The 72,089-nt window shown below is 37.6% G+C and overlaps 1 protein-coding gene across 1 annotated transcript; it reads right to left on the bottom strand.

Annotated features, from left to right (window-relative positions):
* Positions 1-48,417: 48,417 nt before the first annotated feature.
* On the bottom strand, positions 48,418-54,141 carry LOC149165111 (uncharacterized). The gene is made up of 2 exons (XM_089429711.1): positions 53,806-54,141; positions 48,418-48,591 (listed from the first exon to the last, which is right to left on the bottom strand). The coding sequence occupies exons 1-2, from the start codon at positions 54,139-54,141 to the stop codon at positions 48,418-48,420; spliced, it is 510 nt and encodes a 169-aa protein (XP_089285837.1).
* Between the last annotated feature and the right edge of the window lie 17,948 nt (positions 54,142-72,089).

The following is a 72,089-nucleotide window of genomic DNA, read 5'->3' as shown; positions in this document are numbered from 1 at the left end:
TCCTCCGATGAGCTGTAATCAGTGGCATCAATTTGAAAAAATTTAGACTCCTTGCATTTATGACCTGGGGAGTATTTTCATCACAGTAATAACATAATCCCTACTTTCTTCTTTCGGCCATTTCTGCAGGTGACACCTTTTGAACCTTAAGTGTTTGAGTCGTGCTGTGAGCCTGTGGGGGGCGACCCGTGGTGGTGAAATTTGGGCGAATGGACTGGGTTGCTAACACACGTTCCACGTTACGAGATACCTTGCAATCCTCCGACCATGTGGGAGGGTGGTGTAGTTGGACGTGTGCTTGTATGGCCTCTTTAAGACCGCTGATAAAACATTCCGTGTGGAACGCATCTAGGAGATCCCTAGTGCGGAAAGCTAAGGCTTCAAATGCTGTAACATATTCATCCACTGTGCCAGTCTATCGAAGCTTAGTGAGATGACCCAAAAAAGAAAATTCCTGGTCAAAGCGCTCTGTAAGAGCTTTTTTGAAGGTGGCCCAAGTCATAAAACTTCCATTGCAATGTTGATGCCATTCCCACCATTGCCATCTTTCATTGTCCAAGTACATGCTCCCCACCATAAGCTGTGTCTCATTATCTAAGATGTTATTCAGATTGAAATACTGCTCCATTTGTGCTACCCATGCGGCCGGGTGAGAACCATCAAATTTATGCATATCCAGCTTGGGAGGTCGCGAACGGGATTGTTGGCAGGTGCCCCAGAGGTGAAGAGAGTGGCTAGACTCACCCTCACTGTGTCCATTGCCAATATATGCCTCCTTCCAGAATTCCTCTTTGCCCTTAGAGAGTGCATCAGATAGTTTGTCAAGCTGAGCTTGGATGGCTTGCAAAGATTGTTCAAGTTTGTCGATCTTCTCATTGGCCATTGCTTGAGCTCTAGTTTCTACCCTGCACCGATCCGATGTACTTGAAATTTGGGACCGCCCGAATTTTTTTCGCTATCAATTGAATGGTACCACCTTGATCAGTTCGTCATCCTAATTCTTATGGGCTAGATCACCAATAAGTGCCCCGGAGTTTTTTTTCTTCTGAAAACTCCTAACGGAGTTTTACTCCTTGCTTAGGAATACTGCAGTAGCCGAATCCTCAAAATGTCAATGCTCCCAGAAGTCCTACGGAAATCACGCCCCGGTATAGGAACCCCACACAACTACTCAAATCTGGTGGATCTGAGAGATCTGAATGGCTGATCAGGTAGCTCTGATTGGTGGAACAGATTGCTTCTGCGGATCTGATGGATCTAATAAATCGGAATGGCTGGTCTGCTAACTCAGAACTGCGGGACTGATGTCTTCTGTTGCTGCAAACCCCCTTGCGAGATCTGATCTGGAAGAGATTATGCGTGATCCCAAGATAGAAAAGGGAACTATGGTCTCGAGGAGTGTCAGGTGCTACAGATCACAATATACATAAGGGTCTGACAGTAGTACTCGGCCCAATGTTTCAGGGCTCTAACTAAGGAGGATCAACCGTACCCTTAGCCGTACAACCCGACTACCCTATCGTACGGGTGAGTAATCCCTCCGAGTGCTGTTCTTGGTGTACTATAGCAGCAAGACGGTCGACGGTTTATCTATGGCGAGGTCTCAAAGGAGCTAGGGGGCTTCCGATATACCCAGAGGGTACTTGGAAGATGGTCTGTGCGCGGTTCTGTCTAATGCGCTACTACTCGAAGGGGTACCCACAGGGGTTACAAGGGAGTCCAACAAGCGTGACCACCTCTTGTATTTCCTGCGTGCATGCCTCCTCAAATCCGTAGGTTTATGTGCTCAACGACAGATCTCGTGGTTTAAAGACGTCGGAAGACATCTCTAGCCAAAAAAAAATTTGCTAAGAAATGGAGATCCCACCAGCCCTGGAAAGAGCTCTGATACCACTTGTTATGCTCTTAACCTACAAGACGATACCAGAATACAGAATATGTGAAGAAATATACCCAGAACATAGAATAGTGAGAAACACCAGAAAGTATTTTATTATTCAGAAAGAAATGTTCACTTGCCTCTTCAAGGGGGCAACCTCCAATAGAGTAGAGCTCGATTACAAAATAAGACACGATGCTCCTCGCATGGAGTCTCTATCCTTTATATATGACTCATACATGCAATACCATGGATCAATACCATGGTTCTTATTAATACCATCTATCTAATACCATGGCCCATTTGCAACTAACTGTGGCCTCGTCATTAATTGCGGGTTAACCACTTACAATTATTAATATGGGCTTTATTGAATCCTTACTTAACTATAACTATGACTCGATCCAACTACATAAATAAAGCGGTTAGGGTGGGACCCTAACAGAGAAAGTGATTTGACACTTCCAATCCAAGAAGGGACCTCAAAAAGCAACCGCTGACCAAGAAGTGAATACGGAATGACTAATCATAAAATCCATAGTAGGCTCCAAAAATTGAGTGTATGCAAAATTTTGGAGGATGTTTGTCGCAACGACAACACTTGGCAACACGCTGGTAGAACTCCAACTTATTTGCCTTGGTAAATTGTTTCATGCAGGGTCTAGTTCTTCATGAAGTATTGATTCATTTTTCATATTACCATGGCTTCCCCACTTACTCCGTGCATAAACATAGTCCCCTTCATTCCTTTACTCAGTTAAACACAAACATAATACCAATGATCATACAATGTTTCAAATCAGGATAGGGTAATGAAGTTCATGAGCTTTAGATTTTCAGAGTATAACTTTTCATCTCTGGTGTTGCTCCCTTGCAAGAAGGCCTAGATAGTACCCCAATGGAGTCACTTCAGGAATGCAAACATTGCTCTGCTGCAGTGAGTCTAGACAGTACCCTGATAAAATTACTTGCTTCACCTCTCTGTGCAAGAATCCTTTCTCTTCTTTCGCATTTATTTATATATTTATATAGGACTATGCATCAACACTTATTTATTTCATGGGCATAAGAGGGATCCTAACTTATTGAGAGGAGGAGAGGTTGTCCCTTCAGAGAATCATATATATGACTTATGATATTGGTTTGCTTGTTTACATTTTTCCTTTGTCATTTTCTACTTGATTGGATCAGCCTAAAAGCACATAAACATAAAAACCTGAGTGCAGGCACGAGGTTTCCAGAATAGACATGGAGGTCATGGTTTGACACAAGGCTTTCTTAACGCAAGGATCATATTTTCCGTCGGAACATCATCGACCAAAATATGTAACCAAGACAAGGAAGAAGCACAGAGAGTTAGCCCAATGTTGCATTTTTACAAAGTCCTTTTGCATTTTTCCACATTCCTTTTGAGCCAACAGAGCATCTCCATACACGGTCTCACAAAACAGAAGGAAATACAACACACAACATGGAAACAAAACCAGAAGACAAAGCAAAAAGTGGCTAAAGCAAAACATGAAGTGAAACCAAAACTAGAAAACACAAGGCAAACTATAAGAAATGAATGCAAGATGGACGTGTAGGTAAACTAAAATGAAACTAGAACTACTCCTAACCTAACCAGCTAGAAGTTCAGGGTCAAGTATAATGTAATTTCTAATGTAGCGATTGTAATTATTCCTGACTTGCAATCACAAAGATGCGATTGATTAAAACAAATATAAAACATTGTGCACTAGAAAAGATAACAACTTGAATAGTTTGCCCAAAAAATTGAAGGTATTTCCTATGAGTAGAAAGATTGGCCATAACCACTACTTCTAACCAATTTATATTCTTACCCTTTTCATGATAACCATCATTCAGCAAAGCTCTGAAGCTTTCCACAAATGTGTCTCCATCCGTTCCAAAATCCTTAGCAAGTGTGAGGAAAGATCGCAACTTATTATTTGTGAAGGAACTTTCTAGGTAAGACCATTCCAACCATTCAATGATTGGATCATGTTATCACTCAGGTTGTTCCCTTTGACTCCCAAGGGAATACGGCCGAGGTAACCACAAACCAACTTTGGATTACAGGTTCTAGCCTACCTGCAATCAGAGAGGGCTCTCTCTTTTGATTTAGCTTTGTTTTTTAGGATTTTAGGCTAGTTATGAAGTATAAAATTTTGTTTGAATTTTGGTTGTCATCTGTTGTCTGAAGAAGGGTTTGCAATAATCAAAGAGGGTTTATTCCATTGGGCAATTGGAGTCCATGACTGATTATTACTTAGTTCCTGTGATAAAAAGAGTGTTACTGCAGAGCCAGATAGGTATTCATGATACAAACCTTTGATTTAAGAAGAAACAGTATAGAATCACACCATGAAAGGCAACAAAGATTTCTTTCTTGGTGATACAGAACATAAAAGGCTGAATCTTATTCAAGAGAAAAAGAGAATTCTCGAATAGAATTTACCATAAAATTAGAGTAAACAGGAGCATTTAAGAATTCCATATTTACAGCTAATCTTGAAGAAAACATAGTTAGCAGGAATGATTGAGTTTAGGGTGTCTTACTGGACAAATCCTAAACTATTCATTTTCCTTCCTACTAAGATTATCAAACATATAGCATAGATGAGTTATGTAAACATATAAAACATAGACACAGTTAGGAAAACACTTATTGCATCATGAGAAAACACGAGAGTTCTGCAACAGCTAACAATCCCATCACAACACGTCCAAGCATAACCAAGTTGAGAAAACCAGTAGCTTCTTGTATTATACTTCTCAGAATATACAGCCGAGTTCTTCATAACAAATAAAACAACAACCCCCAAATAAGCTAAGTGGGGCGCATATATACAAAATTATCTTTACAAAATATCTCAAAATGAGTCATTGACTCATAACTTTATCTACCAACTCTCAAAAATAGTGGATACAATAGTTATTGCTATTAAAGAAGATTGATTACAGCTAGTCATTCCTGTCAGAGATCTTTGACTTTTGGAGCGTCTTGGGACGGCTGAGCACCTTTGCATTGATTTTGAGAATTCTTGTGTTTATGCTACCCTGTCACGATGTTGCTGCATTGGACACATCAATTGCATTATCCAGCTGTACCCAGACACTGTCCTTTTCGTCTAACTGTCTCCCACTGTTGCTCCAGGTAGATTTAATACATGAGTCATTTTGAAAATGCTGACCTTAAGCCAAAATTAATTTATCAAAGTAAAGTCTCTATCATACTCCTCCACCATTTTTCAGTGGGCAATTGGTGCCTCTGTATTTTGATTAGAGTTTCATCAGCTTCAGTGTATTTGTAATAATTGGGAGGAACTGCAAAAAGGTGCCTGATCTCATGCTCAATAAAAAATATATTTTCTAGCTTATCATAAAGATCCTACCCAGATGGGGGCCCTGCTTCCTCTTGAGCACTTGCAGATGTTGTTATTTGATTTGTTGCAAAGATGTTGACCCTTTTGGCATAATGTTCATGTGATAACAATCTTCCTGCACTGGTCACCAAACTGGGGAGGCCCCTATTATGTAAAATCGTGATTTTTGCAATAAATCCATTCACTTCTGCTTGTATTTCTTGACACTTTCTCTCCAATGTCTGGACATAATTTCTTAGGGTAAGCACCCTTTTTATCAGCAGAATAGTATCAGTCCTGTCTCTAATACCCATTCCTGCTAGCTGAAGGCCAGTCCGATTGTTAAGGACATTTATCATTCTGTTGGCTATTTCAGGCATACTACCTAAAGATGCCCTGGCTCTTTGATTTTTAGCTTGAGCTCTGCCTAGAAGATCCATTTGCTCATGAATTGTTTCAATGGACTGTCATTGGTCTGTAATGGATTGGCCAATTTTAGCCCATAAAATTTTCTTCACATCAGCTATAGTTTTGTTCATGGTTAATTCATTTTCCAACTCCTTTATCTTCTTTTCCAGGGTTCTTATTTCTCTTGTCCTTTCAGCCACATTCTGCTTTGATTTATCATATTTTTCTTCCAGTGTAGCCAATTTTTCTTTTGCTACCTTTAGTTCTACCATCTATGCCTCAAGAGCCTCCAGTTCCTTCCTCATATTTCGCATGTCAAGGCTGGGTTCTTGCTCTGGTGCTGCCACATCTGGTGCTGGTGCTGAAGGGCCTGCTTCTGATGTCCTTTCCGGGGGAGGAATTATTACTTGAGGAGCATCCTCAAGATTTATAACTTGCTGAGGTGTCTAAGTCACATGTTCTCCTTCCTTTTGCTTTAGGGCCGCCTCCAAGGCACCCTCTGTCTCCACTAGCCTTTTGTGCAAGGCCACCAGCATGGCCGTCACATCCTGATCTCTTCTTTGCTGGGCAACATCTTCAGTCTGAGGGTGAAGGGTTGGTGGTAGCTGAACCAGCTTCTTCGAAGCTGCTATGTCCTCATCTTTCTTCTTCATTAATGCTTGCACTCCCTTAGGGTCATTTGGATCATGCCCCAGTTCTATGATAATTTCTTCCAAGGACTTGCTTCTGTTATCCTTGGCTTGAGAGGAAGCCTTCTCTAGCTCCAATTGAGCAGTAGTGTTATTCAGGGAGTTTTGAAACCTATGTGCCAATAGAGTCTTATCATCCAATGTGGCATAAACCATCTCCCATGTTTGTTTGTGCAGCTCTATCTAATCCATAGGATGGATTTCCTTGGCAAAGACCTCTAGGTTAGTCCTAATATAGTCGGCAGCTGACTGGGGCTGCAGCATGGTGGGCCTAAAGTGACTAAGAGTCATTTTTCCCTCTTGGATATCATAGGCCGACATAAGCCTTTCTTGATTAGTCAGCGCCATCTTGAGCAGCTGGTTATAGAGTTGGACTCTGATTGGCTCATTTCTTGCTTTTATCTCTATAAATTGCTTCTTGATGCTAGGCTCGGACCTGGTCTGCTGTCCTGATGAACTAACTTCTCCTCCATGCTGTATTTCTTGTTCCTGCTGAAAGGAACTGGCCGATGTTTCAATGTTGGGAGGGAGCATGGTATTAGTGGGTCTTTCAGGCATCTCCTCCTCAGAAAAGGGATTCAGCCTTTGTCTTTTCTCACCTTGCTGATCTGTTGAGGTAGTGAGAGGAGTTTCCTCCTGCCTATCTCTCTTCCTGATTCTTTCCTCATTAACTGGAGTTTGTAGCACCGAGGTTTCCACTGTTACCTCCTACCTAGGAGGGACTTTTTCCTAAGTTTGCTGCTCTGTATTTGAAGGTGCCTCAGCCATCTCTTCTTGCTATTCTACTTGCTGCTCTACATTAGAGAGTGGCTCCTCTTGTTTCATCTCTTTTCCTTCAGCTGTAGTTGCTGCTTGAGTAGTGGCTTGGGAAGATTGCTGGGGAGTAGTAAAAGAGGAAGCAGCTACTCCAAGATGCTTGAGTACTGGGGAGCAAACCTGTCCAAAAAATTCTAAGTCAACTGATTTTTCTAACTGCTTCATTGCTTTTTGTGCCATTTCTTCCCTAGAACATGCCTCCACTAGGGTGCCCTCTTTCCATTCTAACTGATTTTCATATTTTTCAATGTGTGGGATTCTGACATGGTCATAGCTGGCAAGTCTGTATCTGACTCTTCTAAGACTTATAAAATGATTGGGGTCATAGGGTGACCAAAGGAAGCTTGTTTGCAGCTGGAAGCTCTTTAGAATTTTATCTGCTTCTTGCCATGCTTCTTCTCTTTTGTTGAAAATGAATGGGCCCAGTTGGTGTTTGATTTTCAGCTGTGCTTTCTTATTTCTGCTATGAAAATGAATCATGTCTGCATTTCCAAATTGCCGGAAATACTCTAATGCAAAAAGTCTCATGGGAACATACTTTGGCAGTCTGTAAGGGGCTAGCTCACAACCATATATTCTAATTACTGTGTGGTCTTGGTAGAAGTACCAATCTCCAATGCTATAATTCTTTGAAAGATGGAGGATTTTTTGCATATCGTCAGTGAGTCTAGGAGGAGGAGAACTCTGTAGGAGAGACAAGGCCGGATAGATGAACAGATCAATGAACTCACAATAGTTGTATGGGGAGCAAGAGATATGGTGACAAACTGATGACCAAAATACCACTGACCTCCTGTTTCCTTTTGCATCCAGCTTTCTCAAGGAAACAGGGAAACTATCAGGCTGAAAATATAATATCAAGTGATATATATAGGAGGTGTACTTTAATACCCTTTCCCTCTCCAAATTCATGAATTTCTCATGAATCTTGTCAGCAATGAATGTGGCATAATCATACTGGGCAGCAGGCGGCTGCCCTGGAGTGAACATGGATAACATTACCAAGGTTGTATCATCCACAAACTCACTGGTATTGAATCCCAGAATGCAGGATATCATGTCCACTAGCAGTCTCCCTGTATCATTGAACCAGACATGTAGATAAGGAGGAGGTTGCCGGGGCTGATATTCTGGCTTCATGAACAACTAGCCAATCTTTGTGACCTCTAAGCTGGGCAACTTGGCAGCTTCTTGGAGCAGAAAATTCATAGAAAGGGGGACCAGATGTTTAGTTGGTTTAAAGTTCAGCATCTGATTTATGGATTGAGGAGTGATGTGGAATAAAATATTCCCAGATGAACCCAAAACTGCTCTTTGTGAGGGTTCATAATGTTCACAACACTGATGGATGAGGTTTGGGAACACATTGACTTGGGGTAGGTAATAAATGGGCAAGTGAGACTCACAGATACCTATGTCATCAGCACCACTCATGTATTTATCCTTCAGCTCACAAACAGTGTGTATGTGATATTTGGTAGTTATCTCAACTGTTTCTTTAATTTGATGATCCCGGTCAGCAAGGGCCAGCTAGTCCAGGTTCCTCTGTGGGGCACTCAGGGGAGTAATGTTCAAGGCCACAGGGGTCTCCATGCTTCACTTATCCTTTGAACTAGATTTATACTTGAATTGTGGATGAATGTGGTGAATTTTGACAGAGAAAGAGATTTTCAGAGAGAAACAGGGTAGCTTTGGCAAAATTGAGGTGAAATGCTGTCAAAGGGGGCGAAACAGGGTGAATTATCTTGCTGTGGCACGCCCTGCGACACGAAAAAACTTTGCAAAGGGTCTGGGTTGAGAGCAATGCAGTGAGTGATGGGATTGGATGAATTTGGGCCCTCCAATGGATACTAGTTCGGTTTTTGAAGGTACAAGAGTTCAGAATGCCGGATACTGGTTATTTTGCGTTTTTAGCAGAGGAAGACTAAAAAACCAGTTCGTGGGTGAAACGGGTAAATACCTAGTTGTCGCGCAATGGCGGAAGATGACCGTGCAGAATTCTGGGCGGCAGCAGCTCAACGATGAATTTCTAGAGGTTGGCAGAAAAATGTCGTAAATGCATGCAATCAACAGAGTGCTCAAACTTATGAAAAATACGAAAAAACATGATTTTTGGGCAAATATGGAAAAGTCAATTTTTTGGCGCCTTTTTGACGGATGACGTCAGCATGACGTCATTGGTGGGGTTGAGTACGGCGGGATGACGTGTCAACCGGTGAGTGGGTTGACCTGGACGAGAGACGTGGCGGAGCTGTCGGAACCATGGCGAAACGGGAGCTGACACGACGCTGATGCGGCAATGACGTGGTGGTGATGCAAGGATGACGTAAGGCGGAAAGGCAATGGCGGTAAGCAGTTTTATCAGACCGCTTTTGGTACGGGCCCGGTTTGTGTCGGAAGTCGCCCGATACAATCAAAAGTCGACACGCGTCCACGGACAGACGTCATCATTCTAACAATATCAGGCACTAAAGGACGGCGATCGGGGGCGGTCCGAAATCGCCGAGGACCGTCGGATGGGAGCGCCCGGATCCGACGGATGACGGGATGCGGAGATGGCAGAGCAATACGGCGGGGCCCGTCTAATAAACAATTATTATTTGTGGAAAATCGCGCCGGGATAAACTTTGGATAAACCGAATTTGTGGGTTTTATGAAGTTTTAGGGACCAGCGGGTAAACTATATACAGGTTTATAAAGTGCGCTAGGGCTATTAGATCAACCAGATGTTGATTTAATCCCCCAAAATAACCTATGCATGCACACTTTTATTAGCACCCGACTTTATCACGCCTTCGCCTTTTAGAGTATTAAGGCTATATTGCCTGGGGGGGGGGGATATATATATTATGGGATTTTTTGCACAAAAAATGGTATAATAATAGGGAAAAGGGGAAAATTGGGGAGCTAAATAGTAAAATTAGGGGTTAATATGGATTTGAGATGAGAGAGAGGAACTGAATACTAAGTTTAATGAGTAAACTTAGGTGCAGAAACAGATGAAAATGATCAAGGGTTTTACACAGGAAATGTGGCTTTCTTGTGTAATAGGAATCAACACCTTGGCTTGGTGTTGCCATAATCAAAAGGTGATATTAGTACTCAATGAGGAAATCCCATTGGACCTTTAGGGAATGTTAGAAAGAATTTTTGTGGGGAATGATTGGGGAGTTAGACATGCTTCACTGTATTGTTACCAAAATGTTGAAACAGGTGAACCTTCTCTTGCCAATATATGCTTTCTGTCAAGGCTAGAAATATAAAGGAAAACAAGCTTCTACAACCCCTTTCTACCTACCCATCTTAGTGCCTAGCATTTTTTATTACTTCAAGGAGGGTGCATTTAGACTTGCAAACCCTCAGTTGCTCTTTTTCTTTTTCTTTTCTTTTCCTTTTGAGTTTCTATCTACAACTACCCTTATCACTTCCAAGGCCCCAGATTAAGCAGTTGGGAACCTTTATTCTCTACCTAATCTACTAATCTGCCAAGATTAGACAGTTTGGAAAGATTCTCTTTCTCTATTCTACAACATCAATTTAAACATGGCATGATCCAGATTAGGCTGTTGGATCACCCATCCAGGAGTAGGACACTATCCAAACCATATACAGACATGTTCTTCCACAGAAATATGGGATCTTTGCATCATCAAAGTAGAACATATTTGGAATTTCCCCTGCCAATCATGAAAAATGAAACCTATTGGTATAGGAGGCTAACAAATCGTAAAATTCATGATAATCCTCTTGAAACCACTGAAATCTTTGAAAAGATGAATTTTAAATTAGAGGAAAATGATTGTGATGGGACTCTTGTGAGGGTAAATAGATCTAATCATATTCAACAACCATGTTGAGACAGTGAGGACCTCACATAACCATCAGTGAAGGTTTAAGTGCCTAAACCATTCGATAAAAATCCAAATAATGAGATTTTGAATGATGAAGATCGAAGGATGTAGAAAAATTGTCATTGGATATAATGGTGGGAAAATGATAAAACAAATGATAGTCATCAAAGAAAGAATAATGATCATATGGGTTGATTAAAGCATCAGATTCCCAGTTTGTAATTAAAGAAGATAAATCAATTTGAACAATTTTGCAAATTCTTTGAATAATAGAATCATCTTCCTCACGTGATGAATGTGAAAATATATTTCTTTGTAACTGGTAACACACTACACTAGCATCGTAATCATCGAAAGAAGTGGAAAGGAATGCCAATATAACAAACACATGAAACCAGTCATGATGTAGTGAACAAAAAATAATTTGATTCACAAAATAACTCATACATTCATTTTCACTAAAGAGGATTTCAAGTGCGGTGAAGAACAATATTCATGATATGATATTCAAAAGGAAAGCCAGGAGTTGGTCATCATGAAATAAATCTCATAGATATGATTCCTTCAGCCAAATATGGTCTCTGGAATGATCAACTTCATAATTCCATGACTCTATGAGAGATACACATTCCTAACCCGAGTTTGATGCGAGAGATGTGCATGAAGATGAATGAACTAAAAAAGATTCCTAAATCTGATCAAAAGTAAAATCTATGAAATTTGAAAGATCACATACGCGATACCCAACATTTTTTAAGAAGAAATTTTCATCGATTGAAATCATGTGAAGAGAAGGTTTGTGCGAGAGAAACCATATCTGACTTAGTTCGAGGGGTCTTACCAGAGTTGCGAGATCCTGACATCAACATCAACAAAAGTTAAAGTGCCTCGACCCCCTGAAAGGTCCCGAAACTCTCCAGGGTTGTAAAACCTAATTTTGAAGGTTGAACCATATCATGCATGGTTTGAGTATAACTGCTACCACTAGTTTCAATGAGGCCACCGATCACTAGATGGAAGCCATCTTTGTCATTGATTTTATCATATTTTTCAACTTCAACAACCAGATTACTCAAGTTGAAAGATTCTTTTGATCGCAAATTCGAAGATGAATGAACAGGGGAAATTTCATGAGCAAGATGATTTATGATGCAAGAGAAGAGATGATGAGGGATGGGAAGGGTACTCAATGATTTGATTATTTTCATTTGGATGAATGACTTGAAGAGCATGGAGTATCTCTGTTGCAAGTAGATGCATCGCAAATGGTAGAGCACAAGGGATGGTGAGATGAAGACAAAGTTTTGATAAGCACATATTCTTTGGACAATTATATTATGGATCTAAAGTGAAATATTCATGAGAAACCAAAATATCAGTTGATGCACCTGGGCATTCATGATCACATACATCAACAAATTTATCCTCATCGGAATGATTTTTTCCCAAGGCTATGGATTGATTGAAAGAGTTGATTGGATTTGATTCACTACTGAGATTAGAAAATTGAAAATAATCTACGAATGTAAGGGCACAATCTTCACATGGACAATTTTTAAAAGGAGAAGAAAGATTGAAAGCATCCTCAACTTCCTATTCCTCTACCTGTGTAACGTGACTGCCTTGTACTTGATCGCAATTTGAACCAACAACTCAAAAATTGAGAGTGTGTGAAAAAATAGATGGTCGAGTAGGTTGATTGAGTGGATCATGGTACAAAGAGTCATGGCATGTAGATGATAGAGGATAACAAAAATAGAGATCAGATTTGAGACTAGATTTATGCATAGTAACATCATCTTGCAGAATGGAGGAGTTAGTCTTCACCATGGGTTTCATGATCCATTTTAGGATTTCCTCCATTGAATCTAATTCATGACAATCAAAAGAAGAATGAGAAGATGGATTAGGAATTTGATTAGCAGATTTACCAACATCATTATCATCACATGGAGGCACCCTCATCAGAACTAGAAAATGAGTAGGAGAAAGAACGAAAGAAGCAATAAATTCCCCCTCTAAAATTAGAGGTGTCTCATGATTCACAAGAGTTGGGGAAGTAGAAACATTAGGGGGTTCAGGTTCACTGTGTGAAGAGAAATGAACCAAATGTTGAAACCTTTGTTTAAAGGAATCCAAATCCACGTCTTCTTTAGGAAATTCATAATAAATGTGAAGGAATCGATTAGAGAAATCCACAACTGATTCATCAAGATTCATTCTTAACTGATCGATTCCTTTATAAACATATCGATAATAATGCCTATCAAAGGCTTAATAAAGATCCTTGAGGAAATGATGGAAATAATGGATGGAGGCGAGTGGTAAGGTATGGCACCATCAATTAACATGACCTTCAAGGGTGAGGAAGAAAATCACACAAGAAAAATTTTCATCATCGATTTCATAAGATTCACAAGATTTAAGAAAATTATAAATGTTCGCGGTTATGGGTGTTCCATCCTCACCATCAAACTTTAAATAAGACAAGTGATTGAGAGGCTCATCGAGGATTAAAAATTGTCAAATGGATAAATTAGAGAAACACCCCGGGAGTAAGATTTTAGGTTGATCCATTTGAGATAAGAGGTTCAAAATAGATTCAATGGGCACATCTTGTCATATGGCCCTCATTCTAGCGCCATGGTTGATGGTGCTGGAAAGCCGTCAACCAAGGGGTCTCCCCGATGTGAAGTCCCAATTAGACCACACAACATTCAGAATAGGAGCCCCATTTGGAGTATCGGCCCAGTTATGATGTATTCTTACTGATTTTCCTTGGCTCTAACTATCAGTAAGAGAGAGGAATGCATGGTGCCTTCGAAAAGAAAGAAGGTGTGTCTGGTGAGTATTTGGTTGTAGGTGTGTCAAAGTTCTTATACTATAGAGGAAAAGATCAAAGTGAGCCTCTAAGAGAGAGGTAATAGTACCACCCAAGTATAGGCACATATGAACAAGAAGGATTTGTCTAACATCCAGTAGAATAGTCCATAAAAGATGTGACGGTCATTACATCCAATGAATGAGAAAGATATGTCTAGTATCCTATAGAATAGTCCACAAGGATGGGACAAAAATAACAACCATTACAACAAATTCTCAATAATATGAGTACTAAAATAATCGAACATGAAATACAAACATCTGCATAATATTCTTACAAATATTCATAATCCATGCATGAAGAACATGTCGGCCATGAAGGCTTCTATTATTAAGTAAAAGTCCCAAGATGCATGTATACAATGAACATCACTAGCTCCAATAGTGGAGCGTTGGAGCCACTCCTTGCTCCTCAAAAGAAATAGCTTGTCTCTCTAATTCCTCGTGGGAGGAGCCAACGTGAAAAATCCTTTGCTCATACAATGAAGGTGTATATATAACCAAGAGGTGATGCTTCACCTTCCTTGTGACTTTTTGACTACGCTTATGACTGTTTGACTTCCTATGACTTTTCGACTTTACATGACTCTTCATATTCTAAATGTGTCCTTTGGACTTCAACTTTACAAGACATTTTGAATAGGTAGTTACATAATCCACAATAATGATGTGGCATATGATGACTTGTGATAGGACATGACATCAAACTGATGACATCGATTGCATGATGATGCGACAATTCCAAGTTGTCCTTCTTGTTTTTTCTTTCTTTGTGTCTTCTTGAAAAGATGGTACATGTTCTTCTTATTCCTCCTTTTGAATTCAAGATGAGGAGTCTTCCATATGATCTTCATCTTCATCTTCTGTTATAGTCCTATGTTCCTTCATCTTCTCGCCTAATGATCATGTTATCCCTTCAACTCCATATGTGTCTTCTAGCATTTCCTCCTTCTCCATATCCCTTTTCATCATCTTTCCATAGCATGACAGAGTAACTACATCTGCAATCTACTCATGAAAATATGACATCATTCTAATAAACCCCTAGTCTGAGATGGTACATATTGATCGATTGATTGAGCTAGAACCAAGTGACGGGTTGGGAAAGAGGCTCAATAACTACGCAATTGCATAACTCAGACAATCAAGGGTGAAGCTTGAGCCTTGAGACTATGCAATGTGCAGTTCATGCTAGACTGAGGAAGAATATTTCACATTTTGGGAGCTCATTGAGGCAGGCTAAGGGGTTGGGCACTATTTCCATCAATTGCGCAATTATGGGAGGCAAAGAAAATTTGGTGACTGCGTAGCTCAAGAGCTTAAGGATTGGGATTGAGGTCTGAGACTGTGCAATGCACAGTTCAAGACTGGCTAGAGGGCATTATTGCATAGTTTTGGAGGCCAAGGAATGGGCTTGAGAACTGAAAATACGAAATGCAGAGTAGTGGAAGGACATGAGGCCAGATGCTTATGCAATTTCATAGTTTAGGAGCTCAATAATTAGGCTTGAAGACTGAGACTACGCAATGTACAATGCTGACTTGGTTGGAGAGAAAGATGGCGCAATTCTGGGACTCAGGGGCTGGGCTTGAGCACTAAGGTTGTGAAATGCACAGTTCTGGGAGGAAGAAACTACATATTGCGTAGTGCCAAGAGAAAAGGTTTTTGCTTGAGGGTTGAGAATGCACAATTCGCAATTCAGGAGGGCTAGATGAGGCTAGGTTGCTGGGACTTTTCCGAAATTTGGCTAAGTTTGGGAATGAATAGACTGTTGCGAACATTGATGTGACTTGACTATGATTGAACACTTGGAAAAATTTGATGACACAACAACATATATCATCTAGAACACATTAAAAACATGTTTCCCTCAATGTGACAACTTTGTGATAACTTTACAACTAGTGTGACACTAAAGGTACACTTTACAACGACCGTGACGACACTTGTGCGATAGTGCTTAAAACTTTGGGAAAGTGTGTGACTGATGTTTACATGGTTAGACCAACTCATCCAAACAATTATAACCCCTTGAAACCACCAGAACAAGCATACAAACATTATGCGAAAACTAACATGCGAAAAGAAGACAATTGCTAAAGTGCGAATGACTCTTGCAATATGTGAATGAAAGTGAAAATAACACATGTCAGAGCAAAGATAACATGAAAACAACACTAATTAAATTGAAACAAATTGAAAGAGACAATCGAAAACATGAAAATGAAACTCGCAAGAACAAAGGTGCGCGGAAGCGACAATTTGCAAAACTCACCGAAATGGAAGTACAAACGCAACTAGAATGTGAGAAAGTTTCATTGTCAGTGCGAGACGACTCTCAAAATGGATTGGAAATCACACATGAATAGTATTGATGGAACGTGCTATTCTTCTCCAAGTTTGTGTAAAAGAATGCTCTCATGCACTTGTTACAAACTAAGCATGTCTGAGCAAGTGGCTTCGACACTTCCAACCCAATAAGGGAGCTCAAAAAACATCAGATGACCAAGAAGTGACTACGAATGACCGATCACAAGATCCATAGTAGGCTAAAAAGTTTGAGTGGGCACAACATTTTAGAGGTTGTTTGTCACAACGACAACACCTTCCTATTTTCACTAATCTAGTTGCACTCTTCACTAGACTCCATTGTCAAAATCCCAGGCCTAAATCTTTTGGCCTAATTGATATTAATGGTGAAGGTACTACCAATATTGGTGAATCCATCCAAATTACTAAGGAACAACAACCCCTATCACCCCTTCATTCTCATCCATATTCTCCCAAAGCTACTTCTTCATTCGAGACTATGTCCGAGCACCCTAATCCAGGTACTAACCTTGGTGATACTATGGATATGGAGATTGAGTATATTTTGGTGAATCCTATCATTTCGCCTGAAGCCTTTGCCCTAATTCAGTCTTAGGTGGAAGAAATTATAATGACATTAGTTTCCTTATTAGTTGATCCTCCTCGAGAATCTACTTCAGTACTTTCTGCTAAACAAGTCGCTACATTAGCTTGATATCCAAAAAATTATCGCAAAGTTCTATCTTTAGTTTCCTAGTGACAAGATATCATTACATTGCTAGCTATGTGCTAGTTCTTACTAAGCTTCACGAGATGCAGAAATAATAGAGCTAAGATTGGGAATCCTCACCCTTAGGTCATTTAGTGAAGTTGGTTTCTAGCGAACAACCTTTGCAAGCTCAGTTTCCAATATTAGACACTCTTTCCATTGATGATCTCTAGAGTTGGTCGTCATCACATTTATTTCAATTCATCTAAGCCTTTGCCACACAACTAGAAGGTCGCCTTGCTCTTGCCAATTCCAAGTGCCATGAACTTACCACTACTTGTGAGTAGCAACAACAACAACTCGCTTTGGTCACAACTAAGCAAGATCAGTTGCAAAATGATAAAGAGCAGCTAGAAAAACAAGTTGAAAATTTAGGATCCAAGTTTCAGAGAATGTGGCCTACAGTAGTTGAATTTGTATCGGATGCTCCATATGACTTTTTTGTGTGTTTCCTTATCGAATGTTGTTACTATATTGAGACCGCTTGCGTGAAACTTGTTGTGATGAACAAGGAGTTGCGAGGTATTGTTGCAGAACTACGACAGACACTCCTAGATCCTTCTACTTAGTATCGAGATCAGATTACCTGTGAAATTGTTCAAGAATCATCAGTCCATGACCCCCACAAGAAGTTCATGGATGACTCACAGGAAAAAATTTTCCAAGTTTCAGATTGGAGTGGTGTGCTTGCAAAGAAGAATAAACCATTATATCAACTCCGAGAAACTGTGAAACTATTTTATAATGCTATGAAGGCTCCTGACTCAAACCAGTAGAAAAGTCTTTTAGTGCAAGTTGATACCTTGGACACACAAATCCACCAGATGGAAGAGGCATACATGCTACAAAGCTATTATTAAGGGACCTTCGACCTATTACGCAGAACAATTTTGTTACAATGGGTACTTTGCATACTACAGTTGATGGACACATACATGAAGTCCTTCAATCTCAGCCTGCTTAACCCACTGCCAAGAATACTAATCAATTTGTTCATAAATGTGCTACTATTTTGAATACTTGGAGAGTTTTTTTTAGTGCCTATACTAATTTCAAGGATGAAGTGTTGTCTGGTGTACCAGAGTTGGGTTCTTCATTTGAAGGTGAACCAATGACACAAAGAAATGAAGTAGAAAATGAAGAAGTGGAACCGTAGCTAGAATCAGACGTACCAATAGCAAATTGACTTGAGGGTGAGTCAATAGATTGTGGTTAATGCCTGTTGGGTCCTTCATTTTTTAAGGAAATTTTAGAAATCTAGTTGGAAAATGGTTACGGAGAAGGAATAGTCAAACCTGTCAAAAGCGGTCACCTGAAAATGTGAAGTGATAGAAAAGTTAAAAGTTAGTTACATTAGGACTTGCAGAAGCTGCGTAGGAAGGACACACATGTGAATTGTTGAAAGAATCAAAAGGTATAAGGACAAAACCACCATAACTTGTTAAAGTGGACCTGCTTGAGATAAGGTTCAAATCACGTACATGTTGATCATATTGGCCCAGATCAAGCGAGCATGATCTATAAAAGGGTCAAAGGAGAATGAATTGTAGGTTCCATAACTGAAGGTTCAAGAGCTATAGAGTTAGAGTTTTAGAGTTAGAGAGCTCTATTACTTTCTCATCAAATAGTTGTAGGATAGAAATATGAGTCTTCCTCCCTCATTCTGTCATTTTATGGGGTTGTAATGTGGTAGAAGGAGTTATAAGGATCCCACAAACACATGCAAATCCCTGATGTAATATTTTCTGTTAATAAAGAAGGAGTTGTTGCGGGAATGAATTTTATTGTGATGGTTGAACAATTATTATGCACCCCTTTTAAATTTTAATTATGATTGAATGTATTTCTCGTTGTTATTACCGTTATGTACTTGAGATGAAGGTTGGTTTTGTTGAGCTGATTGATAAGTTGTTTGGAGTGTAATGTGTTCTATAATGGTTGATTCGTTCCTTGCCACCCTATTAGATCCCTTATATTTTTAGCTTTCTCAGTACGCCTTGGGTGAGATGCTTCTTCTTCACAAAGGAGTGAAAATGCTAGCGTTAAGCTAGACTATAATACCTTTGTTGGCACCCCAAGGTTGAACTCTATGTCTTCATAGTTTAAATTTTACACCAACAATTATTGTGCACCATCTAATGTGGGCCCCAGAACCATGGGACAAAACACTAATTGTGACACCCCTCTGCCAAATTAACGCTCTGACAAGTTAGGCCAGCACAATCCGTGGATTTGGATCGTAGAGGATGATGATCGTCAATCCACCTTCTCTCATCATGGTCGTTGGATTTGGATGGGTATAGGTTAGATTTGGATCTTAAGTTTATACATACATAGATATATATATATACATACATATATATATAAAGGAAAAGAAGAGAAAAAAATAATAACATATAATCTCATTCTTCTGACATAAACCAGATGAGTCAGATTAGCAACAACAACCACCCCATGGGGCAAGTTAAGTGTGGTTGTTACAATTTAAAAGCTAATAATTAAACCAACCTAGATCCATCTTAACTACAGATCTACCAAGTGCCAAGAGGGGAGGTTTACACCTCAAGAGAAAGATTTGATCCCTCTCAACGCTCGGTAGATCCGAAGTTAAGATAGATCTAAGTTGCTTTAATTATTGCCCTTTAAATAGGCCACATTAAAGAAGAATACCATGGCAAAAAACCATAGGTTAAGTTTTATTTTATTTTATTTTGAATGAGTCAAAGTATTAAACATTAACTCCCCTCCCCACATTATAGGACCTAAAATTAATGGATAATAGAAATAAAGTTAGGTTGATATTATTATGGAACAAAACAGTGTAAAAGATATCAAAATGTTTACTTTTTGTTCATTTTTTTAGTAAATATCATTCCAAAGTAAAAAAAAAAAAAATATTTACATACTATTTTTTTAATATAAATTATAAATAAATTTATGAGAATCATAACTCTAATAATTAAGTGAATCAAAGGCCAAAAATGAGACAGAGATTCCAACAATTTATTTTTTTGCTGTAGCAAGAGCCAATCCTTCTATTTCATTAATTCAAAATAAAGTTACATAATGTACATAAATTTGTCCAATTGCAAGAGCTTCAGACAAAGAGTCCGTTATCAAAAGCAAATACGCGACACCCAACCCCCGACAGAACCCATCCCATGGGAAACCATCGCATAAGTTTACAATGGTTATCACCGGCCCCAAAAACCACGCCAAAGGGTGATCAAACCCACCTGGCCCCACAAAGCAGTCCGATCCGTTCCAGCCGTCGATCCGAGTGCCTAGATCCAACAACCAAGAACCGTATTACTCCTCCCAACACGACCAATCGTTAGTCAGTGATGAAGGGTGGTATTCAAAACAACCTTCTACCATGTGTTGAAGACTCAATGGTATCGCTACCAAAAAATTAAAACCGCTTACCATGTGAGCATCGCGCGATCACCGGGAAACCAGCCTTGGTGAGGGTTTCCAACCCGAAAACGGTAAGGATCTCAATTCCGGTGACTGTAAAATCAAACCTCCCGCCCATCCCAATTTTACTATGGACCCTGAAATCAGTATTTCCTTGATAAAGAAGATGACCCATCTTGAATCCTTCCGAAAACCAGGGGAATCCTGAAGAAATACTTCGGGGGAAAAGTGGCCTAACTAAGAGACATAGGAAGCTATAGCGTGGCTAAATCAATCTGTGCTTGACATCCTTCCTCGATATCGAGCCACTTCTCTGTCCTCTACAGCTTGTTCATCACAGAGAGCCTTTAAACAGTTCTGGGGCATTTCCTACCACTTCTTCTCCATCCCGCAATCAGCATTGTTCACACCTTGGTTGGCCAGAATGTCTGCTAGCTTATTGGCCTTCCAACGCACATGATTGAAGCTAACAGTATGAAGTCCTTGAAGGTGTACTTGAATTCTTTGATAAACCTGAATTAGTCTCCAGTGATTTGAGACTTTCTCTGGTTTAGTACCATAGCTGATTCTTTTTACAGCGTTAATGACTATTTTTGAGTCCGCTTCTATAATGACATTTGAGCTATGGTTTTGACTCAGAATCTCCAGGAATTTCTCCAGAGCCATTAATTCCGCCATATTATTGGTGGCTCTACCTAAATGGCTGTGGAAGATTAAGATGATACTGCCCTCTTCATCTCTTAAAACTCCTCCAAAACCTGTTGTTCCTGGATTGCCTTTTGAGGCTCCATCAATATTGAATTTCAGATAGCTTTGCGGTGGAGGTTGCCAGAAATCCTTCTCTATATACATAGCTATGTCCTTTTTTTCTAGTCCTTGGGGAATAATCTCTTGCAATCCCAGAAGCCTGAGTGTTCTCAGCTCCGTCTTTGAGGGAGGATTCTTTGGGATGTTGCGAACTGTGGTGCTGACTGTCTCCCTAATCTGATTTAAAATCAAATCATTTAGTCGCTGAGGGTTGGACTTTTCATTCTTGAAAATTCTTTTATTCCTTTCTTTCCACACATTCCATATAATGAATCCTGGCGTGAAGGCCCAGGCCAAATTAAGTGATTCATTCTCCAAAATGATCTTTCTCCACTTATTTAGGGTATTAGTGATACTACCTTTGTCCCTATTTGTCTATTGGAATATGTTGGAAAAAGAATCCCATAGCCAGGTGGTGTAAGAGCAACTGTTGAGAATGTGCTCCATAGTCTCCTCCTGCTCTTCACAAAGTTGGCATCTGGAGGGACCCAAAATACCCGTTTTTCTATTGTTATCCCAAGTCATTATTTTCTTATGATGAACCAACCACATGAAAAGCTTGATCTTCATCCACCCTTGGTGTTTCCAGAGGTGCTGCCATGTGTTACCTGGAACACTGGAATCAAGCCCAAGTAGAATACCTTTTGCTTCCTTTAGATTAAAGGTGCCTTTATTGTTGTTACCCCATCTCAATTGATCCCTCCCCTCTATTATCAAGATCATCCTTTGTTTAAGTAAGCTTCTCAGTACCTTTGCTTCTATTTTTATCGGGTTGTCATCTCTGCATTTAATGTTTCTCTAGCTTCTCCACTTTCCTTGTATTTGAGAAATATCCCAGAAATCCTTTACTTTGTTTAACCCTTGGGAATCTATTCCCTGTTTGAGACTTAAAAAATCCTCTTTTAACAACACTGGTTCTTGTTGCCATTTGTCCTCCCAAAAGAGTGCTAGATCACCTGCTCTGATTTCCCAAAAACTATTTTTTTGCACTATGCTTCTATTATCCCAGGCCCTGTTCCAGATGTAAGAGCCCTTTATGTTTCCTGAAATTCTTATGAGATCATTAGTGTGCCAAGAGCTGGCATATTTTTCTTTCTAGATCCTTGCCCAATGGGCTTTTGGCTCTTGCACCCATCTCCACCAAAGCTTGGCTCCTAGCACTTTACTAAGAATCTCCTGATCATCTAAGCCTAGACCTCCATGGCTCTTGGGTTTGCAGATTTTGTCCCAGGAAACTAGGGCCCATTTCTTCCTTGTTTCCACCTTACCCCATAGGAAATGTCTTTGAATATTTCTGAATTGCTCTAAGACACCTTTGGGAGCTAGGAGGGCTGATAACATGAACATTGGGATGGATAATAGAACAACCTTTGTCAAAACCAGCCTGCTAGCCAGATTCAAGGTTTTGATGGTCCATTTTTTAACTTTATCCTGCAATTTAGTTAGCACAGGTTCCTAGATACTTTTGAGCATTGGTCTGGCTGTGAGAGGAACTCCCAAATACTTTGAGGGGAGGGAATCCCTTTGGAAGCCAAGGATTCTTGAGATATTTCTCTGAATAGCAATGTTAGTGTTTAAGAAAAAAAAAATTGATTTAGAAAGATTGACTTCCATACCTGTTGCCCTTGCAAAAACATTAAGTATTTGATTGTAGGTTGAAGCTTCTTTGACTGTAGGAATACCTTGCAACATGGTGTCATCTACAAATTGTTGGTGCGTCAGTGTCTGACCATTCTCAGTCAATTGAAGACCCTTTATTTTGCCCATGGCTTTGGCCTGCTTGATAGACCTCCCGAGTCCTTCCATCATGAGGATAAAGAGGAAGGGAGAGAGCGGGTCTCCCTGCCTAAGGCCTCTAGAAGGAATGAAGAGCTCTGAGGGAGAGCCATTAACCAAAATTGAAAAGCTAGAAGTAGTCACCAGAGCCATAACCCATCTGACCCAATTGTGATCAAACCCAAAGGCCGTGAGCACCTTCTTGATGTAAACCCAATTGACCTTGTCATAAGCTTTGGCAATATCCAATTGCATGATCATCCCCACCTGCTTTTTGCTAGTGAGAGAGTGAACCACCTCATGGGCTTGAATAATGTTGTTCAAAATTTGTCTGCCCTCCACATAACTTGATTGCTCCTCCGACACTAATAAAGGAAGGAGAGGCTTGAGTCTGTTAGCCACTACCTTGGATATTATCTTGTATACTACATTGCATAAAGCTATGGGTCTGTACTTATCTACTGTTTGAGCTGAGTCCTGTTTAGGAATCAAGGAAATGAAAGAGGTGTTAAGGGCTTTGAGGATAGTTTTACTACCCTTGGAATCCTCTACAACATTCAAAATATCCAGTTTGACTATGTCCCAACAATCTTTGAAGAAATCCACATTAAACCCATCCGGACCTGGTGCTTTGTTATTCTGCATTTCTTTGAGTACCTCGCTGACCTCCTCTTTCGTTACTGGTCTATTTAGGTTAATGTTGTCCTCTCTAGACACCAGCTTAGGGATATATCTTATAATTTCCTTTATGGAATGCTCCATGTCTGGATTGTTTTCCCGGATATGTTTCGGAAATGCTGAACAAGCACAGCTTCAATGTCTTTATGTGTGTTCTGAAACTCCCCATTCTTATCCTTTATCGCCGAGATTCTGTTGAATGCTCTATGGGCCATAGTGGATCTATGGAAAAATCTTGTATTGCGCTCTCCTTCTTTGAGCCATTGAACTCTGGACTTTTGCCTCCAAAATATTTCCTCTTGTTTGCATAGGTTCTCCCATTCATGATGAAGTTTATCAACCTGCTCATTTTTGTCTTTGTAAAAGCCATCTTTGATCAGTGCCTCGTTGAGTTCCTGAATTTTTATTTCCACTGATTTTTTGTCCACAAAAATGTTACCAAAATCCTTCTTATTCCATTCTTTGAGTATAAACTTAATGTGCTTTAGTATTTTATGAAGGAGAAACATTTTAGATCCTTGAAATTGCAAGTCCTCATTCCACCATTTTCTGATGTTACTCAAGAAATCCGGGTGGGAGAGCTAGATATTCTCGAATCTAAAGGGTCTATTCCTGGGAGAATCCAAACCCTTGATTTCCAATTGAATCGGCCAGTGGTTTGAGCCTCCAAAGGGAAGAATTCTTGTTGTAATTTCATTATCTATAAGCATAAGCTCCTCTAAAATCATGAACATGTCTAACCTAGAGGCCACCTGTGCTTCCCCTCCTCTCTTGTTGTTCCAAGTAAAAAGGCCATTGCCTGAGTCTGAGTCAACCAATTTCATATTATCTGTGAACGATTGGAATGCTAATGAGTCTTTTTTTAGCACTCTGGTTCCTCCTTTCTTTTCCAAAAGAGATTTGATCATATTAAAATCCCCTCCCATGATCCAAGGAATACTAGCCTATCTGTTCCTGAGATCAATGAGGGATTCTAGCAATCTGAGTTTATCATCTATTCTTTGAGGACCATAAACATTAGTGACTAGGAAGGTTTCAAAAACCCCCACTAGTTGAATGACTAATGATAAGTAGTTTCTTGATGCCTCTGCATCTATTATGTTAATTTTTTGGGGTTCCAAAGAGTGAGAATACCCCCAACTGTGTTCTCTGCTTTAACTTCTAAAAACTCAAATCCATTGAGCCATTTTCTATGGGTTGATTTTATTTTCTGGATGGAACACTTCTTTCCTGGATGAAAATCATATCCGGCATATCTTGTTTCATTCTAAAACTGAGCATTCGTTGCTTTCTTTTACAGCCTAGACCTTTTATATTCCAAGATGTAAACTTCATAATTAAAGATTTGTAAAGGAGTAACTGGTAAAATATTTCATCTTACCTGTGTCTATCATCAGCTTACCACACTCCATCAATAGCTCCTTCTGCTCTTTTCTGCCCCTCTTCTTTCTTGCATTTCTGGTAGCTAAGCTTGGAGTTGATTTCATTGTTTTCACACCTCTACTCTCCTGCATGTCTATGATTTTTCCTTTATCTAACCCCCTTTCCTGAGTTTTCCACAAAAACAACTGTTGTATTCTATTGCATTCATCTTGAGGTAATGAATCTATCCCCACCATGGTTCCCTACTTCAGGAACCCTTCCAAATCTAGGTGCTCTTTATCTATAATTTCCTAAAGTTCGTGATCCTCCAGATCTGTTTCACTCTAGGTCATTTCATGGTCCATCTCTGGCTTTGTTTCATTCATCATGGTTTCTTCCTTATTATTAGTATTTTGTGTTGGCTTGTAGTTTTCCTCCTTTTCCTTTTCGTTAGGGCCTTCCTCCATAGATTGGTTTTCATTTGGCATTTCTTCCATCTCTACCAGAGCTTGGAACTTATTCTGACTGGCCTTTTGCTCCTCATTATGTTGCTGCTTTGGTTCTTTTTTACCTCCTTTTCCTCTGCTAGCCACTTTCTGAAAGCTTTCAGTGTCCTTCTTTGTATTCAGTTTGCTTTTGTCTTCTGCTTTACTGAGAGGGCAGTCTCTGATCAAGTGTCCATGTTCGTGGAATTTACGACATCTAAACAAAATATGCTCATAGTCCACTGTTTGCACCCATTCATTAAAAACTTCCAGGATAACTTCATCCAGAAGAGCTCCTGACAGATCCATCTCCACACAAAATCCTTGCATAGGAAGTATATTTACCCTTCTGGTGGCTTCCGAGGCTTTGAAAAAATGACCTAGTTTATTGCCTATGGTCGCAAGTGATTCAGTTTGCCAATAATCCAAGGGTAGAGAATAGAGCCTTACCCAAATAGGAACTGAAGTGAAAGTCTCCTTCTCTGGGACAAAGTTCATCACCCAAGGCCGCATATAGAGGCCAACTGCTGCAAAAAAGTAGGGTCCTCCTTCAAATATTCTATCTTTGTCTTCAATGTTTGTAAACACCACGGTGAAGAATCCCTTTGACCCAAGATGAAGATCGATGCTGCCTTTGGGTTTCCAGTGATACTTGATCCATGTCTGTAAAGCCTTTTCAGTGGGCCATAATCCCATGAATTTGCATATTATGGCGTAAGTCTCCATATGTTCCCTGTGCTCCTGCAGTGCAGGATTATTTAATACTACTCTCGGAGTGATTTTCATTTTGGGTCTGCAAGGTCCCTTTTGTTTTTTTCCCCTGTTCCCTGGTTTTTGTCTTCTTCCTCCTTGTCCTTTGTGCTGCTATTTTCCTTGGACTTGGCCCCATCTGTCTCCTTTTCATTATTTCTGCTTTCTTCCTCCCCTGAACCTCTAACATTACCCAGATGTGACTTGCCTCTGCTGGCTACTGCATCTTTGTAGGAGGGAGTGGAGCTCCCTCCTCTGTGGCCCTCCATTAGGGTCAGACTCTGAGACTCTTAGAAACTCTGTGCGATTTTTCCGACCCCAAAATCCAGAATTTACTCACACTGACCAGATTCCAACAATCTATAAGAACCACACATATTTATATTAAAAAACAAAGCTTGAATAATATTATTTTTATTATCTTTATTTATATTTTAACATAATTTTTTAATATATTTATGTAGTGGGTTAAGATTTATGTCAAGTTAATTATGTTTTTTAAATTAATTTATCTCAAATTGATTAATTAAAGAAAATGCAATATCAACACTTGTCATATTGTGTATGTGGTATTGATATGATCTGAATTTGAAACTACTTGTAAATTGTTTGCAAGGTATTCAATTCAGAAATATACATGTTTAAAAGATTTCCATGTCTTCCAGAAAGAAAACAAATGAAATTTTCAGCTGTTCATGACCCATTTAAGCACAACAGATTTATTTCCTTTTACTGTTTAACACACTAAAATGAATTTGTTCTGCAAAATAAATCAACCACAGATGCAAAATAAGTTAATAAAGTAGTTCACCCCTCCTGGGCTACGTCTGTTGGGTCCAAAGCTCCCAAATGGGCTTGTCCTTGTTTTCATTAAATGCTCAAATTGAATATACAGCTGAATAGAAGTATCTAAAGGTGGAATAGATGGTAAAAATGGATTCAAAACACTTGAATCCTTCAGGATTGACTATTGGATCACCTCCAATGGATACCTGCACCCCTATACAGTCTTCACAATATTGGGCCCTTGTGGCTCCTAGAACTTTCACGGCTCCAAAACCTCTACAAATGACCTCAGACGGCTGTAAGACCTGCACCAATGGCTTCAGAAGGTCGAAAATACCCAAAATCAAAAAAAAAAATCGTCCAAAACCGCCTTTCCTAGCCAAAGTTATGGCCAATTAAAGTTTTCCTCCAGTTATGCCTAAAAACACTCCAGCTAACTTTAGTTGGAGTCTAGTTAGGCCCGCCAAATATGGTGGGCCCGCCAATTTTGGCGCTCCTGCCAGAATCTCCGCCAAATGAACTGCAGTTACATTAAATACTGGGGTTTATCTCGGATTTCGTGCTGGTCGTTAGTGCTGGCGGTTGGGGCTTAAGCCCTTGGTTCTGGGCCCGCCGTCATATGGAATGGGGGGCTGGCCCCCTTTGGTTTCCGCCCAAAACAAGTTTACCGTTAAAATTTGATTTTCTTCGCACTTTTTACCAAGTAGTGCCGTGTGGTGCAATGGTAATGCGTTTGATTACTGGTTATGAGGTTGCGAGTTCAAAACTTGCTAGTGCCAAAAAACTTTTATATGCGCCCATTGGATCTGTTGATGTCATCATTGGGCCACGTGGCGGCCTCTAGGCCTGCCATGTGGCATCCTGTGATTAGCTGAAAAAGGGAATATTCCAAGGAATATTCTGCAGAATATTCCTTTTTTAATTTATTTTTTTTAAATTAAAATTTCCAATGTTATTGACAAATTCTTCGTTTTGCCATAACTTCCTCATACGGCGACCGTTTTTCGAACTGTTTACGGTGTTAGAATCAGGAAGACGAGCACTTTCTATTCGTTCAACTTTGAACCAATTCTGACCATTTTAAAGTTTGAGCATTTTACGACACTTAGGACATGAGCACCTGATCACGCCTCCCCATTAGGAAGCTTTTGGACCCCAAAAGCCTTCAACTACCTGTTAATGAGGTGAGGGTACAACTCCCTCACTCTGCCCACCTCCATCCACTTTGCCCTGTTCGGTTTGTTGCCTTTGAAACCAACCCGAACATAATCCACACTGCCCCTCCTTGAAGTGCGTGTCCTTCTGTCAAGGATTGTATCTTCTTTCAGCTCATCTAAGAATTCTGGTGAGAAATCTTCTATAGATGGCAGCTGAACAACACTTTCATGATCAGCAATCAAAGGAGGTTCATACAAACGTAAGTTCTCCACATTGACTACATAATACATTTGCATGTAGGAAGGCAAATCTAATTGAAAAGCATTATTTCCAACCTTCTTGAGGATTTTGAATGGACCATAACAAATAGGCTTCAACTTTTTACCTTCTCCTTGCATCCTTTCCTTACTAATGTACAACCATACCTCATCCCCTTCTTGAAACTTGTGATCGACTCTATGCTTGTCATGTCTTTCCTTGTACTTGCCTTGAATCTTCTCAAGCTGTTCTTGAATTTGCTGATGTATTTGCTGAATTCTTTCAGTGAATGAATGAGCTTTGTCAATATCACTATGTCCCTCAATGGCAACATCTTTCTCAAGAATGAAATCAAGAGGTGATTTTGGCAAGTAACCAAAACAAGCTTCAAACGGTGACTTGTTTGTGGAAGAGTGCTTGGCACGATTGTAAGCATGTTGTATGTAGTGCAAATTTTCATCCCACAGCTTGGGATGCTTGCTGCAATATCCTCTCAAGAGGTGCACAATGGTTCTGTTCACAACTTCTATTTGTCCATCTGTTTGCGGATGGAAAGCAGTACTTTTCTTCAACTTTGTGTCCATCATCTCCCATAGGTTGGACCAAAAATTCCCCACAAATCTGGAATCCCTCTCACTAATAATGGAAGTAGGCAAACCAAAGTGAATCCATACATGATGAAAAAATAATTCAGCAGTTATAGTTTTCTTACAAGGCATAAGTATACACATTTTGCTGAAACAATCAACTACTACATATAAATAATCATGTTGCTTTCTAGATTTTGGCAAACCTCCTACAAAATCCATAGAGATTCTCTCCCATGGTCTAGAAGGTACCGGCAAAGGAGTATACAAGCCAAGCTTCCTATTGCTAGGCTTGCTTGTAGCACATAATGAACATCCTCTTATGAACCTTGAAACAGAATCTACCATGCGAGGCCAATAGCAATACCTCTGTAGATGTGCAACTATTTTTCTCACACCAAAATGGCCAGCAATAAGAGAAGAATGAGCTTCTCTTATGACATTTATCCTCTCCCCCTGTGGTATACACAACTTGCCCAAATGAAACATCAAATTGTTACGCATGTGATAGTCATTTTCCTCTACATGATTCCCTTTACTCAAGTTAGCATACACATCTTTAAAGTCATCATCAGATGCATATTGTTCTATGTAACTATCATGTACAATGGAATCATTCTTAAGTAAAGTAACAGCACCAATAATAGGCCTTGAAAGCATATCAGTAACCTTATTCAAAGTACCTTTCTTGTACCTTATTACCAAATGGAACTGTTGCAAGAAGCCCATCCATCTGAAGTGTCGTGACTGTTGTAACTTGATTTGTGATTGCAAGTACTGTAAGGGCTGATGATCGGTATGTATAACAGTTTATTTGCCCATCAAATAGTGTTTCCACTTTTTGATGCTTTGTACCAATGCATACAACTCCTTATCATATGTAGGATAATTTACAACAGCACCATTAAAAGTTTCAGAATGAAAAGCAATAGGCTTATCATGTTGTAGAAGAACTGAACCCATGGCATAATCACTAGCATCGGTTTGTATCTCAAATGGCTGTCTCAAATCCGGTAATGCAAGGACCGGAGCTGAACTAATCTTCTCTTTCAAAGATTCAAAAGCTTTTTGTTGCTTGCCTCCCCATTGGAAAGCATGCTTCACACTTGTCACTGCATGCATAGGAGCTGCTATAGAAGAGAAGTTAGAGATAAACTTCCTCCAATATTGAGCTGCACCCAAAAAACTTCTTACCTCTGTTATGGATTTTGGAGTAGGCCACTTCACAATAGCCTCAATCTTAGCAGGATCTATTCTCAAAGCACCTCCTCCTACTATGTGTCCCAAATAAACCAAAGAAGTCTTTCCAAATTCACACTTTGACATTTTAAGAAATAACTGATTCTTCTTCAAAACATCAAGTACTTTCCTAACATGCATGACATGATCTTCTCTAGACTTGCTGAAAATTAAGATGTCATCTAACTAGACAATAACGAAATCATCAAGAAAAGGATGCAAGACATCATCCATTACCCACATGAAAGTTGCAGGTGCATTGCACAAACCAAATGGCATCACAAGCCACTCAAAGAGTCCTTGTTTGGTTTTAAAGGTTGTCTTCCAAATGTCACTTTCTTCAATTCTTACTTGATGATATCCACTGCGCAAGTCTAGCTTAGTGAAATATCGAGCATCTTTCAGCTGGTCTAGCAAATCATCTATCCCTGGGAGTGGGTAACGATTCTTTACCGTTATCTTGTTCAAGGCCCTGAAATCAACACACATACGCCAAGTGCCATCTTTCTTTGGAATCAATACAATCGGTGACCCACATGGCGAAGTACTTGGCCTTATGAAACCCTTGTCCAACAAGTCCTTGATTTGCTTCTTTATTTCAGCATTCTCCATAATAGACATGCGGTACATACCTATGTTTGGAAGAGGACAATCTGGATGCAAATGGATTTCATGTTGAATCTCTCTCTTAGGAGGCAAACCTGTTGGCTCCTGAAACATCTCATGATATGCATCAACTACATCATATAGATCTGTTTTAAGTTTTGGATCACAATTGTCAAATGACTCATGATTCACATCAACCTTGGGCTTAATCATAAGAAGAACAAAATTCTTACTTGAATTGACCAACCTTTTTACCTGTCCTGCATTCACCATCGCTATATTTGTCTTCTTGCGATGAGCTCTAACAATGAACTCCTTGCCATCTTTGAAAAGATGATATTTGTTTTCATGGCGATGAAAGATAGCTTTCATGTCAAACAAGTAAGGACTTCCCAAAACAATTCTTGCTATATCAAAAGGTACCACATCAAGTTCAACTGTGTCAATAAAATGTGCAGTAATTGCAAAGCGCAATGTGCACTTCCTTGAAACTTGTAAATTTGCATCCTTGCAAATCCATCCAAGTGGATATGGCTTCGCATGTGGAACGGTCTCAAGTTTAATCTACTTGACCAAGTCATCTGATATAAGGTTTGCTTGTGACCCACTATCAAAAAGTGTGTCAATTTTAGTATGTTTTGAAATCACCCTCACATGAAACAGTTCAATTCTTTCTTCGTCATTAGGAGCTTGTACATGGCAGTTTGAGGTACTAGTGCTGCCTCGAGTTTCAATTTCTTTTCCCTTCAAGTTTTTCAAACCCATGGCTACAATTTTGGTTTCATCACCTGAATCATCCCCTAAATCCTGTGGTGTAGATGTAGTAGCAACAGTTTTTTGTTTCCCTTTGGATTTGTTAGATTGAGGTCTTTTTTCAGGATGTAATTTCCAACAGTTTTTCTCCTCATGGCCTGGTTTAGAACAGTGTTTACAGATCACTTTCTCACTCTCCTGTTTGACAGATGCATTCTTTTTCCCTTTCCCTTGGAGGTTTTCTCTTTGTTTTTCCCCTTGGGGGGCTTGCTTCTACCCTCTTCAAATGTGTTTTTTCCCCTTGCCTCTAAATGGGTAGCTTGGACACAAACCTCGTCCAGGCTAGTAGGGTTAAACATCAAGATGGTGTGTCTAAGGTAGCTATGCAAGACACCAATGTATTTCAGCAAGGTTTCCTGGGTCTGTAAATCTACCCCTAACAAGAGAGCTCTTCTCCTGAATTCTTGGGTGTAGTCTTGGACACTCTGACCCTTAAGTTGTTTGAAATTTTGCCAATTCATAATGTCTTTCTGCATGTGAGCAAGAGGATAAAATTGTTTTTTAATGGCTAACAGAAATTCAGGCCATGTTAAGGTAACCTTACCAAATTTCTTGATCTCCTCTTTAGTCTTGGCCTCCCACCAGACCAATGCTGCTCCATCCATTCTCAAAGAAGCCAATTGAATCTTTGTGGCATCATCATGCATATTCTGGATCCTCAAGTAAACTTCCAACTGCCTAATCTAGTTGTCAAGCTTTTCTACATTCACTTCACCATTAAACATAGGTAATTTGAATTTTACATCAAGCTTCAAAAAAGGACTTTTTCCAGAGGATCTATGCTTATGCACAGAAGAAGAAGACGAGGATGAAGAGGAAGAAGGTGACGATGGGGGTGGTGGATCACCATTTCCTCCATGTCCTTTCTTGGAATGATCATCATCCTTCTTACCTCCTGAAGAGCCCTCTCCTTCATGTGGATGTTTGGACCCTTCTCCAGCCAATTTCTCATTTCTTTCTTGGTACAATATCCTCACCATTTCAGTGAGGTCGAAGAAAGCCTTTCTGAAGACTCTTTCTTCTTCTTTTGGATCCATGTCTGCAGGAATTTCTCCTTCATGTGCAGACATTCTTGAAGCTTCTGTTGAGACTCTTGAGGGTGAAATTGAAGGTGGAGGTGATGGCTCTCTGGCCTTCCTTGACTGAGGATTCTCTCGTTCTCTAGTCAACTGTCCTTCCCCTCTTTTAAGTTTCAACTTGGTAAGCATCAATACTTGCAAGACAGTTAGAAGATCTTTGCACAAAACCTTGAGCTCTGATACCAACTTGATTTGAATTTGAAACTACTTGTAAATTGTTTGCAAGGTATTCAATTCAGAAATATACATGTTTAAAAGATTTCCATGTCTTGCAGAAAGAAAACAAATGAAATTTTCAGTTGTTCATGACCCATTTAAGCATAGCAGATTTATTTCCTTTTACTGTTTAGCACACTAAAACAAATTTGTTCTGCAAAATAAATCAACCACAGATGCAAAGGAAGTTGATAAAGCAGTTCACCCCTCCTGGGCTACGTCTGTTGGGTCCAAAGCTCCCAAATGGGCTTGTCCTTGTTTTCATTAAATGCTAAAATTGAATATACAACTGAATAGAAGCATCTACAGGTGGAATAGATGGTAAAAATGGATTCAGAACACTTGAATCCTTCAGTATTGACTATTGGATCACCTCCAATGGATACCTGCACCCCTATACAGTCTTCACAATACTGGGCCCTGGTGGCTCCTAGAAATTTCACGGCTCCAGAACCTCTGCAAATGACCTCAGATGGCTGTAAGACCTACACCAATGGCTTCAGAAGGTCGAAAATACCCAAAATCAAAAAACAAATCGTCCAAAACCGCCTTTCCTAGCCAAAGTTATGGCCAATTAAAGTTTTCCTCCAGTTATGCCTAGAAACACTCCAGCTAACTTTAGTTGGAGTCCAGTTAGGCCCGCCAATTTTGGCGCTCCTGCCAGAATCTCCGCCAAATGAACTGCAGTTACATTAAATGCTAGGGTTTATCTCGGATTTCCTGCTGGTGGTTAGTGCTGGCGGTTGGGTCTTAAGCCCTTGGTTCTGGGCCCGCGGTCATATGGAATGGGGGGCTGGCCCCCTTTGGTTTCCACCCAAAACAAGTTTACCATTAAAATTTGATTTTCTTCACACTTTTTACCAAGTAGTGCCATGTGGTGCAACAGTGATGCGTTTGATTGCTGGTTATGAGGTTTCGGGTTCAAAACTTGTTAGTGCCAAAAAACTTTTATATGCTCCCATTGGATCTGCTGATGTCATCATTGGGCAACGTGGTGGCCTCCGGGCCTGCCACGTGGCATCCTGTGATTGGCTGAAAAAAGGAAATATTCCCTGGAATATTCCAAGGAATACTCTGCATTCCTTTTTTAATTTTTTTTTTAAACATTAAAATTTCCAATGTTATTGACAAATTCTTCTTTTTGCCATAACTTCCTCATACGGCAACCGTTTTTCGAACCGTTTGCGGCGCCGGAATCAGGAAGACGAGCACTTTCCATTCGTTCAACTTTGAACTAGTTCTGATCATTTTACAACACTTAAGACATGAGCACCTGATCATGATAAGTTATGATATTGTAACAAAATCTATTTACAAATTAAAAATTGCTAAAGTAAGAGTGAAACTCCACGATTAAGAATATTGTTTAACTCTTATATTAATTCTTTCCATAATTAATAATAATAATAATAATAATTTAAAATAAAATTAATTTTTATCATTTTTTTCAATATGGAGAATGTGAATGTATTTTGAAGTAAATGCTTTGTTGTTCATCATAAATTTATGCCTATCAATTTTTATGAGTAATCCAATTTGTATAAAAAGAATCTTGAATTGTAATTTTTTTATTATCATTGACATTATATTCTATCTACTTATGTTTTTTTGCTTAAGCAAGAGTGGGTCCTTCTATTCCACTATACAAAAAAGTTACATAATATACATTACAACCCAAGGCTCTGTGGCCCACATAATAATCGGGCCCCACAACACCTTAGTCGCCGAGCCAAAGTCTCGCAAACTGGGCCAAGGGCCCACAAAACATAACAAACCTCTGTCAACCGTGCGATTTGTCACCGAAGATCTAACGGTCGAGAGGCTATTTCGGGAACCCTTCATGCTCACTCTTTATCCTTCTAATCGGACCCGAAAAGATGCTTGAACTGACTCTATAATCATTTCAGGTCCACCTGGGGAGATAACTCACGGGCATTTTATCTGCGCGAAATCCACGTGATGCATGTGATTCCGATAGGAGTGTGCAACTACCACGGAACTTAACTACTGTTGCAAACCCAAAGCCTTATCAAGACAGAGTCTAAACAATTTTCGAGTCCATATGGGTTATTAACCTTCTCGCTATTTTCTACGCGAAATACATATGATTACGTTGATTTCACTGACCTGCCAACATTTTAACCTGCGAAGACTTGTCCTGTATATGACTTGGGTCAATGCAAAGAGTTGTCTCGTATAAGTTTTCCCACCTGAGAACCCTAGGTTTATGTAGTTCTGGGTGCATTTTTCCGCCCAGAAACCAAAGGCCTACTTTAGTAGTGTAGACACTAGGATTTCCGGGTATATCCCACTCACATTTTACTAAGAGTTTCTTCCTCCTGTAGACCAAAATTCCTCTATTTCCGTCATTCTTCATCCAGTTTATTTCCTCTGCTCTGATAGAACTCCCTGTCTAAGTGCGCTTGTCTGTAACACTCTTCCCTCAACCATCCATGGGGAATCCTTGTCCATTCATATTTCATGTAGCTCTTGGAGCAGAGTACTCCTTCATTTGCCAATATGTCCGCTAATATGTTGGTTGTTCGACGCACATGAAAAAAACTAAGGGTTCTCATGGTTTGCAAGTGGGAATGTATGCATTGATAAAATGGCAATAACTACCAATGTCTCGACAATCTGTCTGGTGCTAAGCCATTGCAAATTTTCTTGACCAAATTAATTATCAACTCAGAATCAGCTTCAATTATGGTGTTCTGTAAATTTGATTCCTTCAATATTTCAAGGCATTGCTTAAGGGCCATGAGCTCTGCCATATTATTAGTGGCCTTCCCCAAATGACAGTAAAAGATGGTTTTAATGAAGCCCTTTTCATCCCTTATGACTCCTCCATAACCAGCCATACCAAGGTTTCCTTTTGAGGTTCCATCTATGTTGCATTTCATAAAACCATTAGGGGGAGGTTGCCAGAAGTCCTTATTAACTGTTATATTACTTATAGACTTGTTTATACCCTAGGGGAAAATCCCCTTTAGTCCCAACTGAAGAAGTATCTTCACCTCCTGATCTTGAGGTTGGTTCTCAAAGAGGCATTTAATGAGGGTCCCTACAGTCTCTCCGATCTGACTTATAATCTGAGCCATGATGCTCTGGATTATAATCAAAGCCCAAGATTTGTTGATTATGTCATTCTCAGAGAAATTTTTCCTCCAATTCCTCAAAGTACTGGTGATGCTGCCAATGTCCCTATCTGTTTGTCTGAAGATTGAAGCCACCCAATTCCATAGGGTGGAGGTGAATGGGTATAGGTTGAGTAGTTCCATAGTTTCTTCTTGTAATTCACATAGCAAGCATTTAAATGGACTAGCTACCCCTCTTTTCCTGAGGTTTTCCCAAGTCATAATTTTTTTATGTTACACTAACCACATGCACAATTTGATTTTCATCCAGTTTTGGTTCTACTATAGGTCCTTCCATACTTTATCAGGGTTTGGAAAGTCAAGCCCAAGGGCCATTTGCTTGGCCTCTTTAAGTTTAAATTTGCCTTCATTATTTTTACCACATCTCAGTTGGTCTGAAGATGTTGATGTCAGAATATTTCTCTGTATCAAGATGGCTGTAATAGCTTTTTCCTAGGCTTTCAACGAGGATTCATCACTATATACCGGGTTCTTCCATATTCTCCATTTTCTATCACTTCTGTCCTACTCCTAGAAATCGTTTACCCTAAGTAACCCTTTGTCATCAGTATCATTCTTGAGATTGGCAAATTCTTCTTTTATCAGTTTAGGTTCTTGTTGCCAATTATCTTCCCAAAACCAAGCAAGGTTTCCATCTCTGATTTCCCAGAAACTGTGTTTCTGAACAATGGCTCTATTCTCCCAAGCTTTGTTCCAAATGTGTGAGCCTTTGATGATCCCAGACATTCTAATGTAATCCTTTTCTTGCCAATTGTTTGCATATTTTTGTTTCCATACTTTGGCCCAAGGGGAAACCGATTCTTTTAGCCATCTCCACCATAGTTTTGCCCCCAAAACTGTGTTTAGGGTTTCAAGGTCATCAAGTCCCAAATCTCCATTTGTCTTAGGTTTACAGATCTTTTTCCAGGCTACCAAAGCCCATTTCTTGTTCTCTTCCCCTTCGCCCCAAAGAAAATCTCTTTGGATATTTATGATGTGTTGCACAACTCCCTTTGGAGCTGGAAGGGCTGAAAACATGAAGATGGGGACAGTTTGAAGGATAGATTTTGTGAGCACTAGCCAACCTGCTAAATTCAGAGACCTATTTGTACATTTCCAGACTTTGTCCTGGAGTTTATTAGTAACAAGATCCCACACTGCGTTGCTCAGAGGTTTGTTTGTTAGAGGTACTACCAAATATTTGGAGGGTAGCATATCTCTTTGAAAGCCTAGAATTCTAGTGAGGTTTCTCTGAATTGCAATATCAGTATTAAAATAGAAAAGCTTGGATTTGGTAAGGCTTACCTCTGTGCTCGCAGGTCGTTCAAGATTTTTTTGAAGGCATGAGCTTCCTTGATAGTTGGTATACCTTGCAGCATGGTGTCATCCACAAATTGTTGATGGGTCAAGGCATCCCCATTCAGAGTGAGTTTAAGACCCTAGATTTTGCCTTCGACTTTGGCATATTTGATCGCATTGCCTAGCCCTTCCATCATGAGAATAAAGAGGAAGGGTGAAAGTGGATCTCCTTGTCTGAGTCCTCTTGAAGGCTTAAAGGTTCTGGATGGTGAGCCATTAAGCAGGATTGAAAAGCTTGAGGTGGTTACAAGGGCCATTACCCATCTTATCCAGTTATGGTCAAAGCCAAATGCTATTAGTACTTCCCTGATGTATGCCCAACTTAGCTTATCATAAGCCTTCTCTAGGTCAAGTTGTATGATCATACCTGCCTGCTTATTTCTCTTAAGAGAGTGAACCACCTCGTGAGCTTGAATGATATTATTAAGAATTTGCCTGCCTTCCACATATCCAGTTTGCTCCTCAGACACTAGAGTTGGAAGAAGGGGCTTAAGCCTATTTGCAATTATTTTGGAAATAATTTTGTACACCACATTGCATAATGCTATGGGTCTAAATCTATCTGGTGTCATGGCATTATCCTGCTTTGGAATCAAGGATATGAAAGAGGTATTGAGTGCCTTCAGAATAGTTTTTTTTTTCCTTGAGTCCTCCACCACATCGAGGATATCTTGTTTGACTATATCCCAACAGGCTTTGAAGAAGTCGACGTTGAAGCCATCCAATCCTGGAGCTTTCCCATTTTGTATTTCTTTAATGACTTCGCTAACCTCCTCTTCATTCACTGGCCTGTTAATATTATAATTGTTTTCTCTCGTCACTAGCTTGAGAATGTGCTTTGTAAAGTCATTGATAAATTGTGATCTGTCATGAGAAGCTCCTCTACTATGCCTTGGAAATGCTGGACTAGAGCAACCTCTATTTCTTGGTGTGTATTGAGCTGTTTTCCCTGAATATCTTTGATTTTTGTAATCCTGTTTTGAGACCTATGCTCCATGGTGGATTTGTGAAAAAACCTTGTATTCCTTTCTCCTTCTTTTAACCATTGTACCCTTGATTTCTATTTCCAGAATATCTCCTCTTGCTTGCATAAGCCCTCCCATTTCTGTTGAAGATGGTCCGCTTGTCCCTTACTCTCCTTGGTGAAGCCATCTGTGATGAGGATCTGGTTGATTTCCTATAGCTTTCGTTCAACTACTTTTTTGGCTTCGAAGATATTGCCAAACTCATTCTTATTCCAATCTTTAAGCCTGTGTTTGATGTGTTTCAATCTCTGATGCAGAAGGAACATCTTTGTGCCCTGAACATGCATATCTTCTGCCCACCATTTTTCAATGTTGCTGATGAAGTCTGGATGGGTAAGCCAAATGTTTTCAAACCTGAAAGGTCTGTTTCTCGGAGTTCCTATAAAGGACGCTTCAAGTTGAATAGGCCAGTGATCTGAGCCTCCAAAAGGTAGTGTCATAGCTAATAAGTTGAGACCTGTGAGGATAAGGTCCTCTGAAAGAATGAATCTGTCAAGTTTATAGGCTACCTGAGCCGCTCCTCCCCTCTTATTATTCCAGGTGAAGATACCATTACTTGTCTCTGTATCTACTAGCCTCATGTTGTTTATGAAATTCTGAAAAGCTATGGAATCTCTGCCTAGTGATCTAGTCCCACCTTTTTTTTCCGATAGAGATTTGATCATATTAAAGTCCCCTCCCAGAATCCAGGGGATACCCGGATGTCTTTCTCTTAGCTCCTCCAGTGAGGCTAGGAGCCTGAGTTTATCATCAGGCTTTTGTGGACCATAAACATTTGTGATCAAATAAACTTCCTTGTCCCCCAAAGGTTGAATGACCATTGACAGATAGTTCCTTGATGCTTCAGCATCTAGGATTTCAAGTTTCAGAGGGTTCCAAAGTGTGAGAATTCCCCCTGCTGCTTTGTCTACTTTAACTTCTAGATATTCATACTTAATAAGCCATTTGCTATGTATTTCTCTTATTTTGTCTATTGGACATTTTGTTTCCTGTATAAATACCATGTCTGGTTTTTCATTTTTCAGTCTATTGCTAAGATTTCTCTGTTTCCTCGTATTTCCTAGACCTCTAATATTCCATGTTGTAAGCTTCATTAAGAAAGATTTGTAAATGAGTAACTTGTAAGGTCTTTCATCTTACCTGAGTTGATCATGAGTTTTCCACATTCTATCAGCAACTCATTCTATTTTTTTCTCCCTCTTTTTGTGCATGGGTGCTTGGGAGCCTGTCCCAATGTTGCCTCCATCTTTTTAACCCCTCCGTTGTCCGGAATATCATGATTTGTTTTTAACCCCCGCACCTTTTGCCTGAGTTCTCCAGAGGAATAGCTATTGCACTTTGTTAAACTCCTCTTGAGGTAGCGACAACACTCATTTGGTTTGTCCCTGCTCCAAGAACTTTTCCAGATCAAGATGCTCCCTATCTAGGATATCCTGTAGTTCATGATCCTCCGTTCCCACTTCGCTTGGGGTCATCTCTTGGTCCCTGTCAAGTTCCATAGTGCTTGGTAGATCCTCGTTGTGTTGGTTGTTTTCAGGTCTATCCTCCATGTTGTCCTCCTTTTCCTTCCCTGCATGGCTATCTTTCAGTTCCTGGTTCTCTTTATCGTGCCCATCTTCTTCTTCTAATATCTTGAACCTATTCTGACTAATCTGCTTTTCCTCATTGAATTTCCTCTGGTTCTTTCTTCATCCTCTACCTCTGCCTCCCACTTTGGTAAAACTTTCCGTTTCTTTCCCAGAGGTGGCTTTAATACTGCTCTCGATTTTGTTTAAAGGGCAGTCTCTGAAGAGGTGCCCGCGTTCATGGCATTTGCGGCATCTCAAAGGGACATGTTCGTAGTCCACCGTCTGCACCCTTTCTTCATCATATACTTATAGAATTATCTCATCTGATAAAGCTCCAAAAAGGTCCATTTCTACGCATATACGGGCAAAGGAGGTGTATTTTCCTTGCAGCGTAGCCTCTGATATTTAAAAAAAAAGCCCTAGTTTATTGCCTATGGCTTTTAATGATTCTAGCTGCCAATAATCTAGAGGTAGGGAATAGAGTCTTATCCATACCAGTACTGAAGTGAATGTCTCTCGTTCCGGAACAAAATTCATCACCCATGGCTGCATATAGAGGCCTGCAGCAGCATAGAAGTATGGTCCTCCTTCAAACACCCTGTCTTTATCCTCTAGGTTTGTAAAAACGACTGTGAAGAAACCCTTGGATCCAAGGTGCAGATCTATTTCTCCCTTGGGTTTCTAATGATTCTTTATCCATGCATTTAAATCTTTCTCCATAGGCCATAACCCCATGAATTTACATATCACTGCATAAGTCGCCATGTGCTCCCTGTGCCCCTGTAGCGCTGGATCACTTAACACCACTCGGGGTGTGATGGTCGCCCTAGGTTTACATGGTCCTGTCCGACTTCTGTGAGCAGCTTTCTCACTGTCTCCCTCTATTCGCTTCTCTTTTCTAACTTCTTCCTGCTTATCTTCCTGCCCTTGTGAGCTTCTGTTTTCTTGTTTCCCTTTTCCTGAACTCCTGGTTTCAGCTTCCAGTGGCTTCTTGAAGCGACTGGAGACTGCCTGCCTATAGGAGGGAGTGGAACTCCCCCCCTCTCGCCCCTCCATGGTGCCCAACACTGATCTTCTTCTACAAACCCTAGCTTCGCGCGTATTTTCTCCAGCCCTCTCTCAAGATTCGTATTTCGTCAAATTCTATCTACTTATATTGTAACGTAATTTTTGAATATATTTATGTTGGTAGGCATGTCTATTTTATAATAAGCTTTCCATAATTTTAGTTTTATTATTAGTAATTATTAGGTGGATGCTGAAGATTTAACTTCCATGGAATATGCATATTCGTAGTAGTAGGTGAAGATTTATATCAAGGTAATTATATTTTTTAATTAATTTATCTCAAATTGATTAATTAAAGAAAATGCAATATCAACACTTGCCATATTATGATGTGGTATTGATAAGCCATAATATTGTAACAAAATATATTTACAAATTTAAAATTGCTAAAATAAGAGTGAAACTCCATGATTAAAAATATTGTTTAACTCTCATATTAATTCTTTTTATAATTAATAATAATAATAATAATAAAATTAACTTTTATTATTTTTTTCAATATGGAGAATGTGAAATGTATTTTGAAGTAAATGTTTTTAATGTTCATCATAAATTTATGCCTATCAACTTTTATGATGATTCAATTTGTATAAAAGAAAAATTCTTGAATTATATTAGTTTATTATCATTGACATTATATTCTATTTACTTATATTTAACATAATTTTTTAATATATTTATGTCAATAGGCATGTCTATTTCAGAATAAGCTTTCTATAATTTTAATTTAATTATTAGTAATTATTAGGTGGATGGTGAAGATTTAACTTCCATGGAATATGCTTTAGTAGATTAAGATTTATCTCAAGTTAATTATGTTTTTTAATTAATTTCTCTCAAATTGATTAATTAAAGAAAATGCAATATCAACACTTGTCATATTGTGTATGTGATATCATAAACCGTGATATTGTAACAAAAATTATTTATAAATTAAAAATTGCTAAAATAAAAATAAAACTCCATAATTAAAAATACTATTTAACTATTTTATTAATGATTTTTATAATTAAGAACCATAATAATTTAAAATAAATTTAATTTTTATGATTTTTTTATGCCTATCAATTTTGATGATTGATTCAAAGCGATTCTCTGATCAAAGATTGAGTCTTAATACCACCAACCAACGTCACTGCAAATAAATATTGTCAGAAAGGATTTGCAGAGGACTAATAAATATTAGCTCTCCACTAACCAACCTATAAAATGAAAAAGGAAAAATTTCCTCTTACATTCAATGCAAAGCATATTTAAAGGGTTTTAATCAAATGCAAAGTAGCACGTAGGACAGTATGGTACCTCTAAACAGAGACCACAACTCTGACATATTTGTATGAATGGACTAATGACATCGTTATGCAGCGCAGTTTACCCTAAACAACAACCTCCGTGTATGGATGACATTCAGCAAGGCCCTACAATACCATCAACTTTGTACAATGTGATGAGTGAAGCTTGGAGCATAAAATCAAATGGAAAGAAGGGCATGTTCAGATATTTATGTCATGGAACCGGAAAGAGGTTTTGCTCCTTGTCAGGCCACTGTCGCTAACGTTGCTCTTTCAACATCACTGGTCAATTTGTGTAAAAGTCTTGATTTGGACGGTTGCCATTTAACTGGTACATGAATGTGACACCCAACAGATGGATATCTAAAAACATGGTCATATGCATGGAATTTAAGAGGTCCTTTGTTGGTTATTAAAACTATTAACATTCTGTTTCGAAATTTGTCAAAATTGGATTCAATGATGTGAGAAATTTGTGAAAATTGCATTCAATGGTGTGAGAGGGTTAAATTTTAGTAGTATTCTGGTTTTAAATTTTAATTATTTTAAATTTTGGGTTGGAATGTGGTGATATAATTTTATTGGTGTGTTTTTTTTACTTAAAATGTGTGTTTGAATGTATAAAAGTATTAAAAAATTATAAAACATTGAAATTGTGTAGGTTAAATAATTAAAATTTGTGATTCTAACAAATCACTATTAGATTTGGAATAAAATTAACCAAAAATACATTTAACTACATTAGTAAAATATAGATATAATCTATAATTATAATACATTTTTAAAATGGAGGTGGCTAGTTCCTTGAAGAAGCATTTATTAGGCCCATATGTACAACATTTTTTACATATATATAAGTCGATATCCGTCACATCAATCAACATCAAACACCATATGATTATAATACATTTAACACAAAACTACCTTATACAATACATTTAGCACAAAACTACCTTATAATTTATAAATTTCACATTTAAGATCAATCATAATATAAGGCTGTCTTATTAAATTTTTATTATAATCAAGTAGCAAAGAAAAAGAAAAATTCATTTAAGTAAAAAATGAAAATTAATAAAGATGAAAAACTGATAAAGGCTATAGTTTATTTGTTATATATTTTGGAGTTTTTTTGTCATATTTTTACCTAGAATTTGTTCAAAATTTTAGGAATTACAAGTTTGAGTTGTGAACTTTCAACAATCATAATACCTCAAAGATTTCTCTAAATACCGAATGCATATATGCAATTAACAACTCATTTTAAACAACAAAATATCATAATTTAACAAAAAATTGTTTCGTCCAATTTAAATCAAATACTATAAAACAAATGGCTACCTAATATAATATAGAGTATAATTGATTAATAATTAAAAAAAATATTCATATAATTTTTATTTATTTATTTTTAATTTGATTGAGTGTAGATTGTTTCAATTTATTTTAACAATTGAAAATTAATTGTTCTCTATATTCTCTCTATTTAATCATTGTTCTCTACAAAGCTCTCTCTATTTAATCCTATGCTAAAGTCTGACTCTCTAGCATAAACCACACTTGATAGTCCTAAACTCATGAACAAACCATCTCCTATATGATTGTTATCTAAAAATTTCTCAATAATTCAAATATAGATAAAAAAAACTCTAATTAAGAAATCTATTACTTATTAGATATTATTGTCGCCCATCCAACAACATTCATGCTATATTAGATAAAAAAATAATCTATTCTTACTAAAAAGACAAAAAAATCCTAGTAAAATTACTCCCTCAACCCAATTCCAATCAGATGCCAGGCCTGCCTGGGACACGCTTTCCACAGTTGGAAATATGGGACAAAGGGTGAGAAATAAATAGCAATAAATGTTCATAGCAATAGCAATAAATATTCATAACAATTGAAATAAAGCAACCAGGCGGGGGGTTGAATCTTCTTCACCAACTCGTGCTGTGAACTTCCATTGTAACGTACTCCTCAAGTCCTCCTCTGGGTTGCCGACGTTCACATTGCTGCACTTCATTTTCAGGTATTTATGATAACGTCGATGGTTTTCTCATCCGCATGAGATCCTCCAGGTTGCCAAAAATCAGAGAAATTTCAGACCTTCTCTAACGTGGTCATGTAAGGTTGTAAACAACTAGCCGGCAAGGTTTGAAAGTTTTGCAAACCTGGTACATCTAACGAAAAGGACAATGCAAGAGTAATAACTAATAATCTTTACATATCAACATATGCAATAAATATGTATAATTGAATTCATTACATTACAATAAATTAGAGTTGATTTTAGCTGTAACTGGTTGTGGAGCATTTATTTTTTCCCTCAACTTTATTGCCAATTGTTTGAAAGAAATTAGTAGAACATGATAAGCAATCAATATTTGACAGTGAAGTACATTACAATATATAAACTATATATATATATATATATTATACAACGTATAAACTGACATATATAATTTACTATTGTATAAAATATTCTAACAATAATAAGTCGATAAGGTTTGAAAGTTATATAAATTTAGTAAATTGCAGTGAAAACATCATAGAGATGAGTAAATAGCAATATTTTTATTTCTAGTTTTATGTTATATATTTTAGTTTTAGTTTTTTTATATATTTTAGAGTTGTTTAAATATAATTTTTTTTTGTTAAATTTAATACTGTGGTAAAGATTTGTTGGAATCACAAGTTTGAATAGTAAATTATTTATTATATTAATGTTTTTAAGTTTTTTAAAATAATAAAATAATAAATTTATATATTCAATAAAAAACACATTTTAAATAATAAAATCACAATTTAACTAAAATTTATTTAACCAAATTTAAAAAAAAAATTCAAAATCTATAATAATTAAAAAATACCATATTTTCACTTCAAAACCTATAACAATGAAAAGACACCATATTTTCATGAAATCATATTTCTGAATTCATTACATTACCCTTGAGAAAAAAGGGAGAGAAACATGAGTTGATTTTTAAGTGTAATCGATGGAGTCGAATTTATTTTTTTGGGATTCATTGACAAATATTTGTACCCAGACTACAGGGTACAAAAGTTAGGATATATTTCATTGAATAACACGTACTATAGTATATATACATTTTTCCATGAAAAGTGGAAAATGTGCCCATCTCGCTCCGCTAGGGTTTGGAAAATTTCTTCAATGCAATAATAACGAGCACATGATAATCAGCTCCCTTAGGGTTTTGAAAATTTCTTAAATGCTGAAGGACAAGCACATGATATTTAGAGAGGATTCTCGGGGAACCAACTTGTAATTACAAAGTGTGGTGCAGCTTTTACGGTTTCATTCCTGTCCATAAGAAAATGAATCGCGTGTATTGCGCCATCTTTGACCACCTGATAACAGACAGGTGGTAGGCTGAAACCTTTCGGTGGTTCTGGGCCCGTCCAAGTGATAGCGAAGTTAAGTGCTTTCCCACCCGTTGCGCTTTGGATATAGTATGTTAAGGTTCGCCATGAATGAATGATGAATATGAACAGTATATCCGTTTCACTTTTTTAGTGGGAAATTTGGTATTCTCTGTATTTAGATTAATAATTCAAGTAATGTTTTTTTGGACTATTTTTTTTTAATCTGTGTGTCATTTTTATGCGGGGTCATGTTAATTTTTTCTGTATCGTTTCTATTTTGTTAGATATTTCTAAAAAACAAAGCTCATGCAATGTTCATATTTTGAAAAGTTTCAAAGAGATTGAACTTAGAATCATGGTTTTAAGATAGTGTATATATTCTTGAAGTAGAAAGACATCATTTCTTTTTGATAACTTATAATTAAAAGATGATTTAAAAGTTCCAAAAAGATTGGACCTGGAGCCATGGTGTATATATTCTTGAAATAGAAAAGCACCATTTTTTTTGGTAACTTATAATTAAAAGATGATTTAAAAGTTCTTTAATGAGATTGGATCTAGAACCATGGTTTTGAGATAGTGTGTATACTCTTGAAGCAGAAAGGCATCATTTCTTTTTGGATTAATTAAAAGAGGATTTAATTTCTGCTAGCTTTGATAGTCTGTTTTATATACTTATTATCAAGTGTAATAGTGGTCTAAGGGTCATGCTAATTTTCTCTGTACAGTTAGAAAAAGCTCATGCAACGTTCATATTCTGAAAAGTTTTAAGGAGATTGGACCTAGAACCATGGTTTTAAGATAGTGTATATACTCTTGAAGTAGAAAGGCGTTATTTCTTTTTAGGTAACTTATAATTAAAAGATGATTTAAAAGTTCCAAGGAGAATGGACCTAGAGCCATGGTTTTAAGATAGTGTATATACTCTTGAAGCAGAAAGGCATCGTTTCTTTTTGGATAACTTATAATTAAAAGAGGATTTATTTTCTGCTAGCTTTGATGGTCTATTTTATATACTTCTTATTAAGTGTAATGGTGGTCTAACTTATAAAATATTTCATTTCACATGGTTATTGGGAGGTTATGAATAAGCATGTAATTTACAAAGTTAAGATAAATTAAGATAAATAATATGATAGGAGGTTATTCAAGATTGTTGTAAATTTCAATGAAACTTCAAATTATTTATCATTTAAGTAATAATATGTCAAATGTAAAACATTGATTAAATTATAAGGGAATAAAAGATATTGTTATTATTATTATTTTTTTTTTTATGTATATTTCCATAATTGTTATCTTGTCGAAGAAAAATGTGTGATAAAGAGGTATAAGTTTCACCTCTTCATTATATAATTTTCTCAATGATTTCTATAATATTGTCATATTGCAAAATAATGATAATATTAAAAATATTATTCTATACTAGAAATTGAAATGCTCTACAAAAATAACAAAACGTTAAACTTAATGATCAACTTTGTTAAAATAAAAACTAATCCTCATTAATTATAGTGAAGCACCTTTGTGGATAATTTAGAGGTTGGAAAAAAAAACTAACACTTTCTCTTAAAATATCTTTAATACATCACATAAACTCATAATTTCAAAATATTTATTACAATAAAATTATGATAATGTAAAAACCTTCTCTTTTTTGAACACAAAATAAAATTCTAAAACAAACTAAACATTTCCATACTAATTAAATTAAATTAAATGATAAATCAAATTTAATTTAAGTAAAATTTCATTTTTTTTTTAAGTAATATAGCAAATTTCATTAAATAATATATATATATATATATATATATGTATATATATATATGTATATATAAATATATAAATATATATAATTTTAAAATAAACCTAGTATTTCTTTATTTGGTCAATCAAATTTGATTTTAAGTAAATATAACCATGGTCATTATTAAAATTAAGAAACCAATTTTAATGTATTTTACCATTAAGGAAAATATATTTGATGTTCTAGATATATGTTTTTTTTTTAATTCTATATATATATGATGATCTTCAAGATACGTTTTTTTTTAAATTAATTCAAATTATATTTATATATATGATAATGATGGTGGTAATGGTTAACATTAAAAAAAACAAAAATAGTATATATTTATAAAAGAAATAAATAAATTATTTTAACGTCTACAAGGCTAAAAATAGTCTATAGGACAGATTGCTTCTTCATTTGCTTAATGTATTTGGTCCTTTTCATATGATATATATAAAATTTAATTTTTAATACTTTATATTTAATAAATTTAAATCTAAAATAAATTATATTAATTATACTTATATATAATTAAATAAAATTTAATATTCTAAAACCTGTGTAAAGGATATATTTATTTTCTAATATTACTGTAACGACTCCAACCTAGGTAAAACAAATTTTTTTATGGTAAGAAACACTCTCACCAGCTCACATGACTCGTTGACATATCCCTAACCTTAATGGGAAATCCTAATGTTTAATTTTTGGCACATGTTTGTATGCGATCATGGATTTTTCCCAGATACCAATGTAAAAGTTTGAGGCTCATTTACTTTGCCGCTTGGGTGGCATGCTATTGCTGTCCACACGGCACCAGGACATCTGGTAGCTCATCCGCCTTCACAGGGCAAAGATAAGGTGCCATTAACTCTGCCAGACCGTCCTGTACGTGGCTGGCAGATTGAGTCAGCACCGTGGGTAGTCCCGCCATCATCGACGGTGGTGATCTCACCTTGCTATCCAATGGCTGTCAAAGACTTGCGTTTTCAACCTATGTTCCGAGTTCAGGGTGGTGGAGTTCATTTGGAAGGTTGCTTTCCGTGGAGCCTGCTCTGGTAGGTTCAATCCATGCCGCCCGGGATGCCAATACCTCAGTTCTGGTTCCACCGTTGGCGATTCCGGGTCTACTGCTCCCTTTAGGTAACAAACTTGGTGGTGAAGTTGTCTTTATGTAATTCTCTAGGTTAGCCACGCCCCTGTTCTGTGATTCATGACCTCATCCTGCATCCTTTTGGTTGAAGAGTTTGGGTCTCAAGGGTGACAGTCCGTTGCAATATTGAAGAGCTGAACTGGCTCGCGAAGACTCCAACCTACTCAGGTAGACTTCCATCTCATCGTTGTTGTTTCCCTTTCCTAAACTGTCACAATTTTTCCTATTTCACCATACTGACGCAGTGTTTTACTTGTTTCATGCCCTGGTTGTTGGATACAGGGACGCCCATTTTAATTTAAGGAGAACCCTCCTTGCACAGGGTCCAGGGTACCAGATATGCACATTTCCTTCGGTGGCCCTCGAATGGAAAAGTCTACATATATTAATAGATGAGAAGTCAGCTAAGGGTAATCTTCGACTGTCTCTGTCGAGTTGTGTGGAAGTTCCTGAGGTCGAGTTCAATTTTTATGTGTATTGTTCTATTTCCTTGCTACAAGAATTTTTTTGGCATTAAGCCATAGTTTCTAGCTCCTGTCCCGGCGCTTGGCTTTTGGCACGACTGTACATAGTCATGCTGCAGCATGTTTTTTTTTTGTTACTGTAATGTAATTTGAAGTACACTGGTGCTGAATTCAGATTTTGACCTTTATTCTTTTATTGTCCCTATACTGCTTATTCTGAGGGTGTAATGCATTAAATGGAATATGAGAGTTTTTCTTTTCATGGGTATCGGGTTCGACCCGCTATTGACTTGTATCTATTATTATTATCTGACTATAATGCACAGTTTTATGTATGTTTCTTATATTTTATTTCCGATTTCAAACCCACTTACAGTCACAGGCTTAATAATATTCTGCCAGTTTCCCTTTGGTTCATTAGGGTTTTGCTGTTTAAAATAACCTGCTTAAGGGTTTGGAATACCAGGGTGTTAAACTTGGCCATGCTTAAGAGTGTTGTCTGGCCTAATAAGGCTCAGATATTGCTCTTGTATGGTCGCCCCACGACACTGTAGCTCAGCCTTGGCTACTGCGCATTGTGACTCTATTTCATAGTAGGTCTTTGTGTTATCATTCAGAAAGTTGTCTTTGGTTCTGAGAAACGTCATTTGTCCTTCAGTGTTACATGTAAATGAGTTTTGAATAAATAAGTACCACCCTCTCTGCTCTTTCTATGTCATGCACAGTTTCTTGCTATGTTGTTTAAGCCGTAATTATTAATATGGACAGTTTCTTTTCTAGTTGATTTTCAATGCATGGCACTGTTCTAATTATCGGTGTACGTTCCTTACCACCGAGTTTCCTTGTCTGGCTAATGCAAAAACCCGTGTATATTTTTTTTTAAATTAGATAAGAAATAGAGGACTGTTATTATAACTTGGAGTTAAATTGAACCCTATTCCTACCGCCATTCTGCTATCATCTCATGACCCTACTGTTTAAGCCCTCAGTTTTCACTTTGACTCTAAATAATGACCTCTGATTAGGCTATTTCACGGAATTTAACTTCCAGTTTAATATACCATTCTCCGAAGTCCTCTAATAAGACCATAAGGCCATTTACAGAAAGAAAATCCTTGAGATTCACTGCAGATAATGTTAAGTACAGCTATTAATTGAAGCCCCTTAATAAGTCTAGTTTACAGAAAGAAATTCCTCAGTTTACTGTAGATATCAATGCATTCAGGTTAACACTTCGTACCTGGCTTTCTGTCTAACAAGTAGTTCCAAGAATAAGTCACCACTGCTTTCTGCAGTCAGCCAACCACCCGACCATGAGATTGTCCTTCGAGACCAATCTTCCCCTTAGCTCACACAAAGACAAACAGTCCTTGACATTTGGTTGCGCTCTGCGCCCTTACCATCCAGTCCTCACCAGACTTTGCAAGCTCCCTTTCTCCTGCCCTCTATTGGTCCTCTACCACACAGTATCCCCCTTTCCTTCCTTTCCTCGGAAGTCACCCAGGCAGTTAGGGTTGTCAACTGTTTCCTTTTTTTTATATTTAAAAAAAAAAGAAAAGAACATAACTTCCTTCCTCATAAGTTACGTGATATTCCTCGTAACCAGGAACTCATTTCTTTTCATTCATTAATAATAAAATGTCAATTTAAACAGCATATAGTACCATCATCCATCAGTTTGATTCTTTTCCTTTTAACTTAGTAAATAAAATATTTACAAAATCTTGGGGATATTACATCTCCCCCCCCTGAAGTTGGACATCGTCCCAATGTCCTTAAGCTATAAACAACTCTTGGTAATCCTGCTTCATGAATTCATCATCCTCCCAAGTCGCCTCATCAGGCCCAAAGTGATGCCACTGCACTTTAACTTGGGTAATAGCTCGCTTCCGCAGTCGTACTTCTCTCCGGTCGAGAATGTTCAACGGATCGACCAGGATTTCTCTTTCCCATTCGATCTGCAACATGCAACACCCTAAATTGTTTTCTTTTAAAAGAAAATCTTTAGGCTGGTCTATCGGAAATAATTCTCACTTGTATATCCTGCCACCTGATTACATGTTTAGGATCATACACATATTTTTTCAATACGGAGACATGGAAGACATTGTGGACTCGTATGTGACTTGGCAAGGCGAGCTGGTAAGCCACCGGCCCAATTCTTGCTAAGACCTGGAAGGGCCCACAATATCGAGGTGCCAACTTGGCACACCCACTCCATTGCAATGTACTCCTTTTTGCCTGAATCCTCACATATACATGATCACCGACTTGGTATTCTTTAAACCTTCTCTTCCGGTCAGCAAAGTTCTTCTGCCTATCCTGAGCAGCTTTTAAGTTAGACTGTACCTTTTTGACCATATCCTCCATTTCCTTGAGCATTTCCGACCCTAACACTAATTTGTCCTCTGGTCCACCCCAGCTTGAGGGGGTGCGACACTTCCGCTTGTACAAAACCTCAAAGGGGCTCATTTGTAGTGAGGTATGATAGCCGTTATTATATGCAAATTCAACCAAATGCAGATACTCCTCCCACTTAGTGGGTTGTTGCATCACATATGCCATTAACATGTCTTCCACTACCTGGTTTACCCACTCCGTTTGTCCATCGATTTGGGGGTGATATGCTGTACTGAAATTCAGCTACGTCCCCAATTCTGCAAATAATGTTTTCCAGAAAACTGATGTGAACTTCACATCACGGTCTGAAATTATTATCCTTGGTAGCCCATGCAGTCTAAATATTTTTTTCATAAAAATATGGGCAATCTGTACCGCTGTGTAGGTGGACTGCACAGGTATAAAATGCGTTGGTTTACTCAATTTGTCTATCACCACCATGATAGAATCGTTATTCTTCCTTGTCTTAGGCAACCCTATTAGAAAGTCCATAGAAATGGTTTCCCACTTCCATTCTGGAATGGGTAATGGTTGCAACAACCCCGTCGGGTGTTGATGTTTTGCTTTAATTTGCTGGCACTCCAAACACCGTGCTAAATACTTAGCCACATTCTTTTTCATACCTAGCCAATAGTATTCTTTCCGAAGTGCTGTGACCATTTTCTAATATCCCGGGTGCCCAGCATAATGACTTCTATGAAATTCATCCAAAATTAAATTCTGGATGTTTTTTTATTAGGCACATACAGTCTTCCCTTGTAATATAGCATTCCAGCTGTATCCACAGTGTAATCCTGTTGTTTTCCTCTGCTGGTAGAGTGTTGTACTTGCTATTTTATTTGCTGATACATCATATCTTGCTCTGCTGCCCTTTGAATCATCTCCGCAAAGGGGCTTCTCCACTTGTTGGATGAAATTTCATATAAACTTTGTAACTTCTGTCTTAGAGTGTCTGCCACCCAATTCTCTTTTCCTTTCAAATGTTTGATCTCGAAATCGAAACCACCTAGGAAATCCAACCACTGCGCTTGTCTAGCATTTAGGGTGGGTTGACTGGAATAATTGGTTAGACTATGGTGGTCTGTTAGTAATAAAAATTTCCTTCCCATAAGGTAATGTAGCCACATTTTCAGGGCGTGAATAACGACTGCCAATTCGAAATCATAGGCAGAATATTTCTGCTCATTTTCCTTCAGTTTCCTGGATTCGTAAGCAATTACCTTCCCTTCCTGCATCAACACACCCCCTACACCTTCTTTACTTGCGTCAGTGCACACCAATTACTCTTTGTTAGGGTCAGCTATGCTTAGGATGGGGGCGGTGGTGAGCAGGTGCTTAAGCTGCTCAAAACTCTTCTGACATTCCGGGGTCCATTTGAAGGCTCTTCCTTTTTTCTGTAAGGAAGTGATAGGATATGCTACTTTGAGAACCCTTCCACAAATCGTTTATAATAACCATCTAATCCCATGAAGGATTTGATGTCTGCCACGTCCTTTGGTACTGGCCATTCCATTATAGTCCTTATCTTTTCGAGATCCACCGCGATCCCTTCCTTCATGATTACATGGCCCAAGTACTGTATTTCTTCCTTGAAGAAGTCACACTTGCTGAACTTGGCATATAATTGGTGTTCCCAGAGGGTGTGCAGCACTAATCTGAGGTGCTCCTTGTGCTCTTCCATGGTGCGGGAATATATCAGTATATCATCAATAAAGATCAGCACAAATCTGTCCAAATATTGATGAAATATGTTGTTCATTAAACACATAAAAGTCGTTGGGGCATTAGTTAACCCAAAGGGTAACACCACAAACTCGTAATGTCCATACCTTGTTCTAAAGGCAGTCTTGGCTATGTCTTCCTCCTTAATCCGGATTTGGTGATAACCTGATCACAAATCGATCTTGGAAAATATTGTTGCTCCTTTCACTTGATCAAAAAGTTCATCGATTCGGGGTAAAGGATACTTGTTTTTGATGGTCAATTTATTCAACTGACGATAATCTATGCACATGCAAAGGGTCCCGTCCTTTTTCCTAACAAACAACACTGGAGGCCCCCAAGGAGATACACTGGGGCGAATGTAATTTTTGTCTAGCAGTTCCTGTAACTGCATTTTTAACTCAGTCAACTCAGGTGTACTCATTATGTAGGGTGCTCGGGATACCGGTGCTGCCCCTGGTACCAACTCGATAGTAAAATCTATATCTCTCTTAGGTGGCAGTCCAGGAATCTCCTCTGGAAACACATCAGCAAAGTCTTGTATCACAGGAATGTTATCCAAAGTGGTTGTTTTATCTTTCGTGTTAGCATAGCCCACTTGGATGGCATACATCTGACACCCCTTTCTAATGCATTTCGCTAATTGAGAGGTAGTTATTGGCCAAATCTGCATTGATCGCTTAATCCCCTGCAGCTCCTGTTTCACCCCAAGTTCATCTCTGTAATAGATAGTCTTTGTTTTGTAGTTGACTAGGGACCAGTGTTTTTCTAGCCAATCCATGCCAATAAGGACATCATAAGAACCAAGGGGAAGTACATTCAATTCTGCCTTTATTGACTATCCTGCTATCTGTAAGGGGTAGTTATCAACCTTAGCTAGTACTCTTCGCTTGGCCCCTGTTGCCAACTGTACTAACCATGGGTTCCTAAATTTAACAGTTTACAATTTACAATGTTCCACAATCTTAGGACTAATGTAACTTAATGTGGCTCCGGGGTCAATTAAAACAGTTACAATAAGGTCTGAGATTTTACCTTTGAATTCCACCATGGTTGGCTGGTACTCCGCCTGACGATCTTCTAGGGCCGCACTAATTCTTGGTAGGTTGCGTCCTACATCACCAACTGTAGATGCTTCATGGATTTGAGAAACCTGTTCGACCCCCTTTCGCTATGGACAGTTTTTAACGTAGTGAGGCCCACCGCAACCCCAACATTGCACTGGAGGTCTTGCTGTCCCATCACTATCCATCTTCCCCAGCTGTTCGCTGATTCTGGGCTCATTTGCAGATTTGGATCTGAGCGAATTCTTTTGTAAATTCCTGTTGTTCTGTCCCTTGCCGAAACTCTTATTACCACTACCACGCCTCCATTTACTGCTTACAGTCATTTTGCTGCTTCTCTTATCATTCCATTTCCTACCTGGAATTCCCCCTTCTGTTTACTCTGTTGGTAACAGATCCTGGCTTTACGTATTACTTCATCCATGGTCTTTGGATTGTCAAACTCGATTCTTTCTCTCATGCTCAGGGGTAAACTACTGACAAACCTCTGTACTTTTGCCTTTTCCTCCCAAATATAAGGCACATAACGCAGTAAAGAAGTAAAGCAAGTAATAAATTCATCCATAGTTTGATGTCCCAACCGCAAGTCATGGAATTCCCTAGCCTTCTCGTCATAGAAGCGCTCAATCAGGTATCTTTCTTTAAAGTACCTCTGAAATTTTTCCCAGGTAATATTCTGCTCATTTACTCCTTTTACAATTTTCACTTCTTCCCACCACAAGGTGGCTTTTCCTTGCAATTGGAAAATGGCCATCCACGCTTTGAGGTTGTGGTCATACTCATATAGCTGGAAATATTTATTCATATTAATCAACCATGCTTCCGCGGCTTCCTCCAATTCTCCATCAAAATGCGGTGGTTTAATCTTGCAGAATTCCCCTTGCAACTCTATTTGTTGCCTTTTTGAGGTGTGCTACTCGAAAACATTATCAGACCGCTCCTCTTGTTCCTCCTCCCTTCCTTCTGTCTCCTCGGGTCCTGTATGGTGACCCCGCTCCTCAGAATCCCTTTGCTGCTCGACACATGGCTTCAATGGTTGCTGGTTTTGCCTGTCAGATAGGATTTTTGTAATCCTCTCCTTTTCTAAGGTTAACCTTGCGTTATCTTCACGTAGATGGGCCATTTCATTTTTCAACTCCTTCACAGTCTCAAGTATGGTGAGATTCGTATTGCGGGCCTCTTCCCCAAGTTGTACCCACAATTCTGGGTTATTTTCAGGACCCGTTACAGGCCCTTGACCCACTGGAAACCCGTGTGAGACATTGTCTGCTCTTCTCATCTTGGTAGTCTGTTGTTTCCCTATATTCAACCTAAGGAAAGTGACAGAAGGACGATTAATGCTTTAACTATTTTTTTTTAAAACGACATAACTCATAAATTAAACTGGAATAAATGTTGTTAGTTTGATCTGTCCCTGTTTATTTTAATATGAAGATATTCTTCCCAAAGGCCACAATTTTTGAAACTAGGCTCTGATACCAATTGTAACGACTCCAACCCAGGTAAACAATTTTTTTTATGGTAAGAAACACTCTCACCAGCTCACATGACTTGTTGACATATCCCTAACCTTAATGGGAAATTCTAATGTTTAATTTTTGGCACATGTTTGTATGCGATCATGGATTTTTCCCAGTTACCAATGTAAAAGTTTGAGGCTCATTTACTTTGCCGCTTGGGTGGCATGCTATCGCTATCCACACGGCACCAGGACGTCTGGTAGCTCATTCGCCTTCACATGGCAGAGATAAGGTGCCATTAACTCTGGCAGACCGTCCTGTACATGGCTGGCAGATTGAGTCAGCACCGTGGGTAGTCCCGCCATCATCAACGGTGGTGATCTCACCTTGCTATCCAACAGCTATCAAAGACTTGCGTTTTCAACCTATGTTCCGGGTTCACGGTGGTGGAGTTCATTTGGAAGGTTGCTTTCCATGGAGCTTGCTCTAGTAGGTTCAACCCATGCCGCCCGGGATGCCAATATCTCAGTTCTAGTTCCACTGCTGGTGATTCCGGGTCTACTGCTCCCTTCAGGTAACAAACTTGGTGGTGAAGTTGTCTTTATGTAATTCTCTAGGTTAGCCATGCCTCTGTTCTGTGATTCGTGACCTCATCTTGCATCCTTTTGGTTGCAGAGTTCGGGTCTCGAGGGTGACAGTCCGCTGCAATACTGAAGAGCTGAACTGGCCCATGAAGACTCCAACCTACTCAGGTAGACTTCCATCTCATCGTTGTTGTTTCCCTTTCCTAAACTGTCACAATTTTTCGTATTTCATCATACTGACGCAGTCTTTTACTTGTTTCATGCCCTAGTTGTTGGATACAGGTTGGACGCCCATTTTAATTTAAGGAGAACCCTCCTTGCACAGGGTCCAGGGTACCAGGTATGCACATTTCCTTCGGCCACCCTCGAATGGAAAAGTCTGCATATATTAATAGATGAGAAGTCAGCTGAGGGTAATCTTTGACTGTCTCTGTCGAGTTGTGTGGAAGTTCCTGACGTCGAGCTCGGTTTTTACGTGTATTGTTCTATTTCCTTGCTACAGGATTTTTTGGCATTAAGCCATAGTTTCTAGCTCCTGTCCCGGCCCTTGGCTTTTGGCACGACTGTACATAGTCATGCTGCGGCATGTTTTTTTTGTTACTGTAATGTAATTTGAAGTACGCTGGTGTTGAATTTAGATTTTGACTTTTATTCTTTTACTGTCCCTATATTGCTTATTCTGAGGGCGTAATGCATCAAATGGAATATGAGAGTTTTTCTTTTCATGGGTATCGGGTTCGACCCGTTGTTGACTTGTATCTGTTATTATTATCTAACTATAATGCATAGTTTTATGCATGTTTCTTATATTTGATTTTTGGTTTCAAACCCGCTTACAGTCACAGGCTTAGTAATATTCTGCCAGTTTCCCTTTGGTTCGTTAGGGTTTTGCCATTTAAAATAACCTGCTTAAGGGTTTGGAATACCAGGGTGTTAAACTTGGCCATGCTTAAGAGTGTTGTCTGGCCTAATAAGGCTCAGATATTGCTCTTGTATGGTCGCCCCACGACACTGTAGCTCAGCCTTGGCTACCGCGCATTGTGACTCTATTTCATAGTAGGTCTTTGTGTTATCATTCAGAAAGTTGTCTTTGGTTCTGAGAAACGTCATTTGTCCTTCAGTGTTACATGTAAATGAGTTTTGAATAAATAAGTACCACCCTCTCTGGTCTTTCTATGTCATGCACAGTTTCTTGCTATGCTGTTTAAGCGTAATTATTAATATGGACATTTTCTTTTCTAGTTGATTTTCAATGCATGGCACTGTTCTAATTATTGGTGTACGTTCCTTACCACTGAGTTTCCTTGTCTGGCTAATGTAAAAACCCGTGTATATATTTTTTTAAATTAGATAAGAAATAGAGGACTATTATTATAACTTGGAGTTAAATTAAACCCTATTCCTACCGTCATTCTGCTATCATCTCATGACCCTATTGTTTAAGCCCTCAGTTTTCACTTTTACTCTAAATAATGACCTCTGATCAGGCTATTTCACAGAATTTAACTTCCAGTTTAATATACCATTCATCGAAGTCCTCTAATAAGACCATAAGGCCATTTATAGAAAGAAAATCCTCTAGATTCACTGCAGATAATGTTAAGTACAACTATTAATTGAAGTCCCCTGATAAGTCTAGTTTACATAAATAAATTCCTCAGTTTACTGCAGATATCAACGCATTCCGGTTAACACTTTATACCTGGTTTTCTGTCTAACAAGTAGTTCCAAGAATAAGTCACCACTGCTTTCTGCAGTCAGCCAACCACCCGACCATGAGATTGTCCTTCGAGACCAATCTCCCCCCTAGCTCACTCAAAGACAAACAATCCTTGAAATTTGGTTGCGCTCTGCACCCTTACCATCCGGTCCTCACCAGACTTGGCAAGCTCCCTTTCTCCTGCCCTCTGTCGGTCCTCTACCGCACAGTATCCCCCTTTCCTTCCTTTCCTCGGAAGTCACCCAAGCAGTTAGGGTTGTCAACTATTTCCTTTTTTTTTATATTTAAAAAAAAATTAAAAAGAACATAACTTCCTTCCTCAAAAGTTACGTGATATTCCTCGTAACCAAGAACTCATTTCTTTTCATTCATTAATAATAAAATGTCAATTTAAACAGCATATAGTACCATCATCCGTCAGTTTGTTTCTTTTCCTTTTAACTTGGTAAATAAAATATTTACAAAATCCTGGAGATATTACAATTACTCTATGATATTATTTAAATTAATTAAAATTTCAAATTTTATTTAAATTACTTAAGCTAAGAAATGTTAAATTAAGATGCGTGTACGAACTTTATGGCATTGAAAGTGATATGAACTTTAATGCTCATTCTTTATATTATGCATAAGCCACCCTTCATTAAAGAAGAGAGTGGAGGTCATTAAATGAACATTATTAAAAAATAAATAATTAATAAAGATTAAAAAGTATATTATGTACAACGATAATCATTTAATTCATTAGATTGTATAGTTAAAAGATAGAGGTTAGATGCAATCAATGGATTGGAAAAGTTATCGATCGCTCAAATATTAATAAAAGTTAAAAATTATATATATTTATTTAAATATGGCGGAGGACACGTAGCAGCGAGGAGGAGAGAGGAAATTGCTTTTTTGGGCAGGTACTCTCTGTGAAATTTGTGCACCCGATATTCTTGTGAACCATTGGATCTAGTGCGAGTTGATCAATGGTGGAGGATCAATAGACTGTTTTAATATTTTGGAGTGGATATTAACCGTTGGATTTGATAGTAAGAGGTCTACGGTGTGGAACAAAGCGCTATTTGTAAAAGGAAGTCAACATGGGACTGGAGTTTTAAAATAATAAGTGGGGACCTCCGTGTAAGACTGGCCACCAATAGAATCTGTTGCACAATTTTTGGTATCAGAGCACAAAGATTAAGGTTGATTGCAGAAAAAATTCCGCCAAGGAGAGGATCTGGCATCGGTCGAGGAGGACTTGAAGAAAATGCAGTTCTACTGGAAGAGATCTGGAGTCTGTGTACGAGAATGGAAACAATTGAGACTGCTCAGAGGAGAACACCTAATGAAGGAGCTGACAGTACTAAAGAAGAATCTTCTGAGGAATAAGAAGAGGAGGAAAATGAAACTACTAGAGTTATCAAGATGTTGGCGAAAGTGGGAGAAAAACCAAAGATGGAAATTCCTACGTATGAAGGGAGTCTTAATGCAGAAGAGCTAATGGATTGGATTAGTTCATTGGACAAATATTTTGACTATGAAGAGGAAGCTGACGACAAAAAAAAGGTGAAATTTGTAGTTCCCAGATTGAAGGGTGATGCAACTATTTGGTGGGATGAATTACAAACATCTAGAACGAGAAAAGGAAAGTCTAAGATCAAGCAATGGGATAAAATGGTGAGTAAAATGAAAGCTGAATTTATTCCTAAAGATTATTAGTTAAATATTTTCAAACAATTGCAGAATTTAAGGCAAAAAGGAATGTATGTTAAAGAATATACAGAAGAGTTTTATAAATTGAGTATTAGAGCAGGACATGCAGAGGATGACATGGAGAAGGTAGTTAGATATATCAATGGTTTAAGGTATGACATCCAGGATGAGATCAGCTTGTTGAGTCTGAAGACTATTGAATATGCCTATCAAGTAGGTTTGAACACAGAAGAGAAGATATTGAGAAAACAAAATCAGAGGAATAGAGGAAGAAGCTCAGTAAGAGGTAGAGAAACTACTAGACCAAGGGGACAATAACATCAGCATGAAGCAGGAAGTTCAAGTAGTAGACCACCACAGAGAGGAGAATTTAACAAAGGAAGATTTTCACCTAGAGGAAGAAGTCGAGGAAGAGATATTCAGTGTTATACATGTGGAGAATGGGGACATGTGTCGTGGGACTATCCTCATAACAAACCAACAATTCAAAGGAATGCGAATGTGGTTGAGGCAAAGCTAGAACCACCTAAACTTATGGAAAAGGAAGAATCCCCTGAAGTAGGAGAATCCATGTTATTGGGAAGGACCTTGCTTAAGACAGAGAAGGAGATTGAAGAACCAGCACAGAGGAAGAATTTATTTAGAACTACCTATAAATCAAAAGGTAAATGTTGTAAAGTGATAATTAATAGTGGAAGCACTGATAGCCTTGTTTCTACAGAAATGGTTGATAAGCTAGGATTGGTAAAGACAATACACCCTACTCCTTACAAAGTGTCATGGTTATAGAAAGGACATTAGATTATTGTGACAGAACAATGCAAGATTGAGATACAAATTGGTACATATAAAGATGTGATATTATGTGATGCAATGCCCATGGATGTATTCCATGTATTACTTGGAAGACCGTGGCAATTTGATAAAAAAAATATTCATGATGGGAGGAGAAGCACTTATACTCTGGAGAAGGATGGAACTAAACATACATTGTTGCCATTAAAGGATGACACTGACAAAGGAACACCTGGGAGTAGTGTTATGCTGATGAGTGCGAAGGAGTTGTTACAAGAGGTTAAAAAAGGTGAAGAAATGCATTTTGCTATTGTGGGAAGACCAAAGGTAATTTTAACTTCCACAAACTTGGATGATTTCCCTAAATGGGTTAAAATTATGTTAGATGATTTCGATGATATTATTGTGGATGAGTTGCTAGATGCGTTACCACTAATCAGGAGTATTAGTCATCATATTGATATAATACCAGGAGCAAGTTTACCAAATAAAGTAACGTACAAATTAATTCCTCAAGAGAATGCAGAAGTTGGAAGACAAGTGCAAGAATTGATGGATAAGGGACTAATCAGAGAGAGTCTTAGTCCATGTGCTGTACAAACAGTACTCAGTCCAAAGAAAGGAGGTGAATGGGGAATGTGTACAGATTCCAGAGCTATAAACAAGATCACTATTAGGTATAGATTTCCTTTGCCATACATGGATGATTTAATGGATTGTTTGAGTGGATCAAAATATTTTACTAAAATAGATTTGAAGAGTGGATATCATCAAATAAGAATTCGAGAAGGCGATGAATGGAAGATTGCATTTAAAACAAATAGTGGGTTGTATGAGTGGTTAGTGATGCCTTTTGGACTCACTAATGCACCTAGCACATTCATGAGATTGATGAATGAAGTTTTGAAGGAATATGCAGACAAGTTTGTTACTGTTTATCTTGATGGTATTCTAGTTTTTAGTAAAAGTAAAGAAGAACATATAGAGCATCTTAAGTTGGTTCTAAGAACTCTGCAAAAAGAGAACTACTGATAAATCTGAAGAAATGTAGTTTCATGAAGGAAGAATTAATTTACTTGGGATTTGTAGTTTCTATAGAAGGATTTAAAATGGATCCAGAGAAAGTCCAAGTAATTTGGAACTGGCCTATCCCCGGAAATATATTTGAGGTAAGGAGCTTGCATGGTCTTGTAAGTTTTTACAGAAAGTTTATCAAAGGCTTTAGTAAGATTTCTACACCAATTATTGAAACAATCAAGGAGACTAATCAACCATTCAAGTGGACAGAAGTAGCAGACAGGAATTTTAAGTTGCCGAAGGAGAAAACTGCAGAGAAACTAGTTTTGGCTTTACCTGACTGTGAAAAGGTATTTAAAGTTGAAATAGATGCTAGTGGAGTTGCAATTGGAGCAGTTCTGAGTCAAGAACAAAGACCGATAGCGTACTTCAATGAGAAATTAAATGAATAAAAGAAGAAATATTCTTCTTACGATAAAGAGTTTTACACTATTTTACAAGCCTTGAAGAAATGGAGACATTATTTGCTACCAAAGGAATTCATATTGTATTCGGACAATCATGCCTTACAGTTCATCAATAACCAGCCGAAGTTGAACTAGAAACATGCTAAGTGGGTATAATTTTTGCAAAGCTTCACTTTTGTGATAAAACGCAAGAGTGGTAAGTCAAATAAAGTCATTGATGCATTGAGCAGGGTAAGTTTTATTGTGCAAGAATTCATAGTTGGTGTTGTAGGATTTGAAGAAATAGTTGAAATGTATAAAGATGATGTAGATTTCAAAGATATCTATATAGCAGTTCAAAATCCAATAGTTCATAACAGAAGTCAGTGGTTAGATTATCTTATCCAAGGAGGGTTATTGTTTAAAAGCAACAAGTTGTGTATTCCCAAATGTTATATGAGGGAAAACATAATAAAGGAGAAACATAGTGGGGGATTATCTGGTCACTTTCGACAAGACAAAACCTTTGCACAGGTAAATTCTTTTTACTATTGGCCAAAGATGCAAAATGATATTAAGAGATTTGTTGAGAAGTGCAGGATATGTCAGCATGCTAAAGGGAGAAGCCTAAATAAAGGATTGTACCAGCCATTACCAATACCAAACCAACCGTGGGATGCAGTTAGCATGGATTTTGTTTTGGGTTTACGTAAAACTCAAAGCTGGAATGATTCTATTTATGTTGTGGTAGATAGATTTTCTAAGATGGCACATTTCATTGCATGTAAGAAGATTAGTGATGCAACACATATTGCTAATCTATTTTTTTCAGAAATTGTAAGATTACATGGATTTCCTGCAAGTATTGTGTCTAATAGAGATATAAAGTTTTGTTGGGCATTTTTGGAGAACTCTTTGGAAGAAACTGGGAGCTAACCTTTGTTTCAGTTCAACATACCATCCTCAAATAGATGGACAAACTGAGGTAGTAAACAAAAGCTTGGGGAACATATTGAGAAGTTTAGTGTATCAAAGTCCTAAACAATGGGATTTAGCACTAGCTCAGGCTGAGTTTGCTTATAATGACACTCCAAACCGAAGTACTGGGATGATTCCATTTTAGACTTTTTTTGGGATGAATCCAAGAGGTGCGTATGAGCTCAGAGAATTGGGTGAATAGGAGATCAGAAGTGCAAAAGCTAAAGAGTTTGCAGAGTAGATGCAAAGACTACAAGAAGATGTCAAAGGTAGATTGCAGGAAAGCAATGGAAAATCCAAACAAAGAACAGATATGAAAAGATGAGAGAAGGAATTCCAAGTGGGAGATTTAGTGATGGTGTATTTGAGAAAAGAAAGATTTCCTGCTAAGACTTACAATAAACTGAAAATGAAAAAGATAGGACCATGTAGAATTATAAGAAAGTTTTCAAGTAATGCTTATGAAATTGAGTTGCCAAAAGGGATTGGAATATCGCCTATCTTCAATGTTGCAGATTTGTATCCATACAAAGAGGCAGAGACAAAGCTACAGGAGGAAAGTACAAGAGATGAAGTTCAAACTGTGAACTAGGAAGAACAAATGCCAAAGACAGCTAAGAAAGAAGTGGAAGTTGTTTTGGAGAAAAGAGTATCCAAAAGAACCAGAGGACAAACTTATTTCCAATATCTAGTCAAATGGAAAGGACAACCAGTGGAGGATGCTAGCTGGTTGACAACAACAGAACTACAAAAGTATGGAGTAAGTCCTGAAAGTTTGAAGGATGATTCTTTTCTTCCCCGTGAGTCTGATGCAGGAGCATCCAGACTTAGCCAATAATGTGAAATTTTGTTCACATGTTGTGGCTAAACAAGTTGAATTTCATTGACATAATTGGTCAAAAGTCAGTTTTACTAAGAGGGTTGGATCTCTCAAGAAATGAGTTTTATTTCATTATTGTAATAGTTAGAAATTGTGTTATTTTAGGTTCAAAGATAAGTTGTTAGCATAGGTGTGTGGTAGCGCTAGGAATTAGAGATTTGTTGTTAGATTGATTAAAAATAGGGATTGAGTTATTAGGCATAGAATAGAGTGATGTTCAATTGATAAAAACAAGGGAAAAAATGTAATGAAGAGAGGATTGAGTGAGCGAGAGCCAAGAATTAGCGTGTGGATTTCCATTGAAACAAACGTCTTTTCATATGTTGTAATTGAGCCAAGGCTGAGACTCTGTAACAGATATTATATTAATGAAATTGATCCAGTGTGTATTTGTATTGTAATCCTGGTGGAAACTCTTGTTTCTTTCGGTGTGCCCGTGACCAGACAGTAAACCGGGTATTTTCTGTAATTTCACATTTAACGCAGATCTTAGTAGTTGTGGGTTTTTTGTGTATTAAAAGTAAATCGGGGTCAATTAGATTTAAGGGTTAATTTCATGATTAAGCACTAAAATTAGTCATTAAGGGCTTTGCTTAATTGAATGCATGTGGTTATATCCAAGAGCAGGGTTTAAACAGTGAAAGTGGTATTTCGGGCAGCCTCAAAACCATAAGTGGTAAAAAGGAGTAGTCACTCGATTCCATTCAGCGGAGGACATGTAGCAGCAAGGAGGAGAGAGGAAACCAATTTTTCAGGCGGGTACTCTCCGTGCAAGTTGTGCACCCGATATCCTTATGAACCATTGGATCTAGCGTGAGCTGATTGGTGATGGAGGATCAACAGACTATTTTAATCTTTTTGATTGGGTATTGACTGCTAGATCTGATAGTAAGAGATCTACGGTGTGGATCAAAGTTCTGTTTGTAAAAGGAAGTCAATGTGGGACCAGAGTTTTAAAATAATAAGTGGGGATCTCCGTGTAAGACTAGCCACCAATAGAATCTGCTGCGTCAATCACCCACCATTATTTCACACCTGATATACACATAACCTAAACTTTTCATACCTCAACATTTAATAAGCCAAAAATGATAATTAATTTATTAATATGTAGTGTGCCAGAATGTATGTGAAGGTACAAAACATTGTGGAAGAAAATTTATGTTCCTTGCTCCGCACACTCATTCTCCTACACAACAATTCTTCCTAACATACATTAATAAACTTACATTTATCATTTACAATGTCGATTTCAATTGTTTGGTAAGTGACTTCTCTGCATAAGGATATGTGGATATTGTGATTGGGGTATATGATTAGTTAGAATAACATAGAGAAATATTAACTAAATATTAAAAAGTAACGTGTCCATAGTTGCATTGGCTAGGTGTTTATCATGCACTTTTTGACATGAACATTTCCAATGCACATTCTATTAGTTCTCAAGGTGGCTTGTTACAAATGGTTTTCTCCAAAGTGCTTTGCTAACAAGTTTTCTTCTACACTTTCACATCGTTGCACTCTAATCACCTTCTACATAGGTGGGTTTGAAGATGATTGTAATACATCTGATTGTGCGGGGCCGACAACATTGAAAGGATATGGAAAAGAGGAGTACACATGGGAGAACCACTATTCCCCCACTTCCACACCTCAATACACATCCCCCCTTTCAACACTTCTCTTGGACATTGTTCTATTCTGCACAAAAGTTTTACCAATTTCTCACATAAACTCAATCAATCTCACGTTTTTTCGAATAGACATGTAATTAGGACATCATCCAAGTGATTAATAGCATTTACTCTGAAAGTGCAGTACTCCGCATTGTAATCACCAAGATACCGATAAATATCAAAAGAGGTAGGTTAATCACCCACCCTTAGTTCACACCCAATATACACGTAACCCGAACTTTTCATGCCCTAAACCTTAATGAGAATTTGTTTTTAATTAATTTATTAATGTGTAGTGTGTGGGAATGTATGTGGAGGTATGAAACTTTGAAAGAAAGTTTATGTTCCTTTCTCCACATACTTGTTCTCTCGCACAACTCTTCTTCCTCACAATTAATAGACTTAGATTTATCATTAGCAACACCAATTTCAATTGTTTTGAGAAGAGTTTTTGGCAGAAATCACATTATAATTCATTTTTCGACGTTTTTCAAACCAACAAGTGTGGTTCATCATCAGGACAAGTTGAAGGACCAGATAATGGTTGTATGCTAAATAGAGAGAACATATCATCCAGCGGCTATATTTGACTAGGAAACAGCTATAATAGACTAGGAAACATCTATACTTGACTGGACTGGACCAAGGGATAGGGATAGGGAGAAATCAGTTCGATAATTTATAAGTTAGTTATGTTATATTGATTAAAATAGTTGAATAAAAATAATTTATTGTATTTAATTATATAGATAAATAAAAACTTATAATATTAATAGTGTATGAAATAATAAAAATCAATAAAGGATTATTAAAAGTATGACTAATTTAGTTAGTTAATTAATGTAACGATTTCTTCTAATTAAAAGTAATTTATTGTATTTAATTGTATACATAAATAAAAACTTATAATATTAATAGTATATAAAATAATAAAAATTAATAAAGGATTATTAAAAGTATGGCTAATTTAGTTAGTTAATTAATGTAACGATTTCTACTAATTAAAACCACTAGGAAAATAGATTCAAGTCATTGAAGAATTATTGAGAAAGAAAATAGTTGTTACTAGTTAGTTAATTCATAATTAACTTTATTTAATTATATTCAAAGGCGTAAATATTAATACTATAATAATAATATTATCTGAAATAGTAAAAAATAAAAAATGTTTATTAAAAGTGTAACTAATTTAGTTAGTTAAATAATTGAAAAAGCAACAATTTCTTCTAATTAGAACCACTAGGAAACTAGATTTAAGTCATTGAGGAATTATTGAGAAAGAAAATAGTTGTTACTAATTAGTTAGTTAATTCATAATTAATTTTATTTAATTAAATGTAACGGGATAAATTAGTGCCCATCTTTGAAATACCTTCATTCATGTTCTGGTGAAAAGATCTTTATTATGTTAAATTAAACAGATTTTTATTACTTATTTTTAATACTTTCATCTATGATTAGGAATAACGGATTTTATTATTATTAAGAATTTTAGATTAAAATGAATAACTAAATTATAGAAAAAAACCAAATAGAAGAAAGGGAAAAAAGGAAAACCAATCCAGAGGATGAGGGGGAAAGGACCACATAAGGGGTAGGGGTGGGTGAGAAGGGGAAGGGAGGCTAGGAGGAGAGGGCATGGATCCAACAACTACTAATTTTCCAACCATCATCTCTATTGAGATTGTTCGGCCTTTTTTCAATTTCTATGGCTTCCCTAAATTTTCGATGATGAAAGAGTTCAATATTGGCAATAACACGGGCCTCCTCAATGCATATGTGATGCTTAGTCTTTTTTGTGTGTTCTGCCAGGGAGGAATACCGGGTCCTCCCATGTTTTATGTTGGCTGAGTGCTCATGAATCCTCTGATTAATGGAGCAACGAGTCTCACTGACATAGGGGGTCCCACATGAAGAAGGAATAACATAGACACCTTTCATGTCCTTGGGGTCAACAGGGTCTTTACTCGATCTGAGGGAGCTACGTATGGTATTAAGGGGTCTAAAGGTTGAGGGAACACTATGCTTCTTAAGAATTCTCGCAATCTTATCAGTGGTCCCCTGGATGAAAGGGAGATAAACCCTTGAGACTCAAACTTTAGGGTCTTTCTTGATCAAGGAATTCTTGTTGGCTTTAAGGAAGGCTCTCTGACCTTGGTGCCTACTATAACCATTATTAACAAAAACGTTGAGGAGATGGGCCTTCTCTTTATCAAGGCTTTTTTATCAAAGATTCTCAGCACACGAGTGGCTAGCGTGTTGAGAACACCCAACTTTTGAGCAGGGAAATGATGGGAAATGGCATGAAGATACTTCTTAGTATGTGTTTTCTTTCTAAACACTTGGTGGGAGAAAGAGTTGTCATCATTCTTCGAAATGAGAACATCAAGGAAAGGTATGCACCCATAAACTTCCTGCTCCATAGTGAATTTTATGGAGGAGGATTGTTGAGATGCTGGAATAAAATATCCAACTCTTCTTGGCCATGAGACCAAATGACACCGGTGTCATCTACAAATCTCTTCCATAGCTTGCGCAGGAGACGGGCTGAGGCCATATCCTTGGATTCAAAGTCTTCCATAAAAATATTAGCAACAACCGGGGATGGGGGGGGGCAGGCCTCTGATTAATGGGTGCATGTCTTTCCTTGATTTTCTCATTTTGAAGAATGATGACAACTCTTTCTCCCACCAAGTGTTTAGAAGGAAAACACATATTGAGCAGTTTCTTCATGCCAGTTCCCATCATTTCCTTGCTCAAAAGTTGGGTGTTCTCAACACGCTAGCTACTCATGTGTTGAGAATCTCTGATAAAAAGAGCCTCAATAAGGAGAAGGCTCATCTCCGCAATGTTTTTGTTAATAATGGTTATAGTAGGCACCAAGGTCAGAGAGCCTTCCTTAAAGCCAAGAAGAATTCCTTGATCAAGAAAGACCCTAAAGATCGAGTCTCAGGGGTTCATCTCCTTTTCATCTAGGGGACCACTGATAAGATTGTGAGAATCCTTAAGAAGCATACTGTTCCCTCAACCTTTAGACCCATTAACGCCATTTGTAGCTCCCTTAGATCGGTTAAAGACCCTGTTGACCCCAAGGACATGAAAGGTGTCTATGTTATTCCTTATTCTTATGGGACCCCACATGTCAGTGAGACTGGTCGCTCCATTAATCAGAGGATTCATGAGCACTCAACCGACATAAAACATGGGAGGACCCGGCCTTCCGCCCTGGAAGAACATGCAAAAAAGACTAAGCATCACATATGCATTGAGGAAGCCCGTGTTATTGCCAAGATTGCGCCCTTTCATCATCGAAAATTTAGGGAAGCCATAGAAATTGAAAAAAAGTCGAGCAATCTCAATAGAGATGATGGTTGGAAAATTAGCAGTTTTTGGATCCCTACCCTCTCCTCCTAGCCTCTCTTTCCCTTTCCCCTCCTCCCCGCCCCTTTTGTGGTCCTTTCCCCCTTGTCCTCTGGATTGGTTTTCCTTTTTTCCCTTTCTTCTATTTGGTTTTTTCTGTAATTTAGTTATTCATTTTAATCTAAAATTCTAAAAATAATAATAATAATAAGTAATAAAAATTTGTTTAATTTAACACAATAAAGATCTTTTTCACTAGAACATGAATGAAGGTATTTGAAAGATGGACAAGAATTTATCCCATTACATTTAATTAAATAAAATTAATTATGAATTAACTAACTAATTAGTAACAACTATTTTCTTTCTCAATAATTCCTCAATGACTTAAATCTAGTTTCCTAATGGTTTTAATTAGAAGAAATTGTTGCTTTTTCAATTATTTAACTAACTAAATTAGTTACACTTTTAATAAAATTTTATTATCTTTTAGCATTTGAGATACTATTATTATTATAGTATTAATATTTAGGCCTTTGATATAATTAAATAGAGTTAATTACGAATTAACTAACAAGTAACAACTATTTTCTTTCTTAGTAATTCTTCAATGACTTGAATCTATTTTCCTAGTAGTTTTAATTAGTAGAAATTGTTACATTAATTAACTAACTAAATTAGCTATACTTTTAATAATCCTTTATTAATTTTTATTATTTTATATACTATTACTATTATAAGTTTTTATTTATCTATATAATTAAATACAATAAATTACTTTTAATTACCTTTAATTAGAAGAAATTGTTACATTAATTAACTAACTAAATTAGTCATACTTTTAATAATCCTTTATTGATTTTTATTATTTCATACACTATTAATATTATAAGTTTTTATTTATCTATATAATTAAATACAATAAATTAATTTTATTCAATTATTGTAATCAATATAACATAACTAACTTAATTAACAAACTGATTTCTCCCTATCCCTATCCCTTGGTCCAGTCCAGTCAAATATAATCGTTTCCTAGTCTATTATCGTTGTTTCCTAGTCAAATATAACTGTTGGATTATCTGCTCTCTCTGGTTTCCTAGTCTATTATAGTTGTTTCCTAGCCAAATATAAGTGTTGGATTATCTGCTCTCTCTATTTAGCATACAACCATGATCTGGTTCTTCAACTTCTCCTGACAAGAACCACAATTGTTGGTTCCAAACGCGTCGAAAAATGAATTAACTTCTCCTGACAAGAACCACAATTGTTGGTTCCAAACGCGTCGAAAAATGAATTATAATGTGATTTCCGTCGAAAACTCTTCTAAAAATATTGATATGGATCACAGAAGCCTAAATTCAACCAATTTCAATTGTTTGGTAAACTACTTCTCTGCATAAGGATATGTAGATATTGTGATCGTGATATATGAGTAGTTAGAATAGTATAGAGAGAAGCTAACGAAATTTTAAAAAGTAATGTTTCCATAGTTGCATTGGTTAAGTGTTTATCATGCACTTTTTGGCATGCATGTTTCAAACACATATTCTATTAGTTCTGGAGGAGGATTTTTACAAATCGTTTTCTCCAAAGTGTTTTTCTAACTAGTTTTCTTCCTTACTTTTGCATCTCTACACTTCCGCACCTCCAATCACCTTCCATATAGTTGAGTTTGAATATGATTGTAGTTTATTTGAGTGTGTGGGGCCAAACAACATTAAAAAGATCTGCGGAAAATGAGTACACACATGAGAACCACTATTGCCCAGTTTTCCCATTTTGTTGAATCGATGTGTAATGAGGAATAATTCAAGTGCTTAATAACATTTACTCTGAAAGTGCAGAGATATGTTGCAACAGATTGCAAAAATATGAGACGTTGTCATTGTACAAAAACTCATTTTCATAAGGACACAAACCCGAATCGCCTTAATCACCAAGATAACTATAACTATCAAAAGAGGCATGGATATGATACTATGGAGCTATCATTCTTTTTTAATTGAAGAGGTTATATATTTAACTTTATTATTATTGGTTATTTAGTTATGTAATTTTAAATTATTATAATACAGTTTTGAAATTTATTATAATTGGTTGAATTAATAATTTTTATAATTTAGGAAGAAAAATTTTAACTTGTAAATTTATATTTGAATTTCATTGTTAATGAAAATGTGAAAATTTAGATTTTTTTGTCAAATTATATTATGAAAGTTTTATATATATGATAGTGAAAATATAGTGTTGTTTAATAAATATTTTGATTCGTGTAGTTTGAAAAGTTGACTTGAGGGAATCGTAGCTCTCAAAATCACGAGTCAAACTCATACCAGCTTTTAGCATGGCTAAACCTTTTTCCCAAAAGTTTTGAACTAGTAACATTTACACCACAGAGTGTCTTAATGGGAATGGAACACCTTATCACCATCTAGTGTCCCCATCTACTCTATACCAAATAAACAAGATTCAATACTTTTTATTTACTCTCTACAACAAAATAATATTTTATTTATTTAATTACTGTATCCTAAATTTATAAAATATAAAATATTTAAAAAACATTTTTTTAAATATCATTCTCAAAAAATATATATATATATAAGAGATCAAAAATAACATTTATAGTTTACTATTCCTCGTTTATATCCTACTGCGAAATAGTCACAGGAAAGGATTGTAATAGATATTTTTACAACAATATAGTGTTTTAATGGAGCTTTTTACAACAATATAGTATTGAAAATCGCTAAATTTGAAAGATTGTTGAAAATTACTGAATATTTCAGATTGCCACAATAAGTGAATGGCCCTCATTTTTGGACATGTTCGGCATTTTATACTTAATTTATTGGTTGGTATATGATAAAAATAAAAATTATGAAAGTTATAAAATAATTAAAATTTTATTTTAAAAATAGGCATTATATTTTTTTATTATTGAGTATTACTTTGTTTTTTTATCAAAATAAAATTCAGTTTCTCCATAGTTTAACATTGTAGATTGAAATTTTATTATTATTTTTTATTAATATTTAAAATTAT

The sequence above is a fragment of the Pinus tabuliformis genome, chromosome 5_1, assembly GCF_031772625.1.
Source record: "Pinus tabuliformis cultivar Carrire ecotype Pingquan chromosome 5_1, CPIR1, whole genome shotgun sequence".
NCBI lineage: Eukaryota > Viridiplantae > Streptophyta > Pinopsida > Pinales > Pinaceae > Pinus > Pinus tabuliformis.
The sequence above is the reverse complement of the archived record's forward strand: the minus strand, read 5'-3'. Positions and strand labels throughout refer to the sequence as shown.

Coding starts and splice junctions, on each gene's coding strand:
- LOC149165111 (XM_089429711.1), bottom strand. CDS start 54,141: ATGGATTGGCTAGAAAAACACTGGTCCCTAGTCAACTACAAAACAAAG. Junction 48,592..53,805: donor TGGTACCAGGGGCAGCACCG/GTATCCCGAGCA, acceptor AGTCTTTGACAG/CCATTGGATAGCAAGGTGAG.